At 41.2% G+C, this 72,089-nt stretch overlaps 2 protein-coding genes across 5 annotated transcripts in view; both read right to left on the bottom strand.

The window, feature by feature from the left end:
* LOC311053451 (YTH domain-containing family protein 1-like) overlaps positions 1-5,634 on the bottom strand; it is a 229,503-nt gene extending 223,869 nt beyond the window's left edge. The window contains exon 1 of the mRNA XM_084068984.1: positions 5,608-5,634. The gene's annotated coding sequence lies outside the window, so the exon portion shown is untranslated. The remainder of the gene's footprint in view (positions 1-5,607) is intronic.
* Positions 5,635-39,383: 33,749 nt separating this feature from the next.
* LOC311054360 (dystroglycan 1-like) lies at positions 39,384-67,688 on the bottom strand. 4 transcript variants are annotated; one of them, XM_084070258.1, is made up of 5 exons: positions 67,380-67,688; positions 53,728-53,920; positions 50,395-50,905; positions 42,163-42,672; positions 39,384-41,698 (listed from the first exon to the last, which is right to left on the bottom strand). In XM_084070258.1, the coding sequence occupies exons 3-5, from the start codon at positions 50,848-50,850 to the stop codon at positions 39,845-39,847; spliced, it is 2,820 nt and encodes a 939-aa protein (XP_083926384.1). In that variant the 5' UTR covers positions 50,851-50,905; positions 53,728-53,920; positions 67,380-67,688; the 3' UTR covers positions 39,384-39,844. The 4 variants fall into 4 exon arrangements, with proteins under 4 accessions (XP_083926384.1, XP_083926383.1, XP_083926381.1 ...); XM_084070257.1 differs by having other exon boundaries at positions 50,395-50,898; positions 53,753-53,920; XM_084070255.1 differs by having other exon boundaries at positions 53,761-53,920.
* Between the last annotated feature and the right edge of the window lie 4,401 nt (positions 67,689-72,089).

Raw genomic sequence — 72,089 nt, 5'->3', positions numbered from 1 at the left:
CCGTGTTCTTGCCGCTCGCCTCTGCCGCCGAGATCCGGTCGTCCAGCTTGATACTCTGAGGACATTGGAGATTAGCGGTTAATCGACGGAATCAATTTAATCGATTATAAAAAAACATATTAATTATCGACCATTTAATTAAAATAGTTTATTAATAATCAATCCCTGGTTGGATTAAAGGATTGTTGAGAATAGAGCTCAGAATGTTTCCACATATTCCATGCATTAGCATCAGACTCAGCAGCCTAATAACAATGACACACGTCACCTTTCACAGCGTTTGACACATGCTGACAATGGTTTACAGTTAGGTGTGGAGTCTGTTTCTTTTCTGTCTCTATTTGCTGCTGATATAGTCTCTACACTGACCGCCATTATGCATACCGTATAGATGTCTGTAATATCTTCTTTTCTATCATTATTTTTGTTATCATGTTACTATGCTGGTGCAATGTCTGAGGAGCTGAACGCCATCTTTACCTGTCCTGAACATAACAATAAAGAACCTTGGACCCGTGACGACGTGTGACATAAAGCAAACGCAGACTAAAGGGCCATTCACACCATGACACCAAGCACTATAACTACAACTATAACTATAAAGATATAGTTTTTAAAATAGTTCTAACTCAGGTGGCAACGTCCACAATCCTAATATAACAGAGACAATGGTTAACAATATAGATTATAGTTATAGTTGTTCAGATACTAATGCCAGTATCGGAAAAGCTGCCGATACTCCCTAAAATGCTGATATCAGTATCGGGAAGGAACAACTGGTAGCGGTACATCTGTAGTTCTAGTTCCAGTGGTTGGTGTGAAAGGCCCTTAACCCTATGCATACTGTATGATTTGATCACTAGTCTGTTGTTTGTTAATGTAACATCATCAACACAAGCATCATTCAGTGGTGTGTACAGCACTCACCTGTTCCTTCACATAGAGGATTTCCTTCTCCTTACGGCTGATCTGGCATTGGATCTCTACCATCTCCCCCTTGGTTTCACTCAGTTCAGTGTTAGTCTGGTGGGTCGTGGAGGTCATCTGGTCAAACTGGTGCAGACAGGGGATCGAGTAGAAGACGTTTAGTTGGTTACTGGTCTACACACACCTGGTTTTGTGTGCCCCCCCCCCACAGGCTAAAGTCTGACTTATATTTTGTCGTAAGACGATATTCTGCGTAGAAAAATTGCCAAGCTTGTAGGATATTTTAGGTGCGGGACAGAGTATAAATAAGACATAATAGTGGACTGACAGCCTTTCTAGTGTGACTGTTTGCCTCACTGTGCTTCTGCCTCCATTGTTCTGCCTCCGTTGATAAGAAACCTTTGTCATTGCATGTTTAAATACATAAACAGCATGCCTGAATGTGATTATTCTCCCTAAAGGATTAGTGAGAGAGGTGTTGTTTTATTTATTCATAAGTGGATTGGCTCAGAAACTCTGAAAGCCTGAATTATTATCTGCCTCGGCCAAGGGAAGGAGGATTCCCTCTTATGCTAGTGGTTGACATGTTTGGCTTTAGTGTCCCTAAAGGTGATTTGGGTTCGAATCCCGCGGGCGTTATATTTTTGTTGTATCTTCTCTAAAGTATGGACAAAGTATTATACTCAAGTCAATATTCAAAAGTACACATTACAAAGTACCTGTATTGCTGTATTAAAATTGAGTCAAAAGTACAATATTTCTATTTGAAATGTAGTGGAGTGAATGTCATGCCAAAATGTACTTTAGTAAAGTACTCCAGTAAAAGTATTTAGTTACTGTCCACCACTGATCTTCTCCTCACCTTGACCTTGTACCAGCTCTCGGCCTCCGTGCGGCTACGTGCAGCGATCTCCTCATACTGGGCTTTTACTTCAGACACGATCTGGTCCATGTTCAGACCACGGGAGTTGTCCATCTGGACGACCACGGACAGGCTCTTCAGCCTCTCCTTCAGCTCACACAGTTCCTGTGGCAAAACCAACAACGTTATTATGAGTACAAAACTACCATGATGGCAAACGCTTTAGCAAAGCAACAGTCAGGCTTTTATAGCTCAAATACATTATTTTGAACCCTTTAAAACCTTATATCATACATGGGAAACTGCCGGCCCGGGGGCTACATGCGGCCCCACCTTCACTTAATGTGGCCCGCAGGTTAATATCAGAATACTGATATATTATGGATTTCAGCTGTTACAATTCCAAACATGCAAAAATGACCAGCTTTAATTACTTCAGTCTAAATTAGTAGCTTAATGAGTAGTATTAAAATTCTATTGTCCTTTATATGTTCAATGTATTTGTATTTAAGTTCAAAAAGTTAACATAAGTATAACTAAATGCATTTGAAACTAAAGGAAAATGTTACTTTTCAGGATTACAATTCAAAAATAGTAAAAACAAAAAAATCAAGATTACAATTCAAACATTAAAAAAAAATCACACCCTGTGTGAAGAGAGTGGTGCCTTTGATGAGCCCCCTATTGACCCCCGTATTGATGTTGTCATCAATGTTTGTTTATTCTTTATTGGACATACATACATACGGACGGACACACGGACAAAGTCAGATATAGGAGTGGTTGGCACCACTCAAAAAATAGCCGATCTACTAGCTAGTAGATCGGTTATTTTCAGCAGATTTTCGCTGCATGTTTGCTTATCATGTTGACATGTCCAGAATAGGGACGCGATAGGGTTGGTGTTGGTGTGGATAAGTATACTTGATTAGAATCAATGACAGGGTGAATTGTGTGAAGATGCTTTACCATGTCATAGAGTGTCTTGAGGATTGTGATCTCCTCCACCAGACTAGTGACCTTCTCCTCCGTTGTCACCTGGGCCAGATAGCCAGCATCCACAACCTAGATGAAGACACCGTTTCATCAGATAAATATGTGTTGGACATCATGTCCCACTTTTTCTCTGTGATGGAGGCGGCCGGTCAACACAGTGGTTCTCAGTCTTTTTCACGTCAAGGACCCAAATCCTTGAAATCAATTAAAAATTATTCAAAATTTCAAGATTTGTCAATTTGTTTTTCAAAAATAGTAGATATACAGTACGAGCTCACAGCACGGCACAAAGTGACCTGCTGTGAGCTTGTAGATCGGCTATTAAAAATATATATATATGTATATATATATATCTGCAAAGTATAGTAACTAAAGTTTTCTAATAATTGTAGTGGAGTAAAAGTATTTGCCTCTGAGATGTAGTGGAGTAGAAGTAAAAGTATAGACACACCTGTAAAGTAAAAATACCTCAGGTACTGTGAGCTGAGTACAATCCTCAGTTTTAATTTGAACTCAGAGGATGTAAAAATGTATGCAAATCAATAGATATTTGTTTTACACTATGCAGATATTTGATTTGCTTGTTGAGGTTCAGAAAGTGGTTTTGCTGTTATAACTAATAATACAGTTTGACTGTATAACAATGATTTGTACCTTTTTAAGATCCAGAAACACTTTCTCTGCTGCTTTCCTCTTGATAATCTCAGCCTCATACCTGAAACCAGACACAGGGGAACAAAAACACACCTGTTAGTGTCATATTTACTTACATTTATGTGACTAAGAGTAACGTTACAAACATGCAATTCTTAACCCATTACGACCAGGAACACATATGTCATTTTAGATTTGAGCCATTATCTTATACTTTTAGCTATTAAAAAATAGCAGATCTACAAGCTCATTGCGCGGCGCTTGTAGATCTGCTTTGTTTTTGTTTTTTATCATGAAAAATGTGTGCACATTTTTGAATACATATTTTTAAAGCAAAATATTTTGAAAATACCAGATCTACAAGCTCACAATGTGTCTCACCGTGACCCACTGTGAGCTTGTAGATCGGCTATTTTCAAATGGCTGAAATGATATATACAGTAGGGCTGAAGTGGTTTCTGTATGATTTGTAGTAATAATCAAAATCTACAAAGTAACTAGTAACTAAAGCATTCAAAGTAACATTTTTGCCTCTGAGATGTAATGGAGTAGAAGTAAAAGTACGGAAAATTGGAAATACTCCAGTAAAGCAAAAATCACACCCAGTGTGAAGTGGGCGGTGTGTGGTCATCACAACATGACTCACTTTAAAAAAAGGATAAATGACTTTTTTTAAAGTCCATACTGCTATTCATAGGGCTGCACATGTGTCATGTGTTTCGCTAGCCAATCACAGTCCTGAATTTGCAAAGTCAGCCAATCACATTACAGTTAGTGGTGATGACACTAGCTGTAATGTGATTGGCTGACTTTGCAAAAGTATCGATTTGCATTAACAATGGAAGGGTTAGGGGGTATACAAATCTTTTGGTCGGTGTCCAAAACTCACTTATAGGGGGCGGCTACACCGCCCCAAAAATACCTCAAAATTGTACTTAAGTACAGTACTTGAGTAAATGTACTCAGTTAATTTACACCACTGATGATAAGGTTGAACATGGGTGAAGTGCTCTCTTTGACGTCTCACTTTTTCCTGTAGTCGGTCACACTCTTGACGATGCAGAGGTTCTCCTGGTCCAGCCTGCTCCTGTGTTCGCTGACCATGTCCATCTTCCTCTGCAGGGCGGAGAGGTAGTCCTTCTTGGTGGGCTCCATGTGGGACGAGGCAGTGGTCTTCTCCTGCAGCAGCTTCCATTTGGTCTCCAGCTCCTTGTTGGTCCGCTCCTCACGTGCCACCTGGAAAAAAAAGTACCGAAATGTTTGAAAATAGCCGATCTACAAGCTCACAACGCGTCGCGTTGTGAGCTTGTAGATCGGCTATTTTCAAAAAGCCTATGTACAAAATAGAGCTAAAGAGGTTAATGTATGTTTTGTAATTTAATAATCTTTATCTGCAAAGTAGAGTAACTAAAGTCTGCAGATAATTGTAGTGGAGTAAAAGTATTTGCCTCTGAGATGTAGTGGAGTAGATGTAAAATAATTGACGATTGGAAACACACCAGTAAAGTAAAAAATACCTCAAAATTGTACTTAAGTAAATGTACTTAGTTACTTTACACCACTGCAAACAAACTAACCAACAAACCATTAACAGGTGTTTGATACTAAACTGTACTAAATGCACATGTTTGATTTTTGTCGTGGGTCCATTTGGTTCCATTTGCACACTCTCAGAGTTACGTAAGTACATTTTATTTGTAGAGCGCCTTTCACAGTCACAGTTTAAAGATTAAAGACAATCGCCATTTAGCCGATCAACCAAAGAGATAGAGGACATCTAAATATTGGACATCACAGTGCAGGACGCGTCCCAACACCGGACATGACATGAAGCGATGTCACGTCGCACCGTAAGTCAGACATTCAACTTTCTCAACAACAGGTGATGACATCGGTGGAACAGGCCTCTTACCGTTTCAATTAAGGAAGCAAAGCGGGTGTTGAGGCCCAGGATCTGGTCCTTCTCGCGGACAGCTTGGTCGGTGGAGACGACGTCCAAGTCGAGCGGCGTCAGTAGGGTCTTGTCGACCGATACAGGAGTGATGTGACACCCAATGTAGGGTCCACAGCTGGCCCTGGTCCTGTTATAGGACCCCAGAGACATACTACTGAAGCTACTGAAACCCGCTTCCCTGTACAGGCCGCTGCGCTGGTTCTCCTTGGAGCACATGGTTGGTTGGTTGGTTGGTTGGTGGTCGTGGTGTGTGGTGCTGGAGAAGGAGTCCCTGTTGGTGTGCAGAGAGGATAGAGTGTAGGTGAGAGCTGTCCTCTTTTATACACACAACACAGGGTGTGGCATGGTGGTGAAGTTATCTGGCCCACCAAGGTGGAGGAACCAGTCGGTATATGTCACATACCACCCTCCCTGGGTCCCTGTCTGGCCCCCAGCTACCCATCGCTATTAGCCTGGTTCCAGACGAATCTGCCTTTGCAAAATTGTATGCACTTTAGCCCTCGGCAGATTAGGTCTGGCCCCCCTCCATAGAAATTTCAATTATCTCCCTCCGCAGTTGCGCGGAACCAACCAGGGCCCAGTATCCAAATGGGGGCGGGCTTATCACCTTATTTGGAGCAATGACGTACAAGGAAGCACTGCTCTGATTGGTTTGTTCAAGGAAGCACTGCTCTGATTGGTTTAGGTCTAACCAATAGAGTCCGTTTGGATCTTTTTGTAACCGCCCCTTGGAAGAAAATCTACCGTTGATAGGGACCAGACTAATATCCACGCAGTGTGTCGTGTGATATTGTCTGGCTACGCGAGGCTACATCGCTATACAAACAGGTTATTAACATTGTTAATTGTTAATAGATCCCAGGAGCCAGGAATCCTGCCTCCTTGAATAGAACCGAGGTATTTAATCACAGGTGTTTCCCAAAACCACTTAAGCCCTATTTCAAAAACAGTGAAAGTAGCCAATCTACATATCGGCTATTTTCAATATGTCTTAAAACAAATAATAAAACTTATTTTGTTTTTTATCGTAGGAAACATTAAAAAAAAGAACATTCTACATCTTTCTGTGTCTCTGGTTACAGTAAAATCCTCAACTTTAATCTAACTCTGATTGTACAGAAACACTCTGAGTAATAAACGGATGAATTAAGTTAATGTGACGCAACACAAAATGTATGGTCACATTTATGTTAAGTCTAGATGGGAACTGTGGTCCACAGCACGCATAGGGTGGACCTTTTTCTTCGCCACCTTGATTTGTATTATTCCTTGAAGTCTGTATTTTAAGATTCTGCCAGGTAACAGGCTGAAATAATGTCCCATGGGGTTCATATTAACCCTTTATTACGCATATCCTGAACCCAAACCAGAAAATGAAAAAATAGAAAAGAACACAACTTTTGAAGGAAACAATCTTCAAATTATTTTTTCCCCATACAATTTTGACCCAAGGAATTCAATAATGTGGTTATTATTCCAATTCAAGCAGATCTTGACTATTACAGGACAAAAAACATCCTGTAATAGAGGCCAAAAATGTTCAGATCTCATAATAATTCTATTTTTACTAAATACTTAAGGTGGATTTTCTCAATCCTTTAAGTGTGTGTTTTAAAATTGTAACAGGTACCAGACTGAAATAATGTCTTCAGACTTCAGTAAAATTGGTAATATTAAGATTATAAAGAATCTCTTGGCTCTATTTCAAGAAAAAAAGCTGTTTGGCAAAAGCCAAAACGTTTCAGATTACATCTATATTTGTCTTTTTACTAATACTTGATATTGTGTTAAAGATTCTGCCTGAAATAAGTGTGTGTGTGTGTGTGTGTGTGTGTGTGTGTGTGTGTGTGTGTGTGTGTGTGTGTGTGTGTGTGTGTGTGTGTGTGTGTGTGTGTGTGTGTGCGTGCGTGCGTGCGTGCGTGCGTGCGTGCGTGCGTGCGTGCGTGCGTGCGTGCGTGCGTGCGTGCGTGCGTGCGCGCGTGTTAGAGCACTGCATTCCCAGTAGGCTTTGAAGGTTTACTTTGTGGCTCCCAGAATTTCCAAGACAGAACTTTCAACTATCAGGCTCTTCTCCTGTGGACCTTGGAAGGTTTAGTCCAGGAGGCAGACACCTTAAGAGCAGGCTTAAAACTTTCCTTCCATTTGGGGAACAACAGCACCATCGTCATCCAGACCATAGTCTCTTACATTGTTAAAGCCAGTGCAGTGCAGTTTGCAGTGCAGTTCGTCTGTTTGTCTGTTTCAATGCCTGTGGACAAGCTGGACCAGTCCATTTCATATTATCCATTCACCAGTAAGAACAGCAAGTGGACAAACAAGTTTCTAATCTATTTGTTTGAAATATGTATGGGCCAAGGCCTTTGTTTTGTACAAACTAAGAAACCCAGAGGGCAGCTGTCCAAGCATGATGTAATTCACAGAAAGTGTCACCAAGGCGTGGACTGGTGTTGATTTTTACTGCAAATTTTGATTCAGTTTTAGTCATAGTCTTTTGAATCAAATTCCATTTAGTTTCAGTCATAAATTAGTCATCTGAAATGTTTTACTGTTAGTCTAGTTTTAGTTGACTAAATATACAGTTGATTTAATAGACTAAAATGTATTGTGGCGGTGCCTTGATGTAATGGCTGATTTTAGACTTGGTTGCACTCTGAAAATAGCCGATCTACAAGCCCACAACGCGTTGTGATCCAGGCTAGCCTATAAGAAAACGTTCCGCCTGTAATCTTCATCAGATTTCTATTACCTGGCTCAATATTTAAGAATACACAAAGCCAGTGAAGCTGTGTGTAAAGTAACTGAAGTACATTTACTCAAGTACTGTACAATTTTGAGGTATTACTTTTACTTACTGGAGTATTTTCAATACTTTTACTTCTACTCGACTACATCTCAGAGGCAAATATTGTACTTTTTACTCCACTACAATTATTTGAAAACCTTAGTTACTTTTTAGATTTTGATTATTACAAAACATACATTAGCCACTTCAGCCCTGTATACATTTCGGCCATTTGAACATTTTTCAAAAGATATTGGTAGCAATAATGACCCGTTATAAAGCATTTATAAACGTTTATAAGCAGTTCGTAGACTATTAACAAATCATTAACAACCTGTTTGTTGACATCCGTAAATGAATACTAAAACCTTTATAACTATGGTTACAAATCATGTATAAGGTATTAGTAAGTACTAAACTATTCATGAATAAGCCATTTATATACAGCTGTAAATGATTATTACATCATTTGTATCTGATGTTATATAATGTATACAAGCTATTTGTAGATAAAGTGCTACCGAATGTTCTTTTTTTTATGTTTCCTACGATTTAAAAAAAAGTTTTATTATAGTTAATTATTATTTGTTTTAATACATATTGAAAATAGCTGATATGTAGATTGGCTGTTTTTGAAATAGGGCTTAAGTGGTTTTGGGAAACACCTGTGGTCAAATACCTGGGTTCTATTCAAGGAGTCAGGATTCCTGGCCGGCGGCAGGAACGATGTTAATCTATTATCAATTAACATTAACAATGTTAATAACCTGTTTGTATAGCGATGGGTAGCTGGGGGCCAGACAGGGACCCAGGGAGGGTGGTATGTGACATATACCGACTGGTTCCTCCACCTTGGTGGGACACATAACTTCACCACCATGCCACACCCTGTGTTGTGTGTATAAAAGAGGACAGCTCTCACCTACACTCTATCCTCTCTGCACACCAACAGGGACTCCTTCTCCACCACCACACACCACGACCACCAACCAACCAACCAACCAACCAACCATGTGCTCCAAGGAGAACCAGCGCAGCGGCCTGTACAGGGCAGCGGGTTTCAGTAGCTTCAGTAGTATGTCTCTGGGGTCCTATAACAGGACCAGGGCCAGCTGTGGACCCTACATTGGGTGTCACATCACTCCTGTATCGGTCGACAAGACCCTACTGACGCCGCTCGACTTGGACGTCGTCTCCACCGACCAAGCTGTCCGCGAGAAGGACCAGATCCTGGGCCTCAACACCCGCTTTGCTTCCTTAATTGAAACGGTAAGAGGCCTGTTCCACCGATGTCATCACCTGTTGCTGAGAAAGTTGAATGTCTGACTTACGGTGCGACGTGACATCGCTTCATGTCATGTCCGGTGTTGGGACGCGTCCTGCACTGTGATGTCCAATATTTAGATATCCTTTATCTCTTTGGTTGATCGGCTAAATGGCGATTGTCTTTAATCTTTAAACTGTGACTGTGAAAGGCGCTCTACAAATTAAATGTACTTACGTAACTCTGCGAGTGTGCAAATGGAACCAAATGGACCCATAACAAAAATCAAACATGTGCATTTAGTACAGTTTAGTATCAAACACCTGTTAATGGTTTGTTGGTTAGTTTGTTTGCAGTGGTGTAAAGTAACATTGTAAAGTACATTTACTTAAGTACAATTTTGAGGTATTTTTACTTTACTGGTGTGTTTCCAATCGTCAATTATTTTACATCTACTCCACTATATCTCAGAGGCAAATACTTTTACTCCACTACAATTATCTGCAGACTTTAGTTACTCTACTTAGCAGATAAAGATTATTAAATTATAAAACATACATTAACCACTTTAGCTCTATTTTATACATAGGCTTTTTGAAAATAGCCGATCTACAAGCTCACAACGCGCCGCGATGCGCCGCGTTGTGAGCTTGTAGATCTGCTATTTTCAAACATTTTAGTACTTTTACTCTTGGTACTTTAAGTACATTTTGATACCAATACTTTTGTACTTTTACCCAAGTAAATTTTGAATTCCAGACTTGAACTTGTAACAGAGTACTTCTACATTGCAGTATTGATACTTTGACTCAAGTAAAAACATTTGAGTACTTTTTCCACCTCTGTTTGTGTTTTTTCCAGGTGGCACGTGAGGAGCGGACCAACAAGGAGCTGGAGACCAAATGGAAGCTGCTGCAGGAGAAGACCACTGCCTCGTCCCACATGGAGCCCACCAAGAAGGACTACCTCTCCGCCCTGCAGAGGAAGATGGACATGGTCAGCGAACACAGGAGCAGGCTGGACCAGGAGAACCTCTGCATCGTCAAGAGTGTGACCGACTACAGGAAAAAGTGAGACGTCAAAGAGAGCACTTCACCCATGTTCAACCTTATCGTCAGTGGTGTAAAGTGACTGAGTACATTTACTCAAGTACTGTACTTAAGTACAATTTTGAGGTCTTTTTTGCTCTACTGGAGTATTTACTACGTACTTTTACTTCTACTCCATTACATCTCAGAGGCAAAAATGTTACTTTAAATACTTTAGTTACTTTGTAGATTTTTATTATTACTACAAATCATACAGAAACCACTTCAGCCCTATATATATCATTTCAGCCATTTGAAAGTAGCCGATCTACAAGCTCACAGTGGGTCACGGTGAGACACATTGTGAGCTTGTAGATCTGGTATTTTCAAAAGATTTTGAAAACTTGTGTTCGCTTTAAAAAATATGTATTCAAAAATGTGCACACATTTTTCATGATTTAAAAAAAAAAAGCAGATCTACAAGCTCATAGCGCTGCGCTATGAGCTTGTAGATCTGCTATTTTTTAATAGCCAAAAGTATAAGATAATGGTTCAAATCTAAAATGACGTGTGCGTTCCTAGTCGTAATGGGTTAAGAATTGCATGTTTGTAACTTTATTCTTAGTCACATAAATGTAAGTAAATATGACACTAACAGGTGTGTTTTTGTTCCCCTGTGTCTGGTTTCAGGTATGAGGCTGAGATTATCAAGAGGAAAGCAGCAGAGAAAGAGTTTCTGGATCTTAAAAAGGTACAAATCATTGTTATACAGTCAAACTGTAAAGTGCATTATTAGTTATAACAGCAAAACCACTTTCTGAACCTCAACAAGCAAAACAAGAGGAAAGACTCAAATATCTGCATAGTGTAAAACAAATATCTATTGGTTTGCATACATTTTTACATCCTCTGAGTTCAAATTAAAACTGAGGATTTTACTCAGCTCACAGTACTTTAGGTATTTTTACTTTACTGGTGTGTCAATACCTTTACTTCTACTCCACTACATCTCAGAGGCAAATACTTTTACTCGACTACAATTATTTGAAAACTTTAGTTACTATACGTTGCAGGTATAAATGATTACATCATAAAACATACAATCACCACTTCAGCCCTATTTTATACATAGGCTTTTTGAAAATAGCCGATCTACAAGCTCACAGCGCTTCGCATCGCGACGCGTAGTGAGCTTGTAGATCTGCTATTTTAAAACATTTTTGTACTTTTACTTTTGGTACATTAAGTACATTTTGATACCAATACTTTTGAACTTTTACTAAAGTACATTTTTTATTCTACTGTACTCTGAATTCTACTCTTGTACTGTACATCTGCTCTTTTTGAAGAAAGAAAAAGACTAATCTTGAAATTTTGAATCATTTTGAATTTTCAAACATTTTGGGGGTCCTTGACGTGAAAAAGATTGATTACCACTGTGTTGACCGGCCGCCTCCATCACAGAGAAAAAGTGGGACATGATGTCCAACACATATTTATCTGATGAAACGGTGTCTTCATCTAGGTTGTGGATGCTGGCTATCTGGCCCAGGTGACACTGGAGGAGAAGGTCACTAGTCTGGTGGAGGAGATCACAATCCTAAAGACACTCTATGACATGGTAAAGCATCTTCACACAATTCACCCTGTCATTGATTCTAATCAAGTATACTTATCCACACCAACACCAACCCTATCGCGTCCCTATTCTGGGCATGTCCTGATAAGCAAACATGCAGCGAAAATTGGCTGAAAATAACCGATCTACTAGCTAGTAGATCGGCTATTTTCAGCCTTGAGCTTTGGCGTAGAGGGAAAAAGGGAGGGGGCCAAGTACAGTATACCCCCCTGGGGGACCTCAGGTCAATGAAGTATATAAGGCAAGGGTGATGCAACTTTGATGATGTAGAGGGCCACTATATTTCCACACTCACTCCAGAGGGCCTCATTGCATATACTGTCGGGCAAACACTTCTTATCTCCGTATATAACTTTTTTTTGTAAATGAATGCCGTACTTCGCCATTCTATGTCACACAAAAGTAGTATGTTTGAATGGTAATCCTGATTTTTTAGTTTTTGCTATTTTTGAATTGTAATCCTGAAAAGTAACATTTTCCTTTAGTTTCAAATGCATTTAGTTATACTTATGTTAACTTGTTCAACTTAAAAACAAATACATTGCACATAAAAAAGACAATAGAATTGTAATACTACTAATTTAAGCTCCTAATTTAGACTAAAGTAATTAAAGCGGGTCATGTTTGCATGTTTGGAATTATAACAGCTGAAATCAATAATACATCAGTATTCCAATATTACCCTGCATTAAGTGAAGGTGGGGGCCGCATATGGCCCCCGGGCCGCCAGTCGCCCATGTATGATATAAGGTTTTAAAGGGTTAAAAATAATGTATTTGAGCTATAAAAGCCTGACTGTTGCTATGCTAAAGCGTTTGCCATCATGGTAGTTTTGTACTCATAACGTTGTTGGTTTTGCCACAGGAACTGTGTGAGCTGAAGGAGAGGCTGAAGAGCCTGTCCGTGGTCGTCCAGATGGACAACTCCCGCAGTCTGAACATGGACCAGATCGTGTCTGAAGTCAAAGCCCAGTATGAGGAGATTGCTGCACGTAGCCGCACCGAGGCCGAGAGCTGGTACAAGGTCAAGGTGAGGAGAAGATCAGTGGTGGACAGTAACTAAATACTTTTACTGGAGTACTTTACCTAAGTACATTTGCATGACATTCACTCCACTACATTTCAAATAGAAATGTTGTACTTTTGACTCCACAGCATTTCTAGGAACTTACAAAAATATATTATGATAAGCCCAAATACAGTGAAAATAGCCAATATGAGGTTTTAGTTTTGTTAGTTTTGGGGGGATGTGATTAATTTTAATACAGCAATACAGGTACTTTCTTTGTAATGTGTACTTTTGAATATTGACTTGAGTATAATACTTTGTCCATACTTTGGAGAAGATACAACAAAAATGTATCGCCCGCGGGATTCGAACCCAAATCACCTTTAGGGACACTGAAGCCAAACATGTCAACCACTAGCATAAGAGGGAATCCTCCTTCCCTTGGCCGAGGCAGATAATAATTCAGGCTTTCAGAGTTCCTGAGCCAATCCACTTATGAATAAATAAAACAACACCTCTCTCACTAATCCTTTAGGGAGAATAATTACATTCAGGCATGCTGTTTATTATTTAAACATGCAATGACAAAGGTTTCTTAACAGTGGAGGCAGAAGCACAGTGAGGCAAACAGTCACACTAGAAAGGCTGTCAGTCCACTAATATGTCTTATTTATACTCTGTCCCGCACCTAAAATATCCGATCTACAAGCTCGGCAATCTTTCTACGCAGAATACCGTCTTACGACAAAATATAAGTCAGGCTTTAACCTGGGAGGGGGGGTGGGCACACAAACCCATCAGGTGTGTGTAGACCAGTAACCAACTAAACTTCTTCTACTCGATCCCCTGTCTGCACCAGTTTGACCAGATGACCTCCACGACCCACCAGACCAACACTGAACTGAGTGAAACCAAGGGGGAGATGGTAGAGATCCAATACCAGATCAGCCGTAAGGAGAAGGAAATCCTCTATGTGAAGGAACAGGTGAGTGCTGTACACACCACTGAATGATGCTTGTGTTGATGATGTTACATTAACAAACAACAGACTAGTGACAAATCATACAGTATGCATAGGGTATCCACTGGAACTAGAACTACAGATGTACCGCTACCAGTTGTTCCTTCCCGATACCAGTGGTGTAAAGTAACTAAGTACATTTACTCAAGCGCTGTACTTAAGTTTGAAAATAGCCGATCTACAAGCTCAAGCTCACAACGCGTCGCGATGCGACGCATTGTGAGCTTGTGGATCTAGATCTAGAGCTATTTTCAAACATTTTACTACTTTTACTTTTGGTACTTTAAGTAGATGTTGATACCAATACTTTTGTACTTTTACTCAAGTGAATTTTTAATTCCATACTTTTACTTGTAACAGAGTACTTCGACATTGCGATATCAGCATTTTAGGGAGTATCGGCAGCTTTTCCGATACTGGCATTAGTGTCTGAACAACTATAACTATAATCTATATTGTTAACCATTGTCTCTGTTATATTAGGGTTGTGGACGTTGCCATCCACCTGAGTTACAACTATTTTAAAAACTATATCTTTATAGTTGTAGTTGTGCTTGGTGTCATGGTGTGAATGGCCCTTTAGTCTGCGTTTGCTTTATGTCACACGTCGTCACGGTGTCACAGGTCCAAGGTTCTTTATTGTTGTGTCTTGTGTACAGGACAGGTAAAGATGGCTGTCGTTCAGACATTGCACCAGCATAGTGACATAATAACAAAAATAATGATAGGAAAAAAGATAATGCAGACATCTATACGGTATGCATAATGGCGGTCAGTGTAGAGACTATATCAGCAGCAAATAGAGACAGAAAAGAAACAGACTCCACACCTAACTGTAAACCACTGTCAGCATGTGTCAAACGCTGTGAAAGGTGACGTGTGTCATTGTTATTAGGCTGCTGAGTCTGATGCTAATGCATGGAATATGTGGAAACATTCTGAGGTCTATTCTCAACAATCCTTTAATCCAACCAGGGATTGATTATTAAGAGATTATTTTAATTAAATTGTCGATAATTAATATGTTTTTTTTATTATCGATTAAATTGATTCTGTCGATTAACCGCTAATCTCCAATGTCCTCAGAGTATCAAGCTGGACGAGCGGATCTCGGCGGCAGAGGCGAGCGGCAAGAACACGGTGGAGAACGCCCAAGATCACATCGAGGAGCTGAAGCAGGTTCTGCGAGAATACAAGCTCAAAATGGCCGAACAGGTCAGAAGCTACCAGGAGCTGATGAACATGAAGCTGGCCCTGGACATGGAGATCTCCACCTACAGCACACTCCTGGAGGGAGAGGAGCAGAGGTGAACGCCTGCCTGGGATTTAAACGGTTAACAATGTTCAATGGACCACTGGTTCTCAACCTGGGGTCCGGGGACCCTAAGGGGACCTTGATGGGCCAGCTAAATTATTGATAGCTAGGAACCAAATGGACCCTTAAGAATCTGTACTCTAACTTTGAGACTGAGAGTGCACTTACGATTCCGTTTGGCTCCATTTTGTACACTTTCAGAGATAAATAGAGGATTGTACAGTGTAGATTGGGGGTCCCTGATATAAAAATGGTATCACGGTGGGGGGACGTGACGTCACAAGTAATAACGGCAAACCTCACAAGATGGCGCCACCTGTCCACTGAACTCAATGGCTGGGGGCCGCCATGTTGTGACAGCCAATGCAGTAAACGAAGAAGTTGAAAACATGTACTCAAAAAACACACAGGTGTCCTGCGTAGGAAGACCAAATACCGACCGATGTTAGGCTCATGAGCTTTAGGCAGTGCTACTCATTACACCAGCCCCTGCTGAAACATGTACTGTACGTGTGTGTGTGTGTGTGTGTGTGTGTGTGTGTGTGTGTGTGTGTGTGTGTGTGTGTGTGTGTGTGTGTGTGTGTGTGTGTGTGTGTGTGTGTGTGTGTGTGTGTGTGTGTGTGTGTGTGTGTGTGTGTGTGTGTGTGACAACATAGTCTCACATATAGCCAGACTTCCAGAGATCTCCGCCTGGGGTTTCTGGGGGCGGAGAGATCCGATCGCCTGGCTATAAGACTAGTGACAACAAGGCTCTATTTTAACCAACAGTAGATGACATGTTGGTCACATTTGAACCATTTGGGCGGCAGTAGCTCAGGAGGTAGAGCTAAGGTGTCCTTGATTAAGACACGGAACCCCTAAACTGATCCTGATGGTTTCCTTGGCCTGTCGGTGTGTGAATGGGTGAATGTAATGCACATTGTAAAGTGCTTCGTATAAAGACTCAATATAATTATTATATATTTTTTAATGCTACTGGTTGTGAAATCTTACATTGTGTCACCTCTGTCACTCACAGGATTGGACATCAGTCTATCATCAGCATTAGCAGCAACAACGGTAAGCATTTTACACCTTCAAATGTACACACTCAATAGTGTTCCCAAGCTTATAAGACACTCATTAGCAGTGTGACGTGTTGTGAGCTTGCAGATCTGTTATTTCCAGTACGTGGTGACACCAGCACGCATCTATTAGTATAAATTAGGCTTTATTAAACAAGCCCTGGAAGCCCTGGCCTATTTTATACTTTAAAGTATGTCGAAAAATAGCAAAAGAAAAACAAATGCTGATACCAGCTCACAATGTGTTACCATTTTTGAAAGTTTGTGAAAAACAAATTTTAGCTTTTGATAAATGTAATAAAATGATTATGATGACATGGCTGGCCACTAGGGGCACCAGGTTTATGAGTGGTTCAATCAAAGGTCTAAACTGCTGCAATGTCCTCTTGTAGAGAAAACAAGAAAAGAACACTGTTGTGTTTGGCTGTGGGGGTTGCATCATACAGCTCGTGTCTAGTGTAGTTGGTGTGTCTTAAACTGCTCTCTTTCCTCCAGGCCTGTATTATGAACCTCCATGCACGCATCCACAATCAAGAAGTACGTATTTAACAACTTTTCTTATAAATATAAATAAACAGGGGGTCCGGGACCCCTAAGGGGTCCTCAGAGTTACTACAGGGGGTCCGCCAAATCTTTGTGTGATATGATTTTTTTTTTTACCTTAACCACTTCAACCCTAGCATCCCTTTTCTGAGGAGAACTTTAGCCAAAAATAGCAGATCTACAAGCTCACAACGCCTCGCGCTGCGAGGCGTTGATCTACAAGCTCACAACGCCTCGCGCTGCGAGGCGTTGTGAGCTTGTAGATCTGCTAAGAGGTATAGGTGTAGAGGGGAAAAAAGAGAAGACCAAGTAAACAAAAAAAGTTTAATCTGAAACACAATGTTATGCTATATAGAGGGGGTCCCTGCTTCATCTCTGTCAGCTAGGGGGTCCCTGGCCTGAAAACGTTGAAGACCCCTGAATGAATGCCTTACTTTGTCATACCTAACTACAGTGTCACACAAAAGTCACATCAAAAATAGCCGATCTACAATTGACGTGACGCTTGTAGATCTGCTATTTTTTAAGTGAATGTGAAAGTGGTTAAGTGTGTGTGTGGGTTTTATAAATGTTGAACCTATGAAAAGTGTTAAAGGGATAGATCACCTCCAAAATGACTTTTTTTTCCCCTATGGATTAGTCACCCCATGGACACTGGAATTCATGGATATCTTTTTGTTTTTGTCTCATTCCTAAACCAATAATTTGATGACTGGCAGCGGTTCCGGTAGGAGCCGCTGGTCATCAAATTATTGGTTTAGGAATGCAACAAAAACTAATATAACTAAAATATCCATGAATTCAAGTCTCCATGGGGTGACTAATCGATAGGAAAAAAAAAAGTTTGGTTGAACTCTCCCTTTAAGAAGAGCTTGTGACTAGATCATAATCACATTGGATCCATGTCCTTAAAAGTAACAGTTTGGACTCTTTCCTCTCTAGGCTCTGTGTCCTGCTGTGAGGAACAGAAATGGCTTTGGTATCCATCATGTGGTACGTATTTTAGGGGCTTCGACTGTGTTTGTTGTGTCACTGTTTGGCTGTTTAGGTTTTTGTATCAGTTGAGTACAGTGGTGGAAAGTAACTAAGTCAATTTAATCAAGTACTGTACTTAAGTACAATTTTGAGGTATTTTTATTTACTTGAGTATTTCCACATTTCTGTACTTTTACTTCTACTCCACTACATCTCAGAGGCAAATATTATACTTGTACTCCACTACAATTATTTGAAAACTTTAGTTACTAGTTACTTTGTAGATTTCGATTATTATTACAAAACAAAAGATTTGAGTTAAAAATGTTTGCTTTAAAAAATATATATTTTATATTTTCATTTTTTAGATTTGCACACATTTTCACAATAAAAATAATAAATAGCAGATCTACCAGCTCGTAGCGCAGAACTTGGTGCCTTGCTACAAGCTTGCATATCTGTTATTTTTGAATTGCCAAAGTATAAGATAATGGTTGAAGTGGTTAAAATCTTAAGTACATTTACTCAAGTACAATTTTGAGGTATTTCCAATTTTCTATACTTCTACTCCTCTACATCTCAGAGGCAAATATTGTACTTTTACTCCACTACAATTATTTGTAAACTTTAGTTAGTAGTTACTTTGTAGATGTAAATTATTACATTATAAAACATACATTAACCACTTCAGCCCTATTTTATAGTTAAACTGCGTTCTTTCCTGCAGACCGTGTTCTCAACCAGACCCCCGAGACCCTGAACGGCCCGAAGGCCTGAACGACCACTGTTTCACTGTTTTCAACCAGACCCCCGAGACCCTGAACGGCCCAAAGACCACTGTTTTCAACCAGACCACCGAGACCTAGAAGAGCACCATCTACAACCCTAAAGAATAACATACAGTACAGTAGTATATAGAATAATAAGATGAAGTATCATGGTTATTATTAACTGAGCCTGTTACTGTATTGTGCTCGTATCCCGTCATACGAGTGTAATAGCCGACACAAAGTTTACTAAACCACTGAGACAAACGTACCTGTGTATTCACTTATGCCTTATACTTCATAAAGGCATTTTGAATGTTATACTTTTACTCCACTACAATTATTTGAAAACTTTACTGTACTGTGCAACATAACGATGGTCTGGAGAACTATACTGCTCATGTAATAAAACTTCTATCTCAGAAATACAACATGTCTGCGACTTTGTTTTGCCTCGACATCTTGATGCAGAATGCCTCGCCACCTTCGTTCTCTTCACTCCATCCCATACACACCAAAGCAGGCCTGCAATTCCAGCGCTTTTTAGGGCAAAAGTGGCCAAATGTCAGGGCAGGAAGGCTATCAAATAAGATGCATGGAAGTGAAATATTTCAAAAACTACAAATTATTTCAACGTAAAAAATCTCAAGCATACTGTAGCAGCAAACAGGAAACACTCAGACATCACTACAAAACAAAAGGTACACAAGTGTAAATTAGAACTAAGAAGATATATTTCTAAAATATGTAAAGAAACACAACTGTATTGTAAAACACAAGTATAACTAAGAAACAAGGAACACAACAAGAAAACACAATAGTTATTGTTAAAAAAACATCTGTTGGAACATTTTTCTCTGCACCCAGATTTACTCTTTCATTGAGAGCAAACAGAGGGATGTTTAATGTCATCAAAATGCAAATCCGTTATTGTCATATGTTATAGTCATTAAATAGAGTTGCATCTTCCATATCCGTGTGGCTCAGGAGATATACCAAGGATTTATAAGCTGAAGGTTTAGTGTTTGGAACTCCTTAATATGATTTTTCACTCAATCTAAAATCAAAGAGGTTGGTTAAGTATTGCATTCTTACATGAGTTTTCCATGTTAGTGTGGCTCGAGGTATTATTCAGGGTTTTATAAATAAAAGGTTCAGGGATCAAACCTCATGAAGAACATTATCATCACTCTATCTAAATTCTAAAAGGTGGGTTGAATATTACATTCTCGGTTGAATCTTCAATGCCAGTGTGGCACAAACGTTAAATCAGTGATTAATAAACAGTAAGTTTAAGGGCCAAAACTCCAGAAGTTAAAAAATCACTCTCCGTCTAAATTCTCAAAGGTGGCTGAAGTAATACATTCTCTCTTGCATCTTCCATGCCAGCTAGCATGTGAGATAAATCAGTGATTTATGAACCGTTGGTTAAAGGTTCAAAACTCCCAAAGAACTTTTTCACTCTCCATCTAAATTCTAAAAGGTGGGTTAAGTATCACATTCTTAGTTAATTATTACATTCTCAATTCCATCTTCCATGCTAGCATGGCATGTGAGTCAGGAGTACAAACCATGGCTCAAATGATGAATCAAGGGTTTATAAACAGAAAGTTTAAGGACCAAAACTCCAGAAGGAAAAAAATCACTCTCCGTCTAAATTCTCTGAGGTGGGTGAAGTATTACATTCTCAGTTAATCATTACATTCTCAATTGCATGTCGTCACCTTATTATACTAATGGCCTAAGTCATTTTTTGAGGAAATGATATTTTTGCGTAAGTCAGGTCCTCATGACACTGGCCACCTCTGGTAAAATGGCCCAACTCCTAATTGAAAAGGATCATGCTGTTCACGCCCCTTTTAGTATAATGGCCTAACTCCCTAGTGTGACTTAGGACAAAATAGGCCTTTTGTTTGGCCTAAGTCACATGTTTTTGTGACTTAAGCCAAATTATTTACTGATTTAGGCCATTTTGTAATTTGTTTTGCTTTTTATTTTGGCCTAAGTCAGATTTAATCCTATTTAAACCTATTTCAATCTCTTATGTTACATCACTGAGGTAGCACTTTACAATAATGACCCGTTATAAAGCATTTATAAATGTTTATAAGTAGTTTGTAGACTATTAACAAATCATTAACAACCTGTTTGTTGACATTTGTAAATGATTACTAAAACCTTTATAACTACAGTTACAAATCATTTGTAAAGTATTAGTAAGTAGTGAACTATTCATGAATAAGCATTTATATACATCTGTAAAAGATTATTAAATCATTTGTAACGACCCATTCTAAAGCATTTAAAAACGTTTATAAGCAGTTTGTAGACTATTAACAAATCATTAACAAACTGTTTATTGACATTCGTAAATGATTACTAAAGCCTTTATAACTACGGTTACAAATCATCTATAAAGGTATTAGTAACTATTAAGCCATGTATAATACATCTGTAAATGATTATTAAATCATTTGTAACTGATGTTACATAATATATACAAGCTATTGGTAGCTTGTTCATGTTTAACATATGCTTTGTTAAACATTCCTAAAGTATCTATAAATCCTTAGTACATGTTATTATGTGCCCTATAGTAAAGTGAAGACAGTTCATCATTTACAACTGTCTGTTAATGTGTTTGTTCATGTTTAACATGCTTTGTAAAACATTCCTAAAATATCTATAAATCCTTTGTACATGTTATTATGTGCCCTACAGTAAAGTGAAGACAGTTCATCATTTATGACTGTCTGTTAATGTGGACTTTCTCCTTACCTGTTGCAAACTACCTGGCTTTCATGAATGCAGACACCAAACAATTACTAGAATTATCATTCATGTTAAGCAAATGATGCGTAAGACATTCGTAAAGAGTATGTAAACCATTTGTGGTGTTAGGGACCAAAAAAGTCACTACAAAGTACTACCAATCAACTCTAAATTGCCTGAAACGTACTCCTAACAGGTTTTTTGGGGGACGATTTTGGCCTCCACACTTAGTGATTATTTTCGGATTTAACTTTCGTTTCGGTGGTGACCAACTTTCGTTTCGGTAGTTTGATTACAAAATGTAAGTTGTGAAAAAAATAATCTGACTATACTAAGTTGTTATTTGTTTGTTTAAGTCAGGCTATACTCTACTCAGAGTCATAAGTTCACTGATGTCATATGCAGTTGGGGTGAAGAAACACAACCATTTCACTCCTAATAATACCTATTTGATTTGACATCCTGACTTGCTGCTGGAGCTGAGGCTTGAACCTGTTACCTGCGGCTCACTAGTCAGTGACTCTATCCATTCACCTACAGCTGTTTCCTTGGAATCTGTGGTTCTGAAACGTTTTGTTGTCAACCCCCCAAATTGACATTTATTTGGGCAGTGGACCCCATTGTGAAAAGATGTAGTGTCAGGGCCCCCCATGAAAAAGATTTATATTTATGCTGTAACACATTTTTTTTAAAGTTATTTGTCTTGTTTGTTGTTCAAGTCAAAGCACCAGGAAGGCTGTACTTGTCAGCCATCTGTTAGCTCAATGGGTTGAGACGCAGTATTCATGATCCAGAGGCCATGAGTTCAAATCCCATTGATGTCTTTCCTATGATTCTTTCCTTTGCAGACTGGCTTCCAGAAGATCAACTGAAAACTACCAGGAAGGCTATAGTTGTCATCCAACTGTTAGCTCAATGGGTTGAGACGCAGTATACATGATCCAGAGGCCATGAGTTCAAATCCCATTGATGTCTTTCCTATGATTCTTTCCTTTGCAGACTGGCTTCCAGAAGATCAACTGAAAGCTACCAGGAAGGCTGTACTTGTCAGCCATCTGTTAGCTCAATAGGTTGAGACGCAGTATTCATGATCCAGAGGCCATGAGTTCAAATCCCATTGATGTCTTTCCTATGATTCTTCCCTTTGCAGACTGGCTTCCAGAAGATCAACTGAAAACTACCAGGAAGGCTGTACTTGTCAGCCATCTGTTAGCTCAATGGGTTGAGACGCAGTATACATGATCCAGAGGCCATGAGTTCAAATCCCACTGGTGTCTTTACTGTGATGCTTTCCTTTGCAGACTAACTTCTAGAAAAACAAGTTAAAACCACCAGAAAACCTGTAACTCTCAGCCAACAGCATAGCTCAACTGGTAGAGCGTCTGTCCAATAACATGACTTGACCTGACTTGAGTGGGTTCGATTCCCACTCCGAGTCATGTGTCCCCGGTAACTTGGGGCAACGGATAAATTGACTGATATCATTCGTGATGCTTCCCTTTGCAGAATAACTTCTAGAAAAACAAGTTAAAACCACCAGAAAACCTGTAACTCTCAGCCAACAGCATAGCTCAACTGGTAGAGCGTCTGTCCAGTAACATGACTTGACTTGACTTGAGTGGGTTCGATTCCCACTCGAGTCAAGTGTCCCCGGTAACTTGGGGCAACGGATAAATTGACTGATATTATTCGTGATGCTTCCCTTTGCAGAATAACTTCTAGAAAAACAAGTTAAAACCACCAGAAAACCTGTAACTCTCAGCCAACAGCATAGCTCAACTGGTAGAGCGTCTGTCCAATAACATGACTTGACTTGACTTGAGTGGGTTCGATTCCCACTCGAGTCAAGTGTCCCCGGTAACTTGGGGCAACGGATAAATTGACTGATATCCTTAGTGATGCTTCCCTTTGCAGAATAACTTCTAGAAAAACAAGTTAAAACCACCAGAAAACCTGTAACTCTCAGCCAACAGCATAGCTCAACTGGTAGAGCGTCTGTCCAATAACATGACTTGACTTGACTTGAGTGGTTTCGATTCCCACTCCAGTCAAGTGTCCCCGGTAACTTGGGGCAACGGATAAATTGACTGATATCATTCGTGATGCTTCCCTTTGCAGAATAACTTCTAGAAAAACAAGTTAAAACCACCAGAAAACCTGTAACTCTCAGCCAACAAGTCAAGTCATGTTATTACATGACTTGACTTGACTTGAGTGGGTTCGATTCCCACTCGAGTCCAATTTATCCGTTGCCCCAAGTTACCGGGGACACTTGACTCGAGTGGGAATCGAACCCACTCAAGTCAAGTCAAGTCATGTTATTGGACAGACGCTCTACCAGTTGAGCTATGCTGTTGGTTGAGAGTTACAGGTTTCCTGGTGGTTTTAAGTTGTTTTTCTGGAAGTTATTCTGCAAAGGGAAGCATCACGAAGGATATCAGTCAATTTATCCGTTGCCCCAAGTTACCGGGGACACATGACTCGGAGTGGGAATCGAACCCACTCAAGGAAAGAATCATAGGAAAGACATCAATGGGATTTGAACTCATGGCCTCTGGATCATGAATACTGCGTCTCAACCCATTGAGCTAACAGATGGCTGACAAGTACAGCCTTCCTGGAAGTTTTCAGTTGATCTTCTGGAAGCCAGTCTGCAAAGGAAAGAATCATAGGAAAGACATCAATGGGATTTGAACTCATGGCCTCTGGATCATGTATACTGCGTCTCAACCCATTGAGCTAACAGTTGGATGACAAATATAGCCTTCCTGGTAGTTTTCAGTTGATCTTCTGGAAGCCAGTCTGCAAAGGAAAGAATCATAGGAAAGACATCAATGGGATTTGAACTCATGGCCTCTGAATCATGAATACTGCGTCTCAACCCATTGAGCTAACAGATGGCTGACAAGTACAGCCTTCCTGGTGCTTTGACTTGAACAACAAACAAGACAAATACCTTTTAAAAAATTAGTTACAGCATAAATATAAATCTTTTTCATGGGGGGCCCTGACACTACATCTTTTCACATTGGGGTCCACTGCCCAAATACATGTCAATTTGGGGGGTTGACAACAAAACGTTTCAGAACCACAGATTCCAAGGAAACAGCTGTAGGTGAATGGATAGAGTCACTGACTAGTGAGCCGCAGGTAACAGGTTCAAGCCTCAGCTACAGCAGCAAGTCAGGATGTCAAATCAAATAGGTATTATTAGGAGTGAAATGGTTGTGTTTCTTCACCCCAACTGCACATGACAACAGTTTTATATCAGTTTACATGTACGTTATTTTCAGTGATGAAGACAAACCGCACAGACGTTCACTGTACTTTAGTACATTTTGTAAACTTATGACTCTGAGTAGAGTAAAATATCTATAAATCCTTAGTACATGTTATTATGTGCCCTATAGTAAAGTGAAGACAGTTCATCATTTACAACTGTCTGTTAATGTGACTTTCTCCTTACCTGTTGCAAACTACCTGGCTTTCATGAATGCAGATGCCAAACAATTACTAGAATTATCTTTCATGTTTAATATATGATTCGTAAGACATTCGTAAAGAGTGTGTTGACCATTTCCTAACGTTATCATGGGCCTTGTTGTAAAGTGAAGACTATGCATTATTATTTCATGTTTAACAGTGATTAGTAAAACATGTGACATCAAAGAGTGGCAAAAGTAACTTTATGTAGTATACAAGTATACAACAATTTATTAAGATATAAAATGTAGCAACTCTTGGCCACAGCACACACACTGACATTTAAACAAAGAAATGAATCACAACAGAATCACAGAGTAGCAGCTTGGAGCCTCTGCAGTCACCACCTCCTCCCAGTGCAAGTTAGCTTTAGCTGCTAAGCTAAACTGCTAAGCATGGAGGACATTACTAGCCTACACATCAAAACAAACATTGTGGATACAAACAGCCACCATCAAAATACCCCCTAGTCATAATGCTACTTCATGTGTGTAAGATTAGCCATTTTATGTTACCTCGATCACCTGCAACAAGGCAGTTAAAACACATAAAACACGAATTAGACATATTTCTGTCCAGTCTGCAACTGCATCACTGTTCACTTCCTCCCTAGTAGGCTACTGCAGGTGTAATGCAGGTAATCAGTGTGTTGCCAGATTTTGCAAAAGAAACAAGCGGACAGGTCTATGAAAACAAGCCCAAAAGAAGCAACTAGGCTCAGGCTCATGATAACGTCTGCAAATGGTTTACATACTCTTTACGAATGTCTTACGCATCATTTGCTTAACATGAATGATAATTCTAGTAATTGTTTGGTGTCTGCATTCATGAAAGCCAGGTAGTTTGCAACAGGTAAGGAGAAAGTCCACATTAACAGACAGTCATAAATGATGAACTGTCTTCACTTTACTGTAGGGCACATAATAACATGTACAAAGGATTTATAGATATTTTAGGAATGTTTTACAAAGCATGTTAAACATGAACAAACACATTAACAGACAGTTGTAAATGATGAACTGTCTTCACTTTACTATAGGGCACATAATAACATGTACTAAGGATTTATAGATACTTTAGGAATGTTTAACAAAGCATATGTTAAACATGAACAAGCTACCAATAGCTTGTATATATTATGTAACATCAGTTACAAATGATTTAATAATCATTTACAGATGTATTATACATGGCTTATTCATGAATAGTTACTAATACCTTTATAGATGATTTGTAACCGTAGTTATAAAGGTTTTAGTAATCATTTACGAATGTGAATAAACAGTTTGTTAATGATTTGTTAATAGTCTACAAACTGCTTATAAACGTTTATAAATGCTTTAGAATGGGTCGTTACAAATGGTTTAATAATCTTTTACAGATGTATATAAATGGCTTATTCATGAATAGTTCACTACTTACTAATACTTTACAAATGATTTGTAACTGTAGTTATAAAGGTTTTAGTAATCATTTACAAATGTCACCAAACAGGTTGTTAATGATTTGTTAATAGTCTACAAACTACTTATAAACGTTTATAAATGCTTTATAACGGGTCATTATTGTAAAGTGCTACCGAAATATCATATAGTTTTAATTCTGGATCAGTTTTTTTTTTTTTCTGAAAACCTTGAAAAAATGACTTAGGCCATTAATTTAATAAGGTGACGATGTTGCATTCTAGCATGGCACATGAGTCAGGAGTACAAACCATGGCTCAAATGATAAATCAGGGGTTCATAATCGTAATATTGTGGGTTCAAAACTCCAGAAGAACATTTTTCACTTTCCATCTAAATTGTGAAAGGTGAGTTAACTATTACATTCCCGATTGCCTCTTCCATGCTAGCATGGCTCAAATGATAAATCAAGGGCTTAAAATCCGAAGGTTCTGGGTTCAAAGCTCCCAAGGAGCATTTTTCACTTTCCATCTAAATTGTAAAAGGAGAGTTAACTATTACATTCCCCATTCCATCTCCTATGCCAGTGTGGCTCAATAGATGAATCAGGGGTTTGTAAACCAAAGGTTCTGGGTTCCAAACTCCCAAAAAGCATTTTTCACTTTCCATCTAGATTGTAAAAGGTGAGCTAAGTATTACATTCCCCATTCCACCTCCTATGTCAGCGTGGCTCAGATGATAAATCAAGGGATTCAAGTCCGAAGGTTCTGGGTTCAAAGCTCCCAAAGAGCATTTTTCACTTTCCATCTAAATTGTGAAAGGTGAGTTAACTATTACATTCCCAATTGCTTCTTCAATGCTAGCATGGCTCAGATGATAAATCAGGAGTTTAAAGTCCGAAGGTTCTGGGTTCAAAGCTCCCAAAGTGAATTTTTCACTTTCCATCTAAATTGTGAAAGGTGAGTTAACTATTACATTCCCAATTGCTTCTTCAATGCTAGTGTAGCCAGTTGCGCAAAGATAACGACTGTTAGATAGTACTAGGTTCGGTGGAGCTCAATGTGTGTAAAACCCAAGGAATTTAAAGACAGACACAAAAGTTTCAACTTAAGGATTGTATTAGAACAAAATAATAAGTCAGAACAAACAGTTCATTTCATTTATAAAGAAAATAAAAAAGGGGGCCCTTTAAAGTTTTCTGTGTCAGTGGATCTTTCAGGGGGGATTCAAGGGGAATGGAACCTGTCCTTTTGTCTACCACACGGAGTGGAGGTAGGGAGTTAGGCCCCAAAATCCGGGTCCGGTTGGGTCAGTGTGGGAGGCTCGCCATCAACATCGGATCGAATCCAGGTGAATCACAAAAACCTGACCTAAAAGGCCAGGTGAAATAAAATAATCAGTCATCTAGTTGTACAACAATGTCAAGTTCCAAACAAATTATTATTTTATGACTTTTCATTAAATAATAAATTGTGTCATTATTCATGATTCATTAAATACATTCTCATAGAAAATAAAATACAAAAATGATACAAAACATGTTCATCATTAACACAAAATATAGTCAATTAAACTCAAAATGAATATAAATATAAGACAAGGCAAGTTCAGCCTTGTCGATCTGCCATTTTTGTAGCTGCTAGCTCACTAGCATGTTTATCATGAGAATTCCAAGGCAGATGTAGTTCAAATGGCAAACATTTACCACACATTGTACCATGACCAAACAACCAAACCATTGAACCAACTTTAACTCACCGTTGAGTATGAAGCATGAGAGTATAAGAGCGAGTACACAGCAGCAGCAGCACACCATGCTGCCAGCAAACACTGAGGAGGGAGTGGAGGGAGTGGCAGGAAATGACACCATGGTAGCCAGACATTTATACTTTTCCTGCTGATTGCATGATTGCCTGGTTACCATGGTTACCTGTCACCTGGTCACCTTGGTTAGTTACCTGGGTTACACTAGCATGGCTCAAATGATAAATCAAGGGCTTAAAATCCAAAGGTTCTGGGTTCAAAGTTCCCAAAGAGCATTTTTCACTTTCCATCTAGATTGTAAAAGGTGAGCTAAGTATTACATTCCCAATTACATCTTCTATGCCAGCGTGGCTCAATAGATGAATCAGGGGTTTGTAAACCAAAGGTTCTGGGTTCAAAACTCCCAAAGAGTATTTTTCACTTTCCATCTAGATTGTAAAAGATGAGCTAAGTATTACATTCCCAATTGCATCTTCTATGCCAGCGTGGCTTAATAGATGAATCAGGGGTTTATAAACCAAAGGTTCAGGGTTCAAAGCTCAATTAATACAAAAGACCACTCCAACAACTAATACAAAATATCTCAAACAACCAAAACAGCAATCAATACAAAACTTCAAAGTGCCTCAATAAAAAAACATAAAACAGTGGTCAAAAAAATAACAAATAAGTCAGCTATAATACTAATAATGTCAATGACATACAACAAAAAATTGCTTTGCTTCGTATGTAAATGTATTAAGCTCCTCCCACTGGAGGTGGGCTTTACCCATGCTCCTCCCCCTCCTACCGGAGCTAAAAGAGGGCGTGAGGAGGGAGGCGGGCTGATCCCACGCTCCTCGCCTTAAAAAGAGCAAAGATAGAGATTTACCAGGACCAAGATTCAAACCCCCAACCTTCCACCTGCGAGGCCTCTCCTTTACTCTTGCGCCACCAGGCTTTTCACACTAATTAGAAACTCGAGGTTATATTTGAAGTTTAAGGGAGAGGTGGCAGCTCAAAAGTTGAAAGTCTACAGCAAACACCTCTACCCCTGACAGAATGACTGAATCTACTAGATTCACTGATGATCAGGGTTCATTATGACACAACTTTTTTGAGTTTTAGGTTATTGTTAAAAACCATCAAAAAAGGCAACAGATGGTTGGAGAGCAAACAGAGGGATGTTTAATGTTATCAAAACACATATTCGTTATTGTCATATCTTAAAGTCATTTATCAATTTCAGAAGACCAAAACTAGCAGTTTTAATCAAGAGTGTGAACCTGGCTCAGAGTTCAAACAAAATAAGAGCAATACACTTAAACACAGAATTGATTAGGAATATAAAGACAAAGGCTAATTAACCAATTGTTTATGAGTGAGTTAGTCTGCAGAATCTGTAGTGGATGTGTGTAACGCAGTGGTTTTCAAAGTGGGGTCCAGGGGACCCTCATGGTTACTTGAGGGAATTCTGAATGTCCCCTTACATTTCTGTAACTCCCGAGAGTGTACAAAATGGAACCAAATGGACCCCTAATGGTCCATTTGTACACTCTCAGATATATGGGGGTCATTGAAATTAAAATGTCTTAGAAGTAAGGAGTTGGATGATGGATGCAAACCAAAAGCCAAAATGTGAGAGGGGAGAATGAGAGACTCCAAAAGTAATGAAAACTGCTGTCACTATGCGAGTCAGGAGGGAGTGCAGGACAGAAAGACCAAGGCAGACTAGTTCAGATACAAGGGGTTTTCTTTTTTTTATTATGACAAAAAACAGGGAACACAAGGAGCACGAGAAGGACTAGGAGGGCACTTGCAAGTTTCACTTGTAAAAGCACAAGAAGAAAGCCTACACTGTACATACACCGAATCAAGGAGACTAGATCAAACACTAAGATACTCACAGACAACTACATATACAACAAACAGACTGGCAGTGAAGGGCAAACAGAAACACATTGGAGACACAGGTGCTTATCTATGGACAATCAACACACGATTGGCTAGGGCTAAACAAGACACAGGTGAACAACATTTGCAAATGACAGGGTGAGACCAGAGCCTTCTATTAGAGAGTTGCGCCAATGAGGGGTCAGAAACAGCGTCGGTCACATGGTTCATGTAGCTGGAAATAGTGACAAGGAGCCGTCGACTTCCATGCATTCCATAAACTTCCGGTTTAGGGATTTGTCACTATTTGCCAACGTATGTGTATGTAGAAGACCTGGCCCGAAGAAGTGAACGTAGTTGGCGTAACTCTCTAATAGATGGCACTGCAGGTGAGACAAGACAAGATGTCCATAGTAAGGTGACATTTTTAAATTTTGAATCAAGTGTATAGGTTAAAGTATGAAGGAACAGCGAGGTGCCAAAGTTTTCAGATGTACGTTTTAAAAGCGAAATATCTCAAAAACTACAAAATATTTCAAAGTAAAAAGTTCAAGCATGTGTGTCCACAGTAAGATGAATTATAAAAAGTGTGAATGGACTTTCTTGGTGAAAGTGTTTCTTGAGGTGCCAAAACTTTTAAAGGAGTATATCTCTAAAACTATGAAACATTTCAAAGATTCGTTTTCAGGCAAACATGTTCACAGTAAGATGAACATTTTAAAGTTTGAATGGGCTTTCTAGGTCAAAGTATGTAGGACTAGTAGGTCAGGGGATCTAGAACCCCCATTCAAACTTTAAAATGTTCATCTTAATGTGGACATGTTTGCCTGAAAAGGAATCTTTGAAATGTTTCATAGTTTTAGAATTGTACTCCTTTAAAAGTTCAGAGATTTATAATGGAGGCCTATGGAAGATTTCGGGACTTCAAAAAAACACGTTCACCTAGAAACTCCATTCACAGTTCAAAAAAACACCTTACTGTGGACATGCATCCTTGAGATGTTTTACTTTGAAATGATGTGTCGTTTTTGAAATATTTAACTTTAAAGGACAACTTTAGTTTTTTACAACCACGGTTTATATTTTAGCTTGTAATTAAAGTAAATAAAAGATGAGTGTAATTTTTTTTTAATTTACTGCTTTCTACAGTTTTGGCAATTTTTGCAATATTTTTTACAGTGGGCGGGGGCATTCTGTCCGGTGGCTAAATATGCCTTTTTTACACAATAAAAAAGGTCCTGTGGTCTTTGATGGCCAGATGTGAGTTATTGGGGGCTAGAAGAGCTACTGTAAATAATAATAAAGAAAACACCGGGTTATTGTGTAAAAAAATACATATTTAGCCATCGGACAGAATGCCCCACTATAGAAAGCAGTACATTTAAACATTTTAACACTCATATTTTATTTACTTTAATTACAATCTAAAACATAAACCTTGGTTGTAAAAAACTAAAGTTGTCCTTTAAGCGCCCAATGCATTGTCAAAGGCAATTATTATAGTATATTATTACTACATTATATAGTTGTTGTAGTTATACTCTGAATTATAGTAGTTATACTCTATTATCTTTCCTCTCCCCTTATCTAACTCCACCCCTTCCTCCACCTAGCCTGCCTTCATGTAGCCCCACCCCTTTCTCCACCTAGCCCCTCCCTTTCCTTCCTCCCTCTCACAATCTTTCTGTAATATTTCAGCTGCCCGTTTATATCTTCTCTATAACCCCTCCGCTTTATTGTCTGGAAACCACGGGGGACACACACAGCCCCCCCGCGCCCACCCACTCTCACGCATGGATGAGATGATCTTCAGTACCTTGGGCTTCACTGGGATTTGAACCAGGTGCTGATGCCTGAGCTACAATTCACCAGGTATTCCTGCGCCACTAATCCTGTGACTAGTTCAGCTGTGCTTCTGCAGGAACGTACATAATCCTCATTGCTTTCCGGGCGGTTCAGTTCTTCTGAAAGCCAGTCTGCAGTGGCGTGCACAGACATTTTGAGGTGCAGGTGCTCAAGTAAATTATACTTTTTTTTGTTGACTTGGTCTGCTCTTTTTTCCCTCTACACCTATACCTCTAAAGTTCTCCTCAGAAAAGGGATGCTAGGTTTCGAGTGGTTATGGTAAAAAGAAAAATCATATCACATAAAGATTTGGCGGACCCCCTGTAGTAACTCTGAGGACCCCCTGTTGAAGACCCCTGGTGTAAACTGGAAAAAAAAACGAATGTTTTTTTTTTCTCTTTTTTTCAAAAGGGCACTTCTGGTCAAGAGGGCAAAGGGCAGGTGCTGTAGCACCACCGAGAGTCTATCTGTGCACGTCCCTGCTGCTTCTGCGGGAACGTACATAATCCTCATTGCTTTCCAGGCGGTTTAGTTCTTCTGAAAGCCAGTCTGTAAAGGAAAGGTGCAGGGTAAATACTGAGCAGGTTTTGAACACACAACCTGGATCTTTAGACAGTTTCTCTACTCACTGAGCTACCAGCTGCCTTGCTATGACTAGGTCTTCAGTCCATCTAGACGGACAACACACAACCGAAATAACACAAAAATGTAACAGCATATTGTTTTATTTATGGTTTGTTGTGCTGTGCTTGTCTAGATGTTTGAATGTTAATGAACCCCAATGGAAACAAGCCTTCGGCTTTTCTGTCATTATCTATTTGCCCCTCAATCCACAGTGAGGTCCAGTGTGGTGGCCCACCGCGTTATAGAGCCTGCCTGAGAAACAGAAGGTTATGAGTTTGATTCTTTGTGTGAAATTCCAATACATATATATATTTTTTTAAGTTTTAAATATAAATATTTTTCATGGGGGGCCCTGACACTACATCTTTTCACATTGGGGTCCACTGTCAAATACATGTCAATTTGAAGGGGTCCTTGACAACAAAACGTTTTAGAACCACAGATTCCAAGGAGACAGCTGTAGCTGAATGGATATAGTCACTGACTAGTGAGACAAATGTAACAGGTTCTAGGTTCAACCAGAGCAGAAAGTCAGGACATGTAGCAAGACATTTCTAACTGCTCCTCTGAGGGCAGACATCAACTGGGTAAAAAAAGCTGCATTCATTTCAAATATGTATTATTAGGAGTGAAACGGTTACGTTTTTTTTCACTCCAACTGCACAGGACAGCAGTTTTGTGTCTGTGTACATGTATGTTATTTTCAGCGATGGAGACAAACCGCACAGACATTCACTGTACTTTAGTACATTTTACAAACATCTTCAGGAGCATGCATAATCCAAAACCGTTACTTTTCACGAAATGGAAGAAGAAATAAAAACTACCCGTGTTCCAATGGGTTCAATGTACCGTAGTTACTTAAACACAAACTTGTGTTATTACCCTTCATTGGTTAGAGCGGCACTAGGTACCTATTTGTTATGAATAAAATGTCATTTTGTCCAATCTGTATGGTAGAGTATGTTAATACAATATAAATTATACAATAGGGATGGTTGTATTTTGTCTCCCTGCTATTCTATTGAGACATTTAGATCGTGTCAAAGGTCATGTCTCACCTAGACAAACATGTCAGGACTTGCGCAGGAAACCGGGTTCAAATCCAGGTTGGAAGGAGGGACCCCTAGAAGCAAAGATTTGAGTTACAAATGTTTGCTTTAAAAAAAAAATATATATATATATATATTCAAAGATTTGCACACATTTTCACAATTTCTCAAAAATAGCAGATCTACAAGCTCATAGCGCGGCACTCGGTGCCGCGCTATGAGCTTGTATATCTGCTATTTTTGAATAGCCCAAAGTGTAAAATAATGCTTTTTAGGTCAAATCTAAAAATGACAGATGCTTCTCCAGGTCTTGAAAGGGTTAACCGGGAAGGCATCTGTGTCATTTTAGATTTTTTTGTTGGCCATTAAAAAAAAAATAGATATACAAGCTCAAAGCGCGAGCTTGTACATCTGCTATTTTGGAAGTGATTTAGAAGGCATTTGTAGAATCGTCCTCAGGTCCTGTAGTTCATGTCCCAGTTCACCAAATCCCTTTTGTAAAAAAAAAAGAAAACACCAAGGAATATGCAAGCGATTTGAGGCTTTACAAATAGTAGTACATCTTTATTAATATATTTTCATAAAACAATTTAAGACTGTATCAAAAACTCAGTAAAAACATTAGATTTTTTTAACCATTTTTTTCTTCTTATGGTGATATTATCAGATATGAAACGTACATTATTCACGTCCATTATTGTGCCCCCCCCCCTTCCCACCCACCCACCCACCCCCCTCCTCCTCAATCCCATCATATTCCTTAACATGATGCATTGTTTTCAGTGATGGGCAAGTAAACGTTTTTATTTTAATTTTAATACCCCCCCGACAAACTATATAAAGTTGTTTATTTCCCCCCCATTACGTGAGATCAATAAATCTAGACAGACGATTTAAAAAATAAAATGATTTCCCCAGCCCCGCCCCTTTTTAACCACCTAACTAACTAAGTGATGAGATCCTCTGGGTTCCACAGGCACGCCATTATGTACACACACTGGTAGCATACAGTACTCAACTACGGCGCCATCTGGTGGCAGAGCAGTGGTAATGAACTACTGTACTAGTACAGCTCCACACATAATGGCCCCAATTTTCAACCACTTTCAAATCAAGTCCCTACATTGTGCATGTCGTTATTATAGACCAACATTTTCAAAAACTTTTTGAATAGGACTTAAGGCAGAGGGTCTTCAACAGGGGGTCCGAGACCCCTAAGGGGTCCTCAAGAGTTACAACAGGGAGTCCGCCAAATCCAACCACTTGAACCCTAGCATCCCTTTTCTGAGGAGAACTTAAAGGAGGAGTTCACCCAAAAAAGTACTTTGATTTCATTGATTTATTTTAGTTTTTGTGGCATTCCTAAGACTGAAGATAATTTGATGACCGTGTGTATTTCCGGTAGGAGACACAAATAATCTACTTTGTGTCTCCTACCGGATACGTTAGCCGGTAGGAGACGGGAATCAAATTATTAGCTTAGGAATGCGACAAAAACAAAAAAAAATCCAATTGATAGTGCAATTGATAGAAAATAAGTACTTTTTTGGGTGAACTCCTCCTTTAAGACAAAAATAGCCGATCTACAAGCTCTCAACGCCTCGCGCTGCGAGGCGTTGAGAGCTTGTAGATCGGCTATTTTTGGCAAAGAGTTATAGGTGTAGAGGGTAAAAAGAGCAGCAAATGTTTATCTGAAACACAATTTTATACAATATAGAGGGGGTCCCTGCTTCATCTCTCTCTCAGCTAGGGGGTCCTTGGCCTGAAAACGTTGAAGAGCCCTGACTTAAGGGGTAAATCCAGTGTGTTTATTTCCTCTCTATCAAATGTAATGGTTGCTAGTTGAATGTTCTCAAATACAAACTTTAATTTAAAAAAAGAAATTTGATTAAAAGATTTTGCTAAATATCGCTCCAGACATCAGTAATCAGCTCTAGGACAAGGTGACATTGTTCAGCCTCTAGTACGCCATCTGGAGGCAGAGCAGTGCTAATGCAGCACTGTACCCCCGTACCCCAAAGTAAATGCAAAGAAATCTGTGCAAAATCAAATGAACTAAATTAGTTTTTAAAAAGAAAAACAAAAATTCAGAACTGTGTTACGACACATTGTGAGCTTGTAGATCTGCTAGTTTTTGAAAATTTCGGAAGATTTTAGTACCATGGACCACAATGGAGGCGTGTGGGTCATCCTTTAAGCATAAACTGTGACTGTACTGCCTGTACTGTTAACAAATAAAGTATTTAATCACTCAAAAACTATTGAAAACCGTCACCTATAATGACAAGCAGAAAAATAAGGGACGCCAGCCAGTTGAAAGTGGTTAAAAATCAAGGACACATAATTGCCAATATCGACGTAAAAGCAGAAATAAAAACATGACATCGATATCGGTCTGGTTCCATACCGTACCGTACGCACCCCCACATCAAAACACAAACCGTCTGAATGTTAAGTTGATTAGTTTGGTCCTTGGCGTCCCCCCCCCCCCCCCCCCTCCTCATGAAGCCTTTTCACAGCAGACATTTTGACAGGTAAAACACAGCCCCAGGCAGTGAGCGTTAATTGTGGAACGTGTTCTCATTCAGGGCAGCAGTGGGTTCTCACAACATTTTCACCTCAAAAGAAGGACTCTCAAATTGATATGCATTTGGCCGTTTTTACTAAAGAGCTGGAGAGACAGAGAGACCCCCCGCCCCCCCCTGTTACTGAACAGTGTCTATAGCAGGGGTCTTCAAGCCAAGGACCCCCTATAGTTAACGAAAAAAGCCATATGAGAGATGAAGCAGGGACCCCCCACTAAATATCGTACAGAATTGTGTTGCAGACACATAGATAACATTCATGTTAATGTATTTTTGGACATGTAACCACTTAAACCCTCAATATTTAGAAAACTTGTACTTGGTCTGCTCTTTCCCCCCCCCTCCTCCGTCTACACCAAGCCTCTTTGCCGAAAATAGCAGATATACAATGAGCTTGTAGATCTGCTATTTCCGCCTATAATGTTCCCCTCAGAATAGGGATACTAGGGGTCCAAGTGGTTAATGTAAAAAAAAAAAGGTGAAGAAATCCTATCACACAAAAATTTGGCCCCCCTGTAGTAACTCTGAGGACCCCCTAGGGGTCCCGACCTGGACCCCCCTGTTGAAGACCCCTGGTCTATAGCAACGACTATCAGAATAATATATGAAATGTGAGTGTGTTTCAAGTGGGTCTCACTGAGCGCCAGCATCCATATTCTGGCGAGGGACATTCACCAAAAACAAATGGCCGATTTACAAGCCTGAAGCTTGTAGCTTTTTTTCCTAGAGACTAGAGGGTTTCAGTGGCACACGGAAACACCTAAATCGCACCCCCGCCATCAACAACCGTCGCCTTCAGCCGCTGTGGTGCGGTTTTGTTTTTTTACCTTTCAAAATGGCCGCCGTCAAAAGGGGTTCCCACTGCGTGTCCCCCTGCTGTGTTAAACCACGGCCGAGCCATCGACCCGACTCTCTCTCCCTCTCTCTCTCATTATGGCCAGTGTGTGTGTGTGTGTGTCACCCCACAATGTTTGTCTCGAACGCAACACTGATCGCCATGGTAACACCACGGGCCACTCATATCGTTTCAAAGGCAGGATCAGTGGTACACACACACACACACGCACGCACGCACGCACACATAGAATAATGGGTCGTTATTATCCGTTTTGTAACTTAATTAGACTACATCTACAACAGGCATGATCAGTGTAACTTTTCTTTTTTTTTGTTTATCAAGTAAAAGAGGAAACCTGTCATTTGATCAATGTTAAAAAGAAACCAACATAAAAAAAAACGAGAAAATGATATCCTCCTCCTCCTTATTTGACTACCAGTTAATTTTCTCCCAAGACACTACTTTAACCCATTGAGACCTGAAGCCGATTCTACATGTCTCCTAAATCTCAACAGTTTTCTGAAAAACTATGTTTCTATATCAGTGGTGCTCAATCTTTTTCACGTCAAGGACCCCCAAAATTATATGCATTTGGCCCCGGACCCCCATCAAAATATTTTGCTCCAGGGACCCCCCAGAAGCAAAGATTTGAGTTAAAAATGTTCGCTTTAAAACAATATATATTCAAAGATTTGCACACATTTTCACGATTTTTCAAAAAATAGCAGATCTACAAGCTCGTAGCGCGGCACTCGGTGCCGCGCTACGAGCTTGTAGATCTGCTATTTTTGAATAGCCCAAAGTGTAAAATAATGCTTTTTTTTAGCTCAAATCTAAAAATGAGACAGTTCCAGGTCTTAATGGGTTAAAGGGTTAAATGTGCGAGGTTTAGCAAGAGTTTGCATACGTTACGTGTGCAAAGGGTTTTGCAGGTGTTATCCAGAAGGGAGCAAAAGCGTTGGAGAAACCAGAGGAAAAAAAAAACGACAAGATTGAGAGGTGAAAGAATGTGAGTAAAACATGGGTCTCATGCTTTTAGTTTGGCTTTTTGTGTATTCCATTCCCCCCCCCGCTAGTCTCTCGAGCCAGGCAGCTTTACTTTCACACTCTTCAAATCGCTGTTGTCGGGCAGAATATATGGAGAATATCTCCATATTTTTTACTTGATCATACTACAGCGTCACACGAAAGCATCAAAAGCAACAGATCTAAAAGCGACGCAACGCGTTTTTTTGACCTCGTCGATTTACTACTTTTTGCCATTTTTGAATTTGAATCCTGAAAAGTTACCGTTTTGGACATCATGAGGTTTTTCTACCCGACGAAACGCTGCACAGAAAGTCCGTAAGTACGCCTCCTGAAAACCAAGAACGGAAGCCGTCATCTGTTCCGTCTTCTCCCTTCACGAAAATATACTTTTAAAATATATTTTAGAATTTTCCATTTCTGCTTATTATGGATAATGCCTTCGACCCACTTGGTTTTACAGGAGAACAAATTTACGCGACTGCAAAGACGTAACGGCGAGTGGGAGGGGAAGCAGCGGTACTTCCGCCGGGTTCGTTTTCATCGCATTTTCCGCTTGTACGACGGAAAGCGTTTGAAAACTGTGTGAAGCCAACAACGAGTCTGCCTCGAGAGACTGTATGTACGTCCCCTCTAGAAATAACAGGTGCAAAAGTAAGTCTTGGTAAACCTGGCTCCAAAAAAAAAACCCCGGATAAAAGCCCCGTTATACTCGGTTGCGTGTCGGCGTCGCGCGTCCGGACATAGACAATGTACAAAGCTCACACGAGCCAAATAGACCCTTACAGGTCTGTAACTCTGAGAGTGTACACATGGAACCAAATGGACCTTTACGGGTCTGTAACTCTGAGAGTGTACAAATGGAACCAAATGGACCTTTACGGGTCTGTAACTCTGAGAGTGTACAAATGGAACCAAAAGGACCTTTACGGGTCTGTAACTCTGAGAGTGTACAAATGGAACCAAATGGACCCTTACGGGTCCATTTGGTTCCATTTGTACACTCTCAGAGTTATGGTTGTCGTTGAAAACGTTTACGGAAACGGTACCAAATGTGACGGAACCGATTCCGCTGGATCCGGGTTCCTACGGTTCCCCTGGATCTCAACCCTACTTGTAGATCGTCTATTTCCCGGTCTCGTGCGAACAGGCCACACGCAAACCAGGAGTATAAATCAAGCCTTAAAAAAAAAAAGAAAAAAAAGAGTGGATGCCGAAACTGGTATAAAAGATGAACATTGTGAGGGAAGATCCTCGCAGTCAGTCTGTCGTCATGGTGATATTCGCTCCAAGGCCCCCCGTACGTACATAAGCCTGCAGTCTTTTCCCTGCTTCCTTTTATTATTTTTCTATACAATAGAAACAGTACATCATCGATGAGAAAATGTGATTCTTCTTGGCAATAACAGATAAAAAAATGAAAAGGAAAACAAACAAAAAAAATGATGTATGCAAGAACTGGAAAGCGAGAACTGAAAAGAACAAAAAGAAGAAGAGCACTGGCGTCACAAACCGCTTGTCCTGTGTGTGTGTGTGTGTTCAAGTCCAGTAGTAAGAATTGTACAATACATAAAGTATCTTTATGATGGTCAGTCACGTACAGTATATGGGTAATGGTTTGCCTGCTCCTCTACAAAGTCAAAGCCGTCTCATCGAACGTTAATGTAAAATTACTCTTGTAATAGTTTTTTTTCTGTTCGTACAAACAAGCATCCCCCCCCCCCCCATTTAAGTGCTCCCCCACCCCCCCAACCCCCGGAAAAAAAACCCCGGGGGGAGCGTTAGGGAGGCACGTAGGGAGGTGGTGACCGGTACGAGGTCATGTTCTTGGGCCGAGAGCCCTTGCCCTCGATGGGGACGGTGAAGGGAGGCGGGGGCTGGTAGGGGGGCGCGTTGGGGTCGTCGTCGTCCTGGTAGACGGAGTACTCCTCCAGGAGGTCGGCGTTGAGGAGCGTGCTGTGCGGGCCGTGGCCGCCGCCCATCATGCTGGGGTACTCGGGCGGCGGCAGCGGCGGCTTCTCCTCCTGCAGGATGAGCGGGATGCTGGAGGACGGCGGCGACTTGGAGTCGTCCAGCTCGTCGGCGAAGATGATGGGCACGCCCTTCTTGATGAAGGTGGCCTGCTCCTCGATGGTCATCTTGCCCCGGCGCTTCTTGCGGTAGCAGACCATGGCGATGACGCCGGCGACCAGCAGCAGCGCCGCCACCACCACGGCGGGGATGACGGTGTGCAGGTAGACGTCGTCCGTGCTGCGCGGGTCGTGCACGGGGACGGTGGTGGGCGTGGGGGCGACGACGGGCGCGCCGGGCGGCACCTCGCCCGGCGGCACGAACGTGTAGCCCTGGCAGCGGTTGGCGCCGCGCACGGAGATGTTGATGGCCTTGAACTCGGGCTCCATGGCCTTGGTGAAGGCCAGCTTGGGCTTGCCCTGGGGGTCGGAGATCCTGTTGCTGAGCGCCGCGATCTGGTCCTTGGGACAGGGGCTCTGCTGCAGGCTGTTGTTGTACCACTCCACCACGATGGAGCCCTTGGTGACGCTCTTCAGGGTGACCGTGCTGGTGTTGCGGTCGCCCAGGGCGTACGCCAGCTTCTTGGTCAGGAGGATCTTCCTGTGGACGTCGTGGGCCAGGCTGGCGGGGTCGCCGTGGAAGCGCGCGGCGAACACGGCCGAGGGCTTGTTGTCGCCGGCCGACCAGCGGTGGACGCGGACCTCGAAGGCGTCCATGATGCTGCGGCCGCCCTTGTCGGTGGCCAGCATGAAGTACTCGTGCTTGCCCTCGTGCCGCTCCTCGGGCAGGCCGTACAGGAGCTGGATGGTGCTGTTGAACTGGATCCAGGACGTCTCGCTCACGCCTTCCTTCGGCGTCTTCTTCAGCGTGAGGCGCAGGTTGTCCGCCGTGCCGTCCTCCTTGTCGAAGAACGTGTCGGGGGGGATCTTGACCTCGAAGTAGGTGCCTACCCAGGCGTTGACCTCGTCGATGGCGTTGCGTATCTGCGGCATGGTGTTGTCCGGAGGGGGGGCCGGGGGGGTCTGGGTGGTGGTGGTGGTGCGCACGGCGGTCGGCTTGGCCGTGGTGCTCTTGACCCGCGGCTTCTTGGTGGGCTTCTTGGTGGAGGCGGGGTTCTTGGGCTTCCTCGTGGTGCTGGGCGGCGTGGGCACGGCCGTGGCCTCCACGAACGTGGGCCGGGTGGCGGTGGGCTGGAGGATGGGGGGGACGGAGCTGGTGGTCCCGCCGAGCGCCCTGGTGGGCATGGGAGGCCCCAGCGCGGGCGTTTGGGGGGCGACCTGATCCCGGAGCCTGATGGTCGGCTTCACCGGGAGAGGCAGAGGGCCGCGGACGGGGGTGGCCGAGCTGTCCGTCGCCGTCGGGGCGATGGCGGGAGAGGTGGGCGTGGGGACGAGGCGCACGGGGGGGGGCTCGGGGTGGGCGGTCGGGGGGAGCACGGAGGGGACGGGAGTCGGGGTGTTGTTCAGCTGTCTCCTGAGCCGCTTCGCCCCGGCGTGGGGCTTTTTGTTGACGATGTGCCAGCCCACCACCGGGTAGCCCAGCTTGGCCGACATGGTCCCGTCCTTGGCCGGGGATCGGACGCCGCTGATGTCGGGTATGTTGCTCTGGTCCAGGGCGCAGCCCACCTGTGACAAAAGTATAATGTATAAAATAATGCATGTGGTTGATCGATTCATTGATATATAATTAAAATTGTTTGTTATAAAGAAAACAAAACTTCTCGATTATTTGATTAATCGAAAAAGTAATGTGTCTTTACTCTTGTTGTCCTTATCATCTAACAATATTTTAATGCAGGGGTCTTCAACCTTTTGAGGCCAAGGACCCCCTAGCTGAGAGAGAGATGAAGCAGTTTTTTTTTTTTTAACTTACTCTGCTCTTTTTTCCCTCTACACCTAAAAAGATGCCAAAAATAGCCGATCTACAAGCTCTCAACGCCTCGCAGCGCGAGGCGTTGAGAGCTTGTAGATCTGCTAATTTCGGCTAACCGCTATTTTCTGCTATTTTCGGCTAACTGCTATTTTCGGCTATTTTCGGCTATTTTCGGCTAACCGCTATTTTCTGCTATTTTCGGCTATTTTCGGCTAACCTTCCACGACAGCAGCGCCCCGTTCTCCACCACCTTCTTGGCGTTGCCCGGTCCGGCCATGAAGGCCGACATGTCGAACAGCCGGTTGTTGACGACGGGGACCACCCGCATGTGCTCCAGGGGGACGCGGGAGAAGCTCCGCATGACGCCCATCAGCTCCACCCGCTGCTCGGCCGCCATCTTGGTCAGGTCGGCGTCCAGGATGACGGTGAGGACGGTGACGGGCTCCTCGGCGCCGCAGGTGAACGGCTGCTGCTGCGGGGGGCTGCCGCCGGCGCCGGCCCCCACGTCGGACTGCAGCAGAGCCAGGAGGGCGGGGGGGGGCTCCGTGTCCGCCGCCCGCTCCTCCGGGTAAACCTCCAGGGAGAAGACGTCCGTTGTTTCCGTCTCTCCGGACACGGAGAGATGGTGCACGCCTTTGTCCTGCTCCAGGGCCAGGCCCCGGAGGATGCACCGCTCTCTGTCCCAGGACAGCCAGGAGGGTAAGCTCTCCTTCCCCATCTCAGTGAGCTACGGGAGAAAAGAAGGGGGGGGGGGACAGACAATAGTTTAAAGATCTGGACAGCAGGGAAAACCATTACAATATTGTTAGATGATAAGGACAACAAGAGTAAGACACATTACTTTTTCCATTAATCAAATAATCGAGAAGTTTGTTTTCTTTATAAAAAAATGTTTTAATTATTATATCAATGAATCGATCAACCACATGCATTATTTTATACATTATACTTATACTTACATTATACATTATACTTTTTACGCCAAACATCAGGGCCCAGAAGAAGGCTTGTTTGTGTACCCAGCTCTATTTTAACATGCCAACATTTACTAGACATGGGTTTCACACAAAATCGATTGCCTTCTAAATCAGTAGTGCTCAAACCTTTTTCAAAATGTTTCAGACACTCCAAAATAGCAGATGTATAAGCTGGCAGCGTGGCATGAAGTGCCCCGCTGTGAGCTTGTATATCTACTATTTTTGGAATAGCCAGCGCAAAAATCTAAAAAAGACATGGATTCTTTCCCGGTTTTAATGGGTAAAGGTCTTGTTGTGTGGCAAGCTTCCAACGTGTTTGCCTTTGCTTTTAGGTTTCAGTGCTACAGGATATCAGGTACGCTGTCTAACACATTAGATTGATGGGATCAAATCTTGACAGATACAGATCTTGATCACACGACTACAGAGATAATGTGTGTCGATATGCATGAGATTCGGACAAAAAAATAATAGCACAACTGGTTTAGCAAAACTTGGCTTCATAGGAAAACCGTGGCACAAGTGGGCGGTGGTGTGGGGCGGTGCTGGGAGAGGCCATGCATATGGAAAGCTGCCTATAGTGGCACTATAATAGGCCGATTTGAACAATTTGGGGCAGAGGTTCTTCTCACGACGAACGGTCCAGTGATGCCCGAGATTATCCGTTTACAGACAGACTGGTGGATGGACAGACAGAATATAATAAACCCTCGCCTTCGGCCGTTCCGGCCTGGCGGGGATAAAAAGAAAAATGATTATTTTTGATTATTTGATAACTACTAAGAAAGTAATCAATAGTTGCAGCCACACATTCCATACAAATACAGTTAGTTAAATCTGTGAACAGGAAGGACATGGGTGCATGCTCCCAGTCACAATCTGACAACCGTGAGTCACCCCCCTCCCCCCCCTTTTGAGTTATTACCATATGACAGGATATATGATTGTGCATCACACTACGGGCCAATCATAATTTCATTTCATTCATGAGTCGAGCCGGGAACAAATTGCACCAGCGTCAGCTTCAATCAGCAGTGATGTGGTGATAACCTGAATGCTAAACTACTACGCATTACTCTAAACATTCCTACAGTAACACTACAGCCACAGCAAAGAGGAGGAAACAAGGGGTTCCTAACCCTTTTAGACCGGGAACGCATCCATCATCATTTTAGATTTGAACCATTATCTTATACTTTGGGCTATTCAAAAATAGCAGATATACAAGCTCATAGTGCGGCACCGAGTGCCGCACTATGAGCTTGTAGATCTGCTATTTTTGAAAAAACATGAAAATGTGTGCAAATCTTTGAATATATGTTTTTTAAAGCGAACATTTGTAACTCAAATCTTTGCTCCTGGGGGGATTCTACAAATGTCTTCTGAATCCTAACAGTTTTTTGAAAACATTTTGGTTGCTATAATATCAGTGGTTCTCAAACTGTTTCATGTCAAGGACCCCCAAAATGATATGTATTTGGCCGCGGACCCCCATCTCAAAATATGTTGTTACAGGGCCCACCCCCCGAAAGCAAATATTTGAGCAAAAGAAACTCGCCGCGCTATGAGCTTGTAGATCTGCTATTTTGAATAGCCCAAGTATAAAATACTGGTTAAAGTGGTTACACACAGATGCGTTCCCGGTTTGAATGGGTTAAGGTATAAAATGGCAATGTGGCCTAATTTAAGCAAAGAAATAAAGAAACAAAAGGCTGACAAAATGTATTAGTTACACAAATCTAAGCCTGGAGACATCTATCCAATGGTGCCTGAAAATGGTTTGTTTGTTCGTTCATCAGCCATCCACCCACTCTTGTTGACAGATTTTGCAAGAGAAACGAGCGGTCAAGGTCTACAAAAACAAGCCCAAAAGAAGCGACTAAGCCACATACGCACACACACACACACACGGCTAATGAAAATAGCAGGTATAGAAGCTGATGCGAGTAGGCGTTGTGAGCTGCCAGGATGTCAATAAATGTCAGTAAAAAAAATATACATAAACTGCCCACAAAAAGTTCGGAAGCGTAACTTCGGGCAATTACCCCCCCCCCCCCCATTAATAATACCAATTGGTATTGTATTGTATTCATCTGTCTCTCCGCTAGGGGGTCCCTGGCCTGAAAACGTTGAAGACCCCTGGGTTAGTGACATCTTTCCATGGGGTCATGGTGTGGGGCAGTATCTCTCACAGGCAAGACAAGAACTTTGTCGTCATTGAAGGCAATCTCAATGCAGTGAGATGTTGGAATGAGATTCTGGAGCCCAGTGGCGAGCCCATATCTTTAGAATCTAGACCTAACGCCATCCTCCGGGATGACAACACGCGCCCCCAGTGGTGGAAAAAGTACTCAAATTCTTTACTTAAGTAAAAGTACCAATACTGCAATATAAAAATACTCTGTTACAAGTAAAAGTCCAGAATTCAAAATTTTACTTGAGTAAAAGTACAAAAGTATTGGCTACACGTTTAGCTGTGTTGCTCATTCCGCGAATGCCCGATCCTTACAAGCTGTACCTCGTTGTAAAAGGTGACTAATCATCGATAAAAATGACATAAAACACAATACCAATTGGTATCATCAAAGGGGAGACATAATCGACTGAAGTAAACTTTTTGTGAGCAGTTTATATTGAGGGGAAAAAAAAGGTGGAATGTCTTTTGAAACATTTTAAACGCCCAAAAAAACACAACCACCAATATTTACAGGCGACTTCATCAGAAAAAAACAAGCCCAAAGTCGCTTACTTGGCAACACTGATTGTACCTGATAGGTATAAAACTATGTATTTTGTCGACAATATTGATATATATGCTATTTTAGTGTGCCATCTCTGCATAACTCAAGTTTGCCTACCACTCCTATGATTGTATTAAGTTCAAGGTGGTCTGGAACTAATCCTAGTATTAGTTCTCTCCTTTCCTCTAGAGCAGTGGTTCTCAAACTTTTTCATGTCAAGGACCCCCAAATTGACACTTATTAGCCCGCGGACCCCCATTTGAAAAGATATGCCAGGGACCCCCATAAGAGAAGATTTTTTTACGGCTCTAGCAGTGATTCTCAACCATTTTAATTTCAAGGACCCCCAGTTTGACATGCATTAGGGCTACAAACCCCCATTTAATGACATTTCTATCACTTGGACCGCAATTCATATTGTAAAATCTATGCCAATTTAACAGACCCATAAGGGTCCATTTGGTTTCTACCCATCATTTAGCTGGGGAACCCCTGGAACCCCCTCAAGTACCCCTGGGGGTCCCCGTACCCCACTTTGAGAACCAATGCTCTAGAGACTGCATGTGTTTTGAGTTGCACAGCGCACGGGCCCAGCCGAGGTCACTGATTATCTCTGGAGGAATACAATAACAGCTCATTGTAGTTAACTTGACCGTCTATGACAAAGCCACAACACCTCCAGCGAGGCCGGTCAGAGCCAAGGTCTCGCCAAAGCCTCAACCTACGAGCAAGGCTCCTCATGGCCAGATGTCATCGTCAGAGCCGATAACAACTTACTTTGTGTATAACTGTTGTGATCATTGACGGTTTAGGCAGAGAGATATTTTTGCTGTACGGTGCCTCGTGGATTGATTCTTTCTCTTAATACAATGTCAACCTTTTAATTTGAGAACCGGCCTGTGTCAGCTGCTTAACTACTAAATAGTTTTAATTAACATAGAGTAGGATTTACGACCCTTATCCGCTCTTTTATCTACTTTATCAGTACCAAAGGCCTTTTCTGTTCTCTGGTGAAAAAAATGTATCGCAATTCCAGAAATGCCAGGATGTCAGGCAGGTGAACATAAAGAATTGTAGATATTGTCGAAATTCGACGTAGAGGGTTTCTGCCCCGACTAAGGCAATGTGAAGGAAGGCAGAGGGAAACAATACTGGAAAACATGTAACGTAAACAATGAGGCATCAAATCATCCAGACTAATGAAGGATAAGTCTTACTGTAGCTCCATGTGTTCAACGTTATGTAAATGCACTTATATGGCCTTGAAAGAGATCTAGCTTAATCCATTAAGAACGGGAACGTATCAATCCGTGTCATTTTAGATTTATATTTTTCAAAAATAGCAGATATACAAGCTCAAGCGCGGCACGAGTGCTGCTCTATGAGCTTGTACATCTTCATTTTCTCCTTTTTTTAACGTGAAATTTATTTGCAAATCTTTTACAAATGTCTTCTAAAAAACTGATGTTGCAGTGGTTTCCAAACATGTTCATGTGAAGGACCCCCCAAAACTATATGTATTTGGCCGCCGACCCAATCAAAATATGTTGTTCCAGGGACCCCCGGAAACAAAGATTTGAGTTGTTTCAAAACATACATGTATTCAAAGATTGTGCTGCGCTATGAGCTTGTAGATCTGCTATTTTTGAATAGCCAAAGTATAAAATAATGGTTTTAGCTCAAATCTAAAATGACACAGATGCGTACACTCGGTACACAAGAAAACTTTCAGTGGCTGTCAAAGTGAACATTTTGGAATGGAACATAAGGAACTAGAGACTCGAACAAAACTGAACTGCAACGATCCCTCAAACGTGGTTATCAGACACTTATTAACTTTGTAACAAAGATATGTAGTGGAGGCAGGATTATTTTACAGTTTAACCCTTTGAGACCGGGAACGCATCTGTGTCATTTTAAGATTTCTTTGGCTATATAAAAATAGCAGATATACAAGCTACGAGCTTGTATATCTGCTATTTTTTTTAAACAAATACATATTATTTTGGGGGTCCTTGAAATGAAAAAAAGTTTGAAAACCATTGATAATATAGCAACATAAGTAAAATAAAAAAATAGAAGACATTTGTAAAATCCCCAGAAGCAAAAAAGATTTGAGTTAAAAACTTTCGCTTTAAAAAAGTATATATATATATTCAAACTAAAGATTTGCACACATTTTCACGATTTTTCCAAAAAAATAGCAGATCTACAAGCTCATAGCGCGGCACTCGGTGCCGTGCTATGAGCTTGTATATCTGCTATTTTTATATAGCCAAAGAAATCTTAAAATGACACAGATGCGTTCCCGGTTTTAAAGGGTTAAACCCGCAGTGGTAATGGCCCAATGGTTGCCATGTCTGGGAAGACACCTTATATAGACCTAGGGTTCCCAAACGTTTCAGGCCGCGACCCCCCCCCCCGCCCCCAAAAGAATCATATTTTAACTGGGGACCCCAGATAAAATAGAGAAAACCTTAGAGCATTGGTTCTCAAAGTGGGGTCCGGGGACCCCCAGGGGTACTGGGGGTTCCAGGGGGTCCCCAGCTAAATGATGGATAGGAACCAAATGGACCCTTATGGGTCTGTAACTCTGAGAGTTAAATTAACATTGATTTTACAATATGAATTGGGGTCCCAGAGATATAAATGCCATTACATAGGGGTCCGTAGGCTAATGCATGTTAAACAGGGGGTCCTTGAAATTAAAATGGTTGAGAATCAATGCTAGATCCGTAAAAAAATATTCTCTTATGGGGGGTCCCTGGCTTATCTTTTCAAATTGGGGTCCGCGGGCTAATAAGTGTCAATTTGGGGGTCCCTGGCATGAAAAAGTTTGAGAACCACTGCCTTAGAGGACACATGACACAGACTCCAGCATAAACATTTGTAGCTCTTCTGCTCTACTTTTCTATGGGGTTAAATGTGCAAGTTTCTCAGATGTTCAATAAGTCTGGTTAATTAGCCCACTTGTCCATGAGAGATTCATCGAAAACACCCGTCCTTGGTTCTGGTGACTCATACCGCCTCATTCGTGAGCGGGGCCGTATTCTTTCCATTAATTCTTTCATTTATTTTTCATAATGTTTTGTGAAAATGAAAAGAATAAAATACAATGTTAAAAAAAAATATGAATATTAATGAAAAAAGTAATTAAAAAAACATGGCCCCCTCACGTATAAGGAGGGCAGTATGAGTCACCAGAACCAAGGACGGGTGTTTTCGATGAATTTATCATGATAAAAGTAAGAGTTTGAAGTTACAATGGGTTTGTATGGGAAGGGGGGCGTGTCTGATACAATGAATCAAATATCTAAATACTGAATCAAGCAACTTAAAAAAAATCCGGGGTGCTCACAAAGGAGACGTTAAAATGACCCCAAACAAAAAAGTGAAAATATCCCTTTAACTAAGCCCTCTCTTGCTCAAGGCCATTGTCTCTCTGTGCAAGATGACTCGGAAAGCTTCATTTACACTCGTGCACACAGATAAAACAGAGCAAGCAACCCAATTGCGTTTGTATACAGAAGCCCCGGCCAAGTCGGAAATCACTGTGGAGGATTCAAACCCCTAGACCCAGTGATGGTGGAGAATATCATCGTCTCTGTCGGGTGGAAAACCTCATATGTCCAAAACTGTTACTTTTCAGGATTCAAACAAAACATTTTAGCAAAAGTAGCAGATCTACAAGCTCAAAACACAAAACGTTAGAATATGGAGAGATAAGAGGTTTCTGCTCGACAGTGACAATATAATAAACTGCCCCAAAAAAGTTCAGAAACTTAACTTCGGTTGATTATATCTCCCCTTGTGTGTTATATCATTTTTATCGTTGATTAGTCACCTTTACAACAAGGTACAGCTTGTACATTTCGAGCATTTGCGGAATGAGCAACACAGCTGAACGTGTGGGTAGCGCCTCCAAAGAAATTGCCCAAATCACCCAATATGCTTCTGTTGGTAATCGCTCTTGTTTTGAGCGACCTACCAGCACAGAGGTGTGTGCCAGTCACAGGTGAGTGACTGGCACCTGAACACGGGTTCTGCAACTTTGTTGAGTTAATGTTGATGCTCCAAGCAGCAACACTGCCCCCATGGAAAGATGCCACGTTTGTCCCTTCAGGATAAGGCCCGTGCAATAGGCCATTGAAGCTGGTGTTCCGTTACGCAGAATATTCATACTTACTTGGTGTTAGCCAAATGGTATGAGCTTGTACTGTATATCTGCTATTTTTTGAAGAGCCAAAGTCTAAAATAATGGTGATAGCTAAAGTCTGAAATGACAGAGATTGCGTTCCCGAATTGAATGTGTTATATCAGTGGTTTTCAACCGGTGGTCCGGGGACCACCAGTGGTCCTTGAGGGGGTTCCAGGGGGTCCCCAGCCAAAGTCATAGTTAGCAGCCAATTTGACCCTTATATGTCTGTAACTCTGAGAGTGTACAAATGGAACCAAATGGACCCGTTAGGGTCCATTTGGTTCCATTTGTACACTCTCAGAGTTACATGAACACTGATGATAGTGATACAGTGTAGATTAGGACCCCCAAGAAATCTAAATGGTTGAGTCCCTGGCATATCTTTTCAAATGGGGGTCCCTGGGCTAATATTTGTCAACTTGGGGGTCCTTGATGCGAAAAAAGGTTGAAAACCACTGTGTTATATGGTTCTGTGTTTCTCTGTTGGAACAGACCTGAGGGGGACAATACAGACCATCACTACTACTACTCACATGGAGGTTACAGCTTCCATTGGCAGGTCTGGTGGGCGGTACCCTCAGCTGAAACACCTGTCCCACCACCGCCGACGAGTCCGGGATGCCGCCGTGCGCTCCCAGCACCGCCGTCGTCATCGCCGAGGAAGAGGAGGAAGAGGAAGAATCCGGTACGAATCCAGCAGCAGCAGCGGGCGGCCGCGGTCCCTCCGCGATGGCCGACGCGGCCGCCCGCAGCTCCGAGAGAACCGAGGACTGCATGGAGGCCTCCAGCTCCACAGACATCAGCTCCACCACCAGCAGGGGGAGGAGGGACGAAGAGGAGGTCTCCTGCTGCTGCTGCCCCCCAGGGACCCCTGGCGGGGGGGCGGCGGCGTCAGTGAGCAGCCCCAGCAGCAGCACCACCGCTACCAGGGCCATAGTCCTGCTCCTCCTCTCGCCGCCACGGCTGGGCTCTCTGCGGTGGTAGTGCATGGTGACAGGCCGCTCCTCTGTGCTTCTTCACCCGCCCGCCACGCCAACCTACAGGCTGTCAGCGGAACAAACATTTAAGTTGACGATTAATTGTCACACAAATTAATTGAGTTTTTTTTTTGGCATTGAAACAGTGGAACATATGAATAAAAATGTGATTTCTCTTTGGCCTTGTTTAGGCTTCGTGATCAAAAAATGCACAGGGCAGATTATGACAAATAAGTGAAGTATACAGAGTAGGCATGTAACGATTTATCGTATATCGATTTAAATCGATTCAAAGTGGTGACGATTTAAATCGATGCAATAAAATATGACATCGCGATGCAACCAGCAGAGGGCGCAATCGAGTCAGACTCCCTACCTTGTTCTCCGCCTACTATTTTGTCCCCTCAGGGCCACCATAGCTGCCTGCGTTGGTCTCTTTTTCACTCACTGTAGTGATGGGAAAAACAGTTCATTTCGGTGAACGAACGAGTCTCGTTCAGTTCACGGCAAAGACTCGTTCAAATGATTCGTTCACGTTCTCGTTCAGTAGCGCTTGCGGTCCCGGCGGAGCGTATACGATGCGAAACGGTAACTGCATGAAATTGTGTGCATCTGATCCCACTGACATGACTGCACAGTCTGCACAGAAACACAGCACTGTCATTCACAATCTAATTGCACCATCTTCTTTGTAATATAATGTGTAGAAGTAATACATTACTGCAATATATAATGTAAAGTTATTTTTATTTCTCGATAATTATTTATAATAACAATAATAATTGTATACAAAGCAGCCCAAGTCAGTACACTCACATGACTATCGATTTCCAACCATGTCTTTAGCCTACTATTAACTTCATGAATTAACTGTAGCATACTGTTTGCATCTTCTACTCAAACTAAAACGTGTTAATTGACCTATCTGTCCTTTGTCTAGGACCATGCATATTTATTTCTTTTGATACTTAAATGTCGTGCTAACACTATCTGTCTTTTGTCCAGGAACAACAGTAGGCTACCTTTATTTCAATTCAAATTGCAATACGCATGCATGTCTATACTGGAAAACTCTACAGCACAGCTTTCTGATGGTCTGTCTGTCGCGGGAGGAATAACAGCCCGCCCGTCGTGTGTGCGGTGTGCGGGGGAGGGGGAGGGGGAGGGGGGGTATGAACGAAATCATGAACGTAACAGTTTCGAGTCATGAACGTATTCGTTCACGCTCACGGCAAAGAACTAGTTCTTAAGAACGGATCGATCATGACCGACACATCACTAACTCACTGAACAGCAGGCTATGAACGGCAGAGTGGGGTTCACGTCCTCTCAGGCTATGAAATCTAAACAACTAGGCGATCGCACTGCATAAAGAGGGAAATGTGCGTCGCATGTAAACATGTTTATTTGATTGATGAATTGCCCAAACTATACCGTTTACCCCCTCCCCCGTCTGACGACGTTGTTAGCTGAAAACGGCTAATTCTGGAGCTCCTCCGTGCGGCTGCAGAGTACAATGAATAATAATCTAATTTAATAATTTAACAATTGTATCAGACCGCTGACAACACCAAACTCCTTTCAACACTGTCTTTCAGATATATAGCGAATTTCATTGATATGAATCAATTAATTCTTATCTAATCTCATTTGGAGCAGTTTAAAACAGTTTCCCTTATTACTGTACATAAATGTGTTGTTTTATACAGAATGCTGAGAATGTAGCATAGATAAAAAATAACTTGTAAATCCCAAGGCTAAGCCTTAGTTTGTTTATTTGAAGGTTTTCTTTATAATTTATTTCATCTGGGATATATGTTTTAAAATTCATTTATTTCATAAGACTTATATATTTAAAGTTATTATTTTACAAATAAAAAAGTATATGTCTTAATGTGACAGTTAATGCATGTACCTCGTGAATAAAAGGGCTTTATTTAATTTCATGTATTAAAAAGAGGATAAGAGAAAATATAGTTTTTTAAAAATACATGATTTTTGTAAAATGAATAATCAAGGTTTTCAGTAATTTGTCTGGAAAATAAATGTGCTAAAAAAAATCGTAAAAAAATCGTGAAGAATCGTATCGTGAACCTCGAATCGTGATTCGAATCGTATCGTGAGTTGAGTGAATCGTTACATGCCTAATACAGAGAAATGACTATATTATAGCAAATATTTACTACATTTGTATTGTCACGTTGTCACGTTGTAAGCTTGTAGATCTGCCATTTCCGCTATTTTGGGAAAATGCTCGAAAATGTATGAAAATGTTTCAACATGGAAACGATTATAATTGCGATCATCTCAAATAATTGCGATCAGATTGATCTACAAGCTTACAACATGTCAGCTAGTTGTACAAATTATTTTATTGGATCTTGTTTATTCGATACTTATTTCTTTCAGCTCTTGCTCATTTGATTTTCCTATTTTGTCTCATCTGTTTAAGACAGTAGGTAGCTGTCAGCTGATATATTGCACTTTTACCTTAGCACTATACTCTATACTCTTAGTTGCTTGTTTTAGAAGAGAATGCACTCAAGGTGATTAGTAGTTTCGTTCCCTACCTATGTTGAATGAACTTATTGTAAGTCGCTTTGGATAAAAGCGTCTGCTAAATGACTGTAATGTAATGTAATGTAATGTCACAAAATAAATTACTGACATTACATTTTTTTCATTTTTTAATATATATTTTCAAAGAAATGTAAAAAAAAAATAGTGAAAATAGCAGATTTACAAGCAGATCTAGATCAGCTACTGACACTATTTTGGGAAAAATGCTTGAAAATGTATGAACATTGGAAAACGCTGACGATTATGATAATTGCGATTATTTCAAATAACTACGATTAGACGACTACGTAATAATTGTGACGGGCCTACCGCCACCGGCCCCAAAGTATATAACCCACTGACGTTTGATGAAGGGGGGGCTCGTGGGGGTCAGGTGACGATCCCTCCGGGTTTCACAGGCTTGTGCTCAGAAATGCCTGTTCTTCTTCTCTCTTTGTTGTTGTCGTCCTCTGTTATCCATGAAGAGGTCTGTGGCAGAGGGTTAGACAGCCATGTCTGTCAGCTGTTGGGAGGAAGAGAAGAAGAAAACAATTATAATTATCGTTTTGTGTAAATTCTAACGTCTGATCAAAACTAGTCTTGCGTTACTAGACTGTTGCCTCCCACAATTTTCAAATGTTTCCGGTCATACCGTCTGGGACTCTGAAGCTCTGATCATGATTAGAATACAAACCGGATATAAAGCGTCCTCCCCATTTCTGTTTCGTCTTTACAGTCGCGCAAATTTATCCGACTATAAATCAAAATCATTTAAGTATATTTAGCTTGCTGCTTAGCAGAAATGGAAATTAAAAAAGAAAATGTAAATATATTTTAAAATATATTTTCGTGAACGGAAGTGCCAGTTTCCTCAATCGGATTTCGGGGGTTGTAGTTCCAGACTCTATATAGCATTCAGAGATTGTGGAATAGTTGTCTGGCTACACGAGACCACAGTACAGCTATCTTTATGCAGTGGTGGAAAAAGTAATGTTTTACTAAATTAAGAGTATCAATACTGTGATGTAGAATTACTCTGTTACAAGTAAAAGTCTGGAATTCAAAATTTGAATTTCTTGAGTAAAAATACAAAAGTATTGGTATCAAAAGTGTACTTTAAGTATCAAAAGTAAAAGATAATAGCAGATCTACAATCTACTTGTAGATCTGCAATTTCAAATAGCCTAGGTATAAAATAGGACTAAAGTGGTTAATGTATGTTTTATAATGTAATCATTTATATCTGCAAAGTAACTAGTAACTAAAGCTTTCAAATAATTGTAGTAAAAGTACAATATTTGCCTCCGAGATGCAGTGGAGTAGAAGTACCTCAAAATGTAGTACAGTACTTGAATAAATGTACTTAGTTACTTTACACCACTGAAAGCCATCTTTATGCGGTTTAGAATCATGCTGGGACATATTTCTGCCTGTGTTATCACATCGTTTTACATTTCTGCCAACAGAACAAAATAAACGAAAAGAAAATAGGGGTTCAACTTTAACTGTCAGAGTTAAAGGGATATTTCACTTTCAAAAAAACTTTTGGTCATTTTATCGTCTACTCAGGCTTATGACCAGACCCCCAGACCGTTTTTAAGTTGCTTGATTCAGGCTCACATAAGCCTGTGTAGACGATAAAATGACCCAAAGTTGTTTGGAAAGTGAAATATCCCTTTAAACATTCAGGTCTCAATGGGTTAAGTACTTGTGTGCAGCCTAAATATTTGATTCAACCAGAACGAACCAGCCATCTAAACACTCTCACCCTGGCAACTCTGTTTTGGGTGCCGTAGGTGAAAATTGACAAGAAAGTTGCAATACCGAAAATAGCAGATCTACAAGATCAAACATGACACATGAGTGAGCTTGTAGATCGGTTATTTTCGCCATTTGTCGTATGACTTAAGTATATAGGGGCTTAAGTGGATAATGAATCACAAATCCCAGCCATAATGTATGCCAGTCCTTTAAAAGAAGAAAGAACACAAACTATACAGATGACAAAAGTAGGGCTGTCACCATTACTTGACAATGAATTTTCCTACAAGTAATTGTTCCGGAGAAGCGGACTGAGTGGCCCCGTCTTTCCCTATAGGACTGACCGTGGGTAGCTACTGGAACGTAAGTCGGGGCTTGATCAACCCCGGCTGGGTCACCTGGGCGAGGGTGCATGTTGTTGCGAGACCCGAAACACCCCGATGACCCCAGGCTACAACACTGATGATACGTCCCAGGTGCATCCATGTGATGTTTTTTTTAAAGCGATAAACGATTTAATTGTGTGGCTTTTAGGCCTTGTAAACAAAAGTTGCACGGGGCAGATATAACAAAAACTGACTGACAGTGACCGATACCAATAATAAAAATAAATAATTAATTATGGCCATTTTATACAAAAAAACAATGTTACAAAATACTAGAAGTACCTGAACTACAAGCTCACAACATGCTGCACCACGCCACGTTGTGAGCATGTAGATCTGCTATTTCCACAATCAAAATTGTTTTTGGTTCAAAAAGTATGAACCTTTCTCAACATTATAGCGATTATGCTGAAATAATTGTGATTATCTCAATTGTGACAGGCCTAGACAAAAATAAATTAAAGGAATAGATTGGATAAATCTAAACATTTCCAAGGCAAAAAGGTAGGACTGCTAAAAAAAAAAGTAGGTTTGAAGTTGATCCTCCAAACCTAATCTAAACACTTTGGCATGTCACAGGCAGTGTTGCCAGATTCTGTGAGAGAAACGAGCAACCAGGGTCTAGGAAAACCAGCCCAAAAGCCCACTTTAACATATACATCAGCTATTTGAAAATAGCAGATCTACAAGCTCACAACGCGCCGCGATGCGACGCGTTGTGAGCTTGTAGATCGGCTATTTTCAAATAAAATATTGCGGGGGAATTATAATAATAAGCAGATCTGGCAACCCATGTCACAGGGGTTTTTTTTTTCCAGCGTTAAGGCTAGCGAAGTCTCATGAGACGGCACGAGGCGTCAGAGGTCATTTGTCTTGGTTGTACGTTTTAATTAGGTGCCCTGGGGGGGGGGGGGGGGGGATTCAGAATCTCCATTGTGCTGACCCAGCCCAACCCCAATCCTGTAGCGTTGAGAGAGAGGCGGCCAGAGCCAGAGCCAGTACAGGGTCGGAACGATTTGCCCCGGAATTCTAATACCAAGCAGAGCCAGGCACTGACGTCAGTCGGCTAAAAGCCTCACTTATATACTTAGTTGTGTGCCGGACCGGTGTGTGTTGTCGACGTGCTCAGTAAATGGCAGATCTGCAAGCTCACAACGCGTCACGAACGTGACGCGTTGTGAGCTTGCAGATCTGCTATTTACGGCGTGCAAATCGAGCATTACCAGGACTGTTGTGACCAGCAACAACAGCTCTTTAACCAAGTAATAACACTGGGAAAGCATCTAAAAATAGCAGATCTACAAGCTCATAGATCTGCTATTTTTGAAAAAAATCATGGAAATGTTTGCAAATCTTGGAATGTATATAAAAGCGAACATTTGTCAAATATTTAGTTCCAGGGACCCCCAGAAGCAAAGATTTGAGTTACAAATGTCCGCTTGGAAAAAAAAAAAAAAAAAAAATATTTGCACAAATGTATGATTTAAAAAGAAATGGCAGATCTACAAGCTCGTAGCGCGGCACTCGGTGCCACGGTATGAGCTTGTAGATCTGCTTTTTTTGAATAGCCAACTTGAAATCTTAAAATTACACCTCTTAGGACCTCAATGGAAACAAGACCATTGAAAAAAATGAGCCGACCTTTTAGACAAAGTATTTTAACTGTAATTGTGCTGTTTTACAGTTTTGCCTCATAAAATATTCAATCAATCAAAGCACACAGATGCGTTCCCAGTCTTAAAGCAGTGGTTCTCAAACTTTTTCATGTCAAGGACCCCCAAATTGACACTTATTAGCCCGCGGACCCCCATTTGAAAAGATAAGCCAGGGACCCCCATAAGAGAAGATTTTTACGGCTCTAGCAGTGATTCTCAATAATTTGTAATTTAAGGACCCCCCCAGTTTGACATGCATTAGGCTACGGACCCCCATTTAATGGCATTTCTATCTCTGGGACCCCAATTCATGTTGTAAAATCAATGTTAATTTAACTCTGAGAGTGTGCAAATGCACACTCTCAGAGTTACAGACCCATAAGGGTCCATTTGGTTCCTATCCATCATTTAGCTGGAGACCCCCTGGAACCCCCTCAAGTACCCCTGGGGGTCCCCGGACCCCACTTTGAGAACCACTGTCTTAAAGGGTTTAAAACACCTCTATTTCTTTGTCCCGTCTTTCCCCCATGTGTTTTTCCCTCACAGATTAGTGGAGAAGTGGGAGACGTGATCACATTCAAGCTTATTTTACTCTGAAAAGTGTTCGCTTTCTTGCATAAGCCTCTTTATAAGAAGGTAAACACAACATATAAAGGAACACACAACTTACAGGGTCAATTTGTACAAAAGGACACAACAAGTATGTCTACGTAACTCCTGTCACTTTCAGTAAACTGACTTTTCTCCTTTGTTGTCCATTGCATAACTGTTCATTGTACGAAATGATGAAGGTGAATACAAAATTGTGAAGGCTGAAAACCAGTTAAATCTATACTTTCTTACCCTAATAAATGCCAACGGTATAGCGTAGCCGTTTTCACATTTCTAAAAAGGTAGTGGGCCACCCTTAACTCATTCACTGCCAAGGACGTAATTTACTTAATTTTACATGTATTTTCAGACATTTAACCACTTAAACAAACACTCCATAGTTTGTAAACTTGACCGTTGACTCTGTACTTGGGTCGCTGAACTCAATAACAGGCCGCTGTGTAATCAAAGGCCCATATCAATCTGTGCTGCTTGATTTTGTGTCGTATCCAACATGGCAGCCATGTAAACAAACACACCATGTCATTTACAGCAGGGGTCTTCAACAGGGGGTCCGGGACCCCTAGGGGGTCCTCAGAGTTACTACAGGGGGTCCGCCAAATCTTTGTGATTTTTACATTAACCCACTTCAACCAAGCATCCCTATTCTGAGGAGAACTTTAGCCAAAAATAGCAGATCTACAAGCACACAACGCCTCGCGCTGCGAGGCGTTGTGTGCTTGTAGATCTGCTATTTTTGGCAAAGCGGTTTGGTGTAGGGGGAAAAAAAGAGTGAAAGTACAGAGTGAAAGGCCAGGTTTACTAAGTATTGTTTTTAGAGCATGGTTAAATGTCTGGAAATACACATTAACATGAATCCAACATTATAGTGCTGTGAAACAAGTCTATGAAGCTGCCTATGAAATCTATGAAAATAAAAAATACTTTATACAATATATAATGGGGGTCCGTGCTTTCTCTCTCTCTCAGCCAAGGGGTCCTTGGCCTGAAAACGTTGAAGACCCATGATTTACAGCAAAATATTGCTTTCAAGAATGTTTTTGAAAACATTTGAAGCGAGAAATAGACACATGCAGTGACCGAATATTGATGTATCAACACTTCATGCCGTTTTCCTGAGGAAACGCGCTGCACTGGACACACCCGGCATTAAATCAATTCAATACTTTCATTACCGTAAGCAATGAAATCCTTCGTTTTGGGTCAATGTATTAATTTTTGTTCATTAAGTAGCTGTGTAATAATGCAGGATAATCAGTGGGGAGCAGGTCATTTTATTGAGAAATAAACCCCTTCAGGCCAGGGTGATGAAGACCCCTCCCTCCACATTCAATGCAGAACAGTGCATTTTTCTGGGAAAATATGCACACAATGTCCTTAACCCATTGAGACCGGGAACACATCTGTGGCATTTCAAGATTTCTTTGGGCTATTCAAAAATAGCAGATCTACAAGCTTATAGTGCGGCACCGAGTGCCGCGCTATGAGCTTGTAGATCTGCTATTTATTTTTTTATGGTGGAAAATGTGTACAAATCTTTGAATATATATGTACTATATATGTTTTAACGCAAACATCTTTAACTCCGATCTGTGCTTCTGGGGGTCCCTGGAACAACATATTTTGAGATGGGGGTCCGCGACCAAATACATATCATTTTGGGTGGTCCTTGACATGTAAAAGTTGGAGCACCACTGATATAGAAACACACTGTTAGGATTTAGAAAAAAAAATAGATCTGTATTTTGCCCGCAGACCCCCATCTCAAAATGTTTAGTTCCTGGGACCCCATAAAGCAAAGATTTGAGTTACAAATGTTTGCTCTAAGAATATCTATTCAAAGATTTGCAAAAGAATTAACAATAAAAGAAATAGCAGATCTACAAGCTCGTAGCACGGCACTCGGTGCAGCGCTATGAGCTTGTATATTTGCTATTCGTATTTATAGCCGAAGAAATGTAAACTGGCACAGATGCGTTCCCGAATTGAACGGGTGAATGCAAGACATTTACAATGCACATTTATTGGCCAATATAATATTAAGTACAGTTTATAGGGTATGTACAAGTAGCTACTAACGCCACTTATCATATTTATTCATACAGGGACAGCTGCTTTTTAGCAGATATACAAGCTCATAGCGCGGCACCGAAAAGCATCAAAAGTAGCAGATCCACGCTTGTAGATCTGCTACTTTTGCCATTTTTGATTTTGAATCCTGAAAATTAACAGTTTTGGACATAAGAGGTTTCAAGTCCGACCCGAGGCCCTTGGCTGCATGTCCGTTCCACAGGTCTCTCTCCACTATCACTATCAAATAAAGGCTTAAAAACACCACACACACACACACACACACACACACACACACACACACACACACACACACACACACACACACACACACACACACACACACACACACACACACACACACACACACACACACACACACACACACACACACACACACACACACACACACACACACACACACACACACACACTCTATAGACAGGATTCCCGCACATTTGTAACAATGAACTTTCCACACCTTTTCCAAAGTATTTGACCCCATTTCCAGACCTATATAGCAACCATACAGTTCAATAATGAGGCTCTTAAACACCTGTAGGACTTTCATGGCCGTGGGAAACCCTGTATAGAGTAATCCAGAGCGTTGTCCGGACAAGCCATATTTCCATTAAATAAGGAACCTGTGGAATCGTCACACCTGTGTGATTATTATTCAGACGGAAGTGAGTAATCCACATCCATCACTTACCAGTGAAATGAACAGATAAGTGGAAATGACTCATTTTGCTAAAGTAAACTGACATTTATAACTTGGCCGGAGATTGCTGGGAAGAAGCCACGTCACCAACTGGGTAAAACGGAATGATTAAGACCAGGAACGCATCCGTGTAACCACTTAAACTATTACTTTATACTTTGGCTATTCAAAAATAACAGATATACAAGCTCATAGATCTGCTATAATCGTACTTAAGTACAGTATTTGAGTACATGTACTTAGCTACTTCACACCACTGCCTGCCTGCCAACGATGTGTTTTTTTGTGAATCAGCCATGGCCAGCCGCCCCCCCCCCCCCCCCCCCCCCCACGCTCCCATGCATGCATCCACCTACATGCAGGATCCCTGTGAATGGAATGACGCCGTGTGAGCGCCAGTAACCATGTCGAGACATGCAGCAACCATCTGAGATCTCAGGCAAACACAGACAAAGGCATTCTCTCTGGGCCACATTCTCAAGTTTCCCTCCCTCCCTCCCTCCCTCTCTGGTACAGCACTTCTCTCTCTCTCTGACGCAAGGTGATTGTGAATGGAATCCACTGCACTGTCACATTCTTCTGAAAGTTGCCTGTTTGAGGCACAAGGCCATGCAAAGCAAAGCAAAGCAAAGCCACACAAACTGGCTGGGACTGGAAGATGCCTCGACAACACAAATAATAAATGCTTTGCTGAAAGAATATAAAGACAGGTCAGGAAGACAAAAAAGTCTCACCTGGCAAAACCCCCCACCCATATCAGCAGTGGTGTACTGTAACTAAGTACATTTACTCAAGTCATATTTTGTACTTTATTTCCAATTTTCAATACTTTTACTTCTATTCCACTACATTTCAGAGGCAAATATTGTACTTTTACTCCACTACAACAACCTTAAGTTACTAGTTACTTTGCAGATATAAATTATTACATTAACATAAAACATACACGCCAATACTTTGGTACTTTTACTCAAGTATCATTTTGAACACAGTCCTTTTACTTGTAACAGAGTATTCTTATATTGTGGTATTGCTACTTCTACTTAAGTAAAATATCTGAGTACTTTTTACACCCACTGCATATCAGTGTGTAGGATTTAAAATGCATAACAGAAATGTGTTTTAAACATAAAACTAGGCCTGTAGCTCATAAGCTTTGATCTAATTAAAACAGAAGACTACATTAAAAGTCTACCTCAGGCTCACAAGCACAAAAAACTAAAATAAAGTTGTGGTGCTTCAAAACAAGCTTTCCCCAATGTAAGCCAAAGAGATTCTACAATGCCTTTGCCTCAAAACTAAACACAAATTACATTTCAAAGAATAATCAATGTCCTAAAAAAAAATAACCAATTCATAATTTTAGATTTTTGCTATATACTGTATAGCACAGGGTTCTTCAACGTTTTCAGGCCAAGGACCCCCTAGTTGAGAGAGAGATGAAGCAGGGACCCCCTCTATATTGTTTAAAATTTAGTTTCAGATTAAACTTTTTTTGTTTACTTGGTCTGCTCTTTTTCTTCCCCTCTGCACCTGTACCTCTTTGCCAAAAATAGCAGATCTACAAGCTCACAACGCCTCGCAGCGCGAGGCGTTGTGAGCTTGTAGATCTGCTATTTTTGGCTAAAGTTCTCTTCAGAAAAGGGATGCTAGGGTTCAAGTGGTTAATGTAAAAAAATAATCATATCACACAAAGATTTTAGCTGACCTGTAGTAACTCTGAGGACCCCCTAGGGGTCCCGGACCCCTTGTTGAAGACCCCTGGTATAGCCTATTGGTCGGCTATTCAAAAATAGCAGATATACAAGCTCGCATTAGATCTGCTATTTTTTTTGAAATATCGGGAACATTTGTGCAAATCTTTGAATATATACATTCTTTAAAGCAGGGTTCACGGCCAAATACACATAATTTTGGGGGTCCTTGACATGAAAATGTTTGAGCACCACTTATTTAGTAACATTTTTCATAAAACAGGCGGGGGACGAATAAGGTATTCGCAGAATCGGCCTCATGCAGCTCTTAACCCATTTAGACCTGGAAAGAATCCGTGTCATTTTTAGATTTCTTTGCTATTCAAAAATAGCAGATCTACAAGCTCGTAGATCTGCTATTTTTTTAAAAGATTGTGAAAGTTTCTGCTAATATTTTCAATATATACACATATAATTATTTTAAGAGAACATTTGTAAATCAAATCCTTGCTTCTGGGGGATTCTACAAAGGTCTTCTAAATCCTACTGTTTTTAAAAAAAAACATGTTTCTGCATCAGTGGTTCTCAAACGTTTTAATATCAAGGACCCCCCAAAATGATATGTATTTGGCCGTGGACCCCCATCTCAAAATATTTAGTAATAGGGACCCCCTAGAACAGGGGTCTTCAACGTTTTCAGCCCAGGGACCCCTAGCTGAGCGAGAGATGAAGCAGGGACCCCCTCTATATTGTGTAAAATTGTGTTTCAGATAAACTTTTGCTGCTGTTTTTTTCCCTCCACACCTATAACTCCGAGCTTGTAGATCTGCTATTTTTGGTTAAAGTTCTCCTCAGAAAAGGGATGCTATGGTTCAGTCGGTGCCGCGCTATGAGCTTGTAGATCTGCTATTTTCCCCAAAGAAATCTAAAAAATTACACAGATGCGTTCCCGGTTTGAAGGGGTTTAATGGGTTAACTGTGTGTGGGACAATAACAGCTCATAGTTGTGTGTGATAATAACTACTTTAGTGAAGGGTAAACACAACAGTTCCCAGGAGCAAGAGCGTGGGTTTGTTTCTCTGTCTGCCACCCTATCTCACCCTGAAGGTAGAGGGTTCACACCGCGGAGAGGTCCTGGAACAATGGTGTCTGCACTTTTAATCCATTTAGACCTGGAACGCATCTGAGTCAATTTGAGCTAAAAAAGCATTATTTTACACTTTGGGCTATTCAAAAATAGCAGATATACAAGCTCATAGCACGGCACCGAGTGCCGCGCTATGAGCTTGTAGATCTGCTATTTTTGAAAAATCGAGAAAATGTGTGCAAATCTTTGAATATATATTGTTTAAAACGAGTATTTTTAACTCTATTCTTTGCTTCCCGGGGTCCCTGGAACAACACATTTTGAGATGGGGGTCGGCGGCCAAATACATATCATTTTGGGGGTCCTTGACATGAAAAAGTTTGAAAACAACTGACATAGAAACATACGTTTTTTCAGAAACCCGCTAGGATTTAGAAGACATTTTGCAGAATCGGAACCTGCTCAGGCCTTAATGGGTTAAACAACGAAAGGGGAGAAAATAATAATGTCGGGGAAAGGCATCGAAAATAATTAGGACTCAAAAGGCACAGTGGTATTCTGGGCCAATTGAATTGACGTGTCTGGTTGTACCACAGGACAACCGCAGTCTCTGGGATAAGCACATCAGCTGAATAACAAAACAAGAGGTGGAAACAGTACTTATATTTTTTTTACTTAAGTAAAAGTATCAATACTGCAATGTGGAAGTACTCTGTTACAAGTAAAAGTCCGGAATTAAAAATGCACTTGGGTAAGAGTACAAAAGTATTGGCATCAAAATGTATTGAAACGTACCAAAAGTAAAAGTACTCGTTATGCAGAATGTCCCATTTCAAGTTTTCAATATAAAAATATTTTTGAAAATAGCAGATCTACAAGCCCACATTGTGTGCTTGCGCTTGTGAGCTTGCAGATCGGCTATTTTCAAATGGCCCGAAATGTATATAGGCCTGAAATGGTTAATGTATGTTTAGTAATAATAATCAAAATCAATCAAAAGTAACTCGTAACTTAAGTTTTCAAATAATTGTAGTGGAGTAAAAGTACAATATTTTCATCCTAGATGTAATGGAGTAGAAGTAAAAGTATTGGGAAAATTGGGAAATACTCCATTAAAGCAAAAGATACCTCAAAGTTGTACTTATAGGTAGGCCTACACCACTGATATTAACAAACATGATCCACTATCCTCCACAAGCTTTGCCTTGAGAAGTGGATGTTCCCAAAACATTGCTCCACTAAAAGAAAAGGAGGGGGGGGGGGGGGGGGGGGGTAGAAGAAAAAAAAAGGTAATGGCAAAAACGTGTTGAGAGAGAAAAGACAAATTGTCCCAGCCTTGTTGCCTGGAACTTTGTGTTGACCTGGTGACACTAACTTTGCTGTGGAAAGAACGCCATGCAAGATGCAAATCAAATCAATGTCACAGCAACGTCTTCAGTGGAAACTCATCCATGTGCTAACTGAGAGAATACAAATGTAACTGATTCCGAGAGAATACAAATGTAACCAAATGGACCCGTAAGGGTCCATTTGGTTACATTTGTATTCTCTCGGAATAACCCTTCTCGGAATAATTTGTATTCTCTCGGACTAACCCTAACCCTAATTAAATTAACACAGAATTTAGAAGAAAAAACAGCAGTCATCTGACCTAGATTTAGTTCCTTAATGTCTTATTATATATGAAAATATCTCCCTCTACGTCATAACATGGTCTCCAATGTAGTCCCAACACCGTCCCAGACAGACAGATCACAAAAACATTGACATAAACCTCCCAGAAACCAGTGGTGGACAGTAACTAAGTACATTTACTCAAGTACTGTACAGAAGTCTTAAGTACAATTTTGAGGGTTTTTTTTTTACTTCACTGGATCATTTCCAATTTTCTGTACTTTTACTTTTACGCCACTTACATCTCAAGAGGAAAGTATTGTACTTTTACTCCACTACAATTATTTGAAAACTTTAGTTACTACTTACTACTAGATTTCATTATGACAAAACATACATTACCCATGCCACTTCAGCCCTATATACATTTGGGCCATTTGAAAATAGCCGATCTACAAGCTCACAATGCGTGGCAGATCTGCTATTTTCAAAAGATTTTCATACATTTGAAAACATTGTGAAATGGGACATTCTGCATAATGAAACACTTTCTTACTTTTGGTACTTTAAGTACATTTGAATTCTGGACTTTCACTTGCAACAGAGCATTTCTACATTGCAGTATCAATACTTTTACTTAAGTAAAAAAAAAATGTGAGTACCTTTTCCACCACTGCCAAAAAAAAACTACAAAGTTAACATTCCACTAAAGAAAGCTGCATTGACTTGCTCTCTTCTGCTCCTGGGGGGGGGGGGGGGGGGGGGGGGGGGGGGGGCGGGGGGCAACGTTATAACATTAACAGTGTGTTACTAGCCAAGCCAAAAAAAAAAGCCTCATCAATTACAAAGCTGTTAACAATGATGATGATGAACCCCCCCCCCCCCCTGCAGGCTGACAACAGAATCAATAAGAAAGGAAAACAACAATGGGAGCGAAATTAACATGTTAAAACATTCCAGAGCTAAATGATGGCTCCTATAAACCACACCAACACCAGCCACTTATCCTGTTAGCTAGCTAACTAAACCATGGCCCAGGCCCCGAGGCCTGAAGACAGCATAAAATGACTACTTTTACCACACGTTCTAACACACATATTACAGCCTAACGGACACGTTTTCAAACGCCGAGTTCCCACGTCCTGCCGGTTAAAGCTTAAGCTAAGAGAGAACGTGTAAAAAAGCAGAATAAACAGACCGTGGTCGTGGTAGGCCAGCGCATCCATCGCTAGGAGAGAGAGATGCACCTGTTCTATTTCTAGTAGCAGTAACACACACACACACACACACACACACACACACATACACACACACACACACACTACAGCGTCAACATACGACTGATAGGGCCCTGGCTTCCGCTAGGAGGACTTCAAAGTAAAAGTTTTTTTTCTTTTGATTTTTTTTATCGTTTTCTTTTTTTTTGTTAACTGGTTTTATCCTTACGTTTTTTTTTTACTTGACCCATTAAAGACATGAGACCGATTCTACAAACGCCTTCTAAATCAGCAGTTCTCACACGTTAAAGATGTTTTTTTTTTTTTTTCAAAAATAGTAAATCACTTCCCAGTGCATGCACCACTCAATAAAAGGCAGTGTGTATAATCTTAACCACTTAAAAACCCAGCATGAGGGGAAAGCTTTAACTGAAAATAGCAGATCGACAAGCTCACAGCACGATGCAACGATCGGGCATTTTCAGCGAAGGCTTTCCCACAAAAAAAGAAAAGACACTAGTATTGAGCCCTGAGGGACAATCAATCAGTGAAAAATGCCACAAGAGACTGAAGACAAAAAAGCAATGCTTTGTACTTTGAAAGCCAGGATCACTCCATTTCCGGTGTGACTGCGCCTCACTTCAGTTGACGTGACGCTGCTGCTACAACACACTGACACTGCATAGCTCTGGGTAAACAGTCTTAGGTTAGCTCCAACCATAAATGGGGGGGAAACAACTAAAATGACGGATTGACAGCCGATATTTCACATAATAATATCCCAGGACAACAATAATAATAATAATAAACAACGTCTCCCAACGGAATAAATCCTCCAGCCCCCATCCAGGCTCAAAATGTCGAACACGAAAAAAAAACCTCGATCGGGGACACCATCATCAGAGACACTAATAACGCAAACCCGAGCAACACAACATAAGAGGGTGATATATGTATATAAATCTCTATAATGTGGGTTTATATACCTGTCCAAAAGAGCCATACGAGGCCAGCCTTTGCCCGTCACGTCAGATACAGCCGACTAGAGATCCAAAGCTTTCCACGGGGGTCACAATCGGACGTTTAAAAAAAAAAGAACAAATCAAAGCTGATCCCGATCCTGATCCGAGCTGCTAAAACACCGGCAAAAGCAACTCAAACTGACCTTGTTAGCTGTAGCTTCTAGAGGCTAGCTGCTCCCCCACACACAGCCCTAGTAATGTCTCCTCTCCTCTCCTCTTCTCCTCCTCTTCTCTGAGTTCTCTCTCCCCAAGAAGAAAAGAAAAGAATGACTCCTTCTCCTCCAGTCCTTCCCATTCAGTCACACCATGGGCCGATCAGATCTCTCCACCACTCTCACTCAGCAGGGGGGGAAGCAGGTGAATGCTGTCGTTGAGGCCATGATTCAACACATTCAGAATGTCTTTTTATTTGGTGGATATGTTTGCTCTTCTTGTCTTGTCCTCCTCCCTCCTCTCTCTACCCAGCGCTGTGATTAGAATATCTCTCTACCTCTCTCTCTCTCTCTCTCTCTCTCTCTGCACAGGTCTACAGGTTGAGGCTCCTCCTCCTCTCTCTCTCTCTCTCTCTCTCTCTCTCTCTCTCTCTGTCTCTCTCTCTCTCTCTATGTGGAAACATAATATCCAGGTGACATGATTCATGAACAACTTGTGCATACATACTGTACTAACAGCCTAACTACAGCCAGCAGGTGAATGTGTTGAAAAATCATCTGAATGTGTTGAAAAATATATGCATATATATTCAAAGATTTGCACACATTTTCACGATTTTTCAAAAATAGCAGATCTACAAGCTCGTAGCACGGCACTCGGTGCCGCGCTATGAGCTTGTAGATCTGCTATTTTTGAATAGCCCAAAGTGTAAAATAATGCTTTTTAGCTCAAATCTAAAAATGACACAGTTCCAGGTCTTAATGGGTATAATAATAATATCCAGGTGACATGATTCATGAACAACTTGTGCATACATACAGTACTAACAGCCTAACTACAGCCAGCAGGTGTTCATGTTCAAGGACCCACACATGTATATGTTTTGGGCCAGGGACCCCCAGAAGATTTTTTTTTTTAAAGAATTGTAGAATTATTCCAAAATAGCAGATCTACAGTGACGCGCTGTGAGCTTGTAGATCTGCTATTTTTTTGAATATTCGACATACAAATGGTCGTGGAAATGATTGCGATGCTGTATTAACACATTTTGCTGGGGACCCCCTGGAAACACCCTCAAGTACCCCTGGACCCCACTTTTTGAGAACCAGTATAGTACACACGACACAGTACAAAAGTCTCCCATGTTACAGCTGCAATCCCTAAAGTTTCATGTCCTGTTAGGGATTCGAACCCAGCTAGGTTTCCCCATGAGGGAGACCAAACTTTTACCGCTCATGCAAGAGGGGAAACCCCATATTAATAGCCAGAGGACGATATTGCGCTGTGAGCTTCAGGCAGAACTACCTGTCAACCAGTAGGTGTTGTACCCGTCACCAGTGACTAAACGTTTCAATAGAAGAGTAGAGAGACCATCACCTCCAGCCACTGCACAGGTGCTATAGTTACTGCAGGGGTCTTCAACGTTTTTCATGGACCAAGGACCCCTTAGCTCAGCTGAGAGAGAGATGAGGCAGGGACCCCCCACAACACATGTAGATTTATAATAATAATAATAAACTTTATTTATATAGCACCTTTTTAAACAATGTTACAAAGTGCTTAGCAACTTAAAATCAGACAGTGAACAATAAAATACAATTTACAACAACAAGAACAACACACAACAGTATCAGTGAGTATAAAGGAGAAGCACCGAAATTCTGCTGTAATAATGGGTCTTTAATTTGGATGTAAAAAAGGCAATGGAATTAGCAACCCTAACGTCCAAAGGGCGGCTGTTCCAGAGTCTAGGGCATTGGTTCTCAAAGTGGGGTCCGGGGACCCCCAGGGGTAACTGAGGGGGTTCCAGGGGGTCCCCAGCTAAATGATGGATAGGAACTAAATGGAGCCTTATGGGTCTGTAACTCTGAGAGTGTACAAATGGAACCGTTAAGTTAACATTGATTTTACAATATGATTTGGGGTCCCAGAGATAGAAATGCCATTAAATGGGGGTCCGTAGCCTAATGCATGTCAAACTGGCGGTCCTTAAAATTAAAATGGTTGAGAATCACTGCTAGAGCCGTAAAAATCTTCTCTTATGGGGGTCCCTGGCTTATCTTTTCAAATGGGGGTCTGCGGGCTCATAAGTGTCAATTTGGGGGTCCTTGACATGAAAAAGTTTGAGAACCACTGGTGTAGGGGCCCTGACGGGCAAAGGCCCGATCACCCTTGGTCACCAGCCTAGATGTAGGGATATCTAGTAGGGCCGTCAGAGGACCTTAGGCGGCGGACAGGCCAACAGGCACATGGGGATCGAGCAGGTCAGTAAGACATTGTGGTGCCAGGCCATTAAGAGCTTTAAAAGTTAACAATAAAATCTTAAAATCTATTCTAAAAGTTACAGGCAGCCAGTGCAGTGCCGCCAGCCCAGTACGCCAGGGGTTATGTTCTCTGATCTCCTAGTTCCAGTAATGAGTCTGATGGCGGCGGCATTCTGTACCAACTGTAGACAGCGTATGGAACCTTTACTGAGAGTGGAGTATAGACAGGTTTCCTGTAAGTAAACATGAGAGGATATGACCGCGCAGAGGAGGGGGAAGCCTATAGAGGGCGCCATTACCCGCAGCAGCTCTGGTCAAATGTCCATTCATAAAATAAATGATCTTCACCGGGTTTAATGAAAGTAGATTAAATTATGCAGTTTGTAATACCTTGTTTACTCAATAAAAATGATTTGTCGGAAGTTGGATCTGTTTGTATATAATAGCAGCATTATGCCTATTATGCCTATAATAGCAGAATTATGGCTATCTAACTCCCGAACATAACAACAGAGTGAACGGCGCAACAATTCATTTCCCCCGAGCATGCGCAGATTGCGCATTTTGCTCTGTGATGACGTCGCGCGGAAATCCGTCTATAGGGCGTTGCAATAGTCTAGGCGGAATGAAATTAGGGCATTAACGACTTTGTGAAATGTAAAATTATAGATAACCGATTTCATAGATAACTTCATAGACTTGTTAGACATGCATTATTTTTTTCTATTATGATAGATTCATGTTAATGTGGATTTTCAGACATTTAAAGGGATAGTTCACCCCCAAAATTACTTTTTCATGGAGACTTGAATTCATGGATATTTTTGTGTTTTTTGTCGCATTCCTAAGCCAATAAGTTGATGACCAGCGGACCGGTAGGCAGCGGTTACGGTGGGAGACACAAAGGAGACTCTTTGAATGCGACAAAAACAAAACAATATCCATGAATTCAAGTCTCCATGGGGTGACTAATCGATAGGAAAAAAGTCATTTTGGGGGTGAACTATCCCTTTAACCTTTTAAACCCTCAATATTTAGTCAACTTGATCGTTGGCTCTGTACTTGGTCTGCTCTTTTTTCCCTCTAAACCAACTCTCAGAAGATAGCACATCTACAAGCCCACAACGCCTCGCCTAAAAAACTAATAAAAACCAAGATACAATAGCGGGTCTGTAACTGAGAATATACAAATGGAACCAAAAGGACCCTTACAGGTCTGTAACTCTGAGAATTAAATGAACACATGAAGATTTTACAATTCTATCAGATGGATGTCTGTGGCCTGAGACTTGGACTCCTATACATTTCCAAAGGTTGAGGACCACCGCGATACAGAGACATTAATAAAGCAATTAAGAGGCAAAAGTTTTAACATGGAAGAAAATGTCAAATGTCAGGAATTGGATGAGAGATTAAGGTACATGGAAGTAAGAGAAGAGTTCATCATTACATGGTTAAGACTGACACATAAGGCATATAATAACCACAGATTTTCAAAAAAAGATTCAACATTTTGAGTTAAGGGTTTTTAAGCTGTAGTATTCTCCAGAAAGATTACATTACATTACATTACATTACGGTCATTTAGCAGACGCTTTTATCCAAAGCGACTTACAATAAGTGTATTCAACATAGGTAGGGAACGAAAACTACTAATCACCAGAAGTTTTAAGTACATTTCCTGCAAAAACAAGCAACCAAGAGTATACCTAGCGCTAAGGTAAAAGTGCAATATATCAGCTACCTACTTTCTTAAACAGATGAGACAAAAAATGGCTAAATCAAATGAGCACGAGCTAAAACAAATAAGTGTATCGACTAAACAAGATCCAATAAAACAATACAAAAATAAAACAAGAGTTCGTACAGGCTATGACTGCCATCGTTATTATATTTACACCCATTATGCAAACAACTTGCTGCTACTGGTATAACGCTGTACGATACTGTGATAATTACAGCATCATGCTGCTTAGCATGCCCACTCCTTCCTGGTGTCTGGATGGTCATTATTAACAGAGAAAAAAGTCAAGTGGCTGTCCGCTTGTCTGAGATACAGTACACCAGCATCACCGCAGGGAAGGTTTCAGCTTGCGCGCGCGCGTGTGCGCACGCACGCGCGCACGCACGCACGCACGCACGCACGCACGCACGCACGCACGCACGCACGCACGCACGCACGCACGCACGCACGCACGCACGCACACACGCACACACACACGCACACACACACACACACACTATTTCACTTCCATTGTCACAAATCCACAGACCTGAGAAATTCCCCTGGTGAAACTGGTTTGGTTCTCCCTCTGTGACATAGTTTTGATCTTAATGGCTTAAAATTACAGTATATTGTGGTGAAAATAAATATATGTATTCTTTTATGCCTTTATTGACAGGACAGGCTGACAGGAAATGAGGAGAGAGAGATGG

This window comes from Gymnoscopelus microlampas (genome assembly GCF_963454915.1).
Source record: "Gymnoscopelus microlampas genome assembly, chromosome: 10".
Lineage (NCBI taxonomy): Eukaryota > Metazoa > Chordata > Actinopteri > Myctophiformes > Myctophidae > Gymnoscopelus > Gymnoscopelus microlampas.
This window is presented reverse-complemented; position numbering and strand designations above follow the sequence as displayed.

Excerpts from the sequence above, each read along its gene's own strand:
- LOC311054360 (XM_084070258.1), bottom strand. The coding sequence starts at position 50,850 with ATGCACTACCACCGCAGAGAGCCCAGCCGTGGCGGCGAGAGGAGGAGC. Across the intron at positions 42,673-50,394 it reads ATGGAAGCTGTAACCTCCAT|CTCACTGAGATGGGGAAGGA; the intron begins GTGAGTAGTAGT and ends TTTCTCCCGTAG. Across the intron at positions 41,699-42,162 it reads GGGCGCTGCTGTCGTGGAAG|GTGGGCTGCGCCCTGGACCA; the intron begins GTTAGCCGAAAA and ends CTTTTGTCACAG.